The sequence below is a fragment of the Chenopodium album genome, chromosome 9 (assembly GCF_948465745.1).
Source record: "Chenopodium album chromosome 9, dcCheAlbu1.1, whole genome shotgun sequence".
Classification (NCBI taxonomy): domain Eukaryota; kingdom Viridiplantae; phylum Streptophyta; class Magnoliopsida; order Caryophyllales; family Amaranthaceae; genus Chenopodium; species Chenopodium album.
In genome coordinates this window covers 1,771,307-1,843,395 of record NC_137842.1, presented here as the reverse complement: position 1 = coordinate 1,843,395, position 72,089 = coordinate 1,771,307, and the positions used below count along the sequence as shown (strand labels likewise).

Genomic DNA, 72,089 nt, shown 5'->3' with positions numbered 1-72,089 from the left:
CTGAGCTCAAGCTTGGCTGCTTTGGGTAACTCAGCTCTGCTTGGCATTACTGTTTCTTTTCTCTCTCTTTTTTTTATCCCCTTTTTTTCTAATGAAATCCTTTTTTTTTTAACAGAAAGATAAGCCCTTGGGCCAATATACAGTGGGGGAAAAAAAAAAAAAGCTTTTGGATTTTACATTGGGTTATAGATATCCAATTATAAATTACTTCATAGAAATTTAGAATGGATCAAATAAGATGTACTACGTATAATTAATAAATTTGGATTGGACTTGAACCAAATCCAAACTTAAAATTGAACTTCCACTCCTAAATCCTAATAGTCCTAACTATTTGTAGGGTACCCAAATACTAAGGTTTTAATTTAAGTGTCCGGGTTGGGTTTAGTAAAGTCGAGTCGAGTTTATTTTAAATTTGTGACATGTTAAATTTTTGTATCTATACAAATCGAATATGCATTTGGTTAATTTTGGATAGGTTTCGGATTGGGTCGGTAAGACCATTTCTTGACACCTCATAGTACGTTATGATCACAAATTTTTACCGCTGTAACTCTAACAAAGTAACCTCTGAACACTAACTCATATAACACTCACAAAGCAACCCCGTTATGGCCGGCCACGTATAAGTATAACAAATAGTGCACAAGTGCAAAACTACTGATTAGTGGTCACCCGGTCACCCCATTTACTTGACACAATCACACTTGTTAATGCAAGCCACCATTTCTCAACAAACTCCATGAAAACAGAGGCTTAAAGCTCGAGGATTTGGGTCTTCCATTATGGTACGAGGTTCATTCACTTGATGAGTTAAAACTTAAAGTTCCCTAATTTCAAATTTCGTAAATTTCCAATTTCCATTCATATTGTAATTTAATTCAGTCATTCTATAATTGGCTTGATTGTGCTATTAGATGCAATGTCAAGGATCTAAACTTGGAAATAGCTAAGTCAGGAGGTTTTGGATATAGGTTGCCCGGGTATAGCTAACCAAGAATTCCTGTTGATTAATTCTCTAATAATCCTTTACCAAGGACATAAGTCTTCTTATTTAGCTGATCTGTTTCATACTACATGATACTTATACGTGTTCATGTTTTTTTCATGGGGGTGCTTTTATTTGTGCCAATTAAGGATGCTATAATTCCAGAAAATGTGAGGCTGAAGTCCTGCTCTCCACTGTATGGTGTCAAGCATTTGATGGTTGAGATTCGTGTGTCAGCAATTCATGGTATTTTGTACCAGATAGTATAAAATCTATGAAGTGTTGGCTTACTGTAATAATACATGGTTTTGAGAGAAAATTAATTGCAGAGATAGTAAAGGATAAAAGAAAGGCTTATGGATGGTGGAAAAAACTGATTTACAGCAAAAACCAAGGAATAATTTCAAGTGAACTGACACTTCACTAGTTCAATTGCATCTGCAGAAAACTATCTATATGTGTTCACATGCCATTTTAATCTTCCAATACCCATTTTTCACGTGTCCATGCATGAGGCTGAGTTTTGAACTGAACAATATAGAGCTTATGTCTTGTATAATTGTGAGGTAATTGTAGCTAAGCGTAGCTATCTACTAAAAGTATAGGCTAACATTACATATGAGCAGGCAGTGATGTGGGATAGTATCTTTGCTAAGTCAAACTATTCAATTAATAGCCAATACATCTTCTAATAAAATTCTATTGTATGTTGAAAATCATTTATCTGTACCGTGCAGATTTTACTTTCACTAGATTGAAAAATACTCCTATTGATTTAGTCAAGGGTCTCCTGTGGCTTGCTCCCTGCTCAGAGTCTCTGCGTGTAGGCAATTTCGAAGATGGAATTCAAAAGTTATTTAAGGTATTTATTTTCGTATACAATACTAAACATACATCATCATTGCTAGTAGGTGTTTTTTGACCTGTAATCTTTTATTCTCTTTTCTTTGTTCCTTTTAGGCTACTTGTTTCTATGTCTACTGGTAGTTCTCCCTATATATCTTATCTACCACATTTTAGTATCAACTTATTAAGTTATGTAGCTTTCTTATGGCTGACCCATTCTCTGGAATTTTCGTTGTTGTTATGTAGCTTTCATATGCCTGACCCATTCTCTGACATTTTTGTTGCTGTATGCAAACAAAATCTGGGGTTAGGGTAACACTTGAAGAATAATTTGTCAAATTGACTAAAAATGAACAGTGCAGCGGGATTATCCAGGATAAGTAATACTACGAAATTCCAATCATTAACCATTATTCTAATCTCCTCCATAAACTAGAATTACCAGAAGATCTAAGTTGCATATTGCTCAGTTAATTCGTATTGTTAAGCACACCAGCAGATTACCCTGGTCTTAAAGTCTGCATTAATTTTACTGGTATAATTGAGCATTCTTCAAGTGTGGTGTGGGTTGAACTCTGTTCTGGTCATGGAGCCTTCGGATTCAGTTCTCTTTCCAAAAGTTTCAATTGTATAATCGTATTATTGATGATATACATCTGCAGATTGTTAGATTGCTTATGACATCATGCATGGGCTTAACATGTGTATGTTAGATCTTGTGTCGCATCTAGATTGGCTCATTGAAGCTCGGCTTGTGCTCAGTTTGATTTGAGCTGTTCCTGTACTGAGCCTCAGGTTGTATAAGGCCAAATCCATGTCCAGATATGCATGAAAATTTCTTCTGCACTGCTGCAATAAGTACGCACAGGCATTGTATATTAGTAGTTGCTTATATGCACATATATGTAGTTCATTCTTAGTATTTCTTTCAGGAACACATTCTATTTGAGAATTATAATCATTGCTGAACCGAATTAAAGAAACCTCTCCCTCTCAGAACATAAATGTTTGTTAGAGGCTATTGTTGGCAGTTATTAATTAACTTTTTCTTTTTCTGTTCAGTTTACATATGAGAAGCCATTAGAAGGCAAGAAAAAATGTGGTTGTTGGAAGTCTCTGGATATCAATTGTTGGCGGCATTCGCTTACCAATGTATCGCTTGAGTATGAAGAAGGAGATGAAGATGATACACAATTAGCAGAATTCTTTCGTAATGCCAGGATTGATGGAAAGATGGTGAATTTTGTCAAGACTACTGGGACTGAAATGAAATACAGACGAAGATGGTAAACCTTGTCAAGAATTCTAGGATTGATACTTGAAGCATGTTTCTTCAAAGGTTTAGTAACGACATGCATATATTGAGTTCTTTGTTGGTGTTTTTTTTAGGAGAGAATATGTTTTTGAGCCAGTATTAATACCAAAGCTCGAAAACTGTTCACCTACCTTACCTTAGCTAAATCAAAAAATTGCATCCGTTTTTGAGTACTGAAGGTTAAGGAGCTTCTACTTTTTGTATGTGATGGAAGTATCTTTCTTTTGATCTGAGATCTGATGTTAATAACAGATTTAGATGTAATTTATCTGGTTACTACAGTATATTTTTCTAAACTTATTCTGCAAGTTTATAACCCGAAGCCAAGCAAAGAAACTATCCCTTCTGGAATATCGTGATTAACCCGAAAATGCTTGACAATTCTATGGCTAATTGCAACCCAGATAAGTTTTTTTCCACCATTTTTGAATTTGTTGTATATGATGTGATAGTATCTGGTCTTGTTTAATGGGTTTGTGAAGGATTAATATTAATGGATAATGGTACAAACTGTGTTTTGTGAGGAAATTTCTCAAAATTGTGGGTAAAAAAATCTCCCTGAATATTCTTTAGTTTTCCAAAGATTTCATTTGTTTTGCTTTTCCATTTTCTCATTAAATGAACTTTGATTCTGAATGGAAAACTTCATAATATAATACAAGTATACAGATGCAAGTCATGTAATTTAACTATACTTCTCCAAAGATTTCATTTGTTTTGCTTTTCTGTTTTCTCATTGAATGAACAAATTTGGCTAAATTGAGGACTCTGTATATATATATCTACCAATTTCATGTTGATACACTCATTAACTTAAAGTTCGGCCTATAAACTAAATCCGCTAATATAAATATTTTTCTCTCTGTTGAAGCCGGGTTGAGAATTGAAGTTACATACGAAGTATTTACACTGGCAATGTCCAATACTCCGTATAATGTAAAAACCCCCCACATGACTTGAATACTACCTAATACGAAGTATTATACAGTATATTTATATGTACTGTTATTGTACCAGAACGATTTCCATAAAAATTGTTGAATTGTAAATTAATTCCCTATTTGCGTTGGTTTAAAAACTTATTCCCATAATATTGTCCACGTAGGATTGGAAAAAGGTTTGGCCTTTTTTTTTAAAAAAAAAAATTTTTTTTTACAAAGAACCGCTAACGGTGATAGCGGTTCTATACTTGTTATTAAACCGCTAACGTCGCTAGCCGTTCTTATATTAAGTTTTAAATTGTGAAGTTTTCTTATACAAGAATCACTAACGACATTAGCGGTTTTATAAGTATAGAACCGCTATCACCGTTAGCGGTTCTTTGCAAAAAAAAAAAAAAAAAAAAAATAAAAAACTACCAAGCCTACGTGGACAATATTGTGGGAATAAGTTTTTAAACCAACGCAAATAGGGAATTAATTTACAATTCAACAATTTTTAGGGAAATTTTCCTATTGTACCATAGTAATTTATTTTATAATTCGTTAATTCGGGATTCATGCTTGAGGGAAAGGTTCAAATCTTACACAAGGATTAAATATGATAGAGAGATAAACACATACTACCTCCGTTTCATATTTTTACAACGATGTGATATAAAGTAGAGAAGAAAAATGTCTAATCGTTGCAAATAATATAAAACGGAGGTAATATTATAAAAGGATAAAGTCTTACCCAATAATTAGACATATGAAATTTTAAACATATTAAAATTTAGACATATGATTTAAGATTTTAAACATGTGAATAAAAATTTAAAACAAACTGAAATAGAATATAGAAAGTGCGAGTAAAGAATTTAGAACATACGAGTAAAAAAATAGAACATACAATTTAAAATATGGAACATATAATTAAAAATCTTAAAACACACGTTTTAAAATTTAGAACATACAAATTAAAATTTTGGAACAAGTTATTTAAAATTTAGGAAAAATTGCTCCCATTAATCTGAACTTTGCCTCGTCCGCTCAAATTAATCTCAACTTTCGTTTATTATCTATCACTCCCAACTTTAGGGGGTATTAATTTTTATTGCACCCAAATAACTTGCAACCAGTAAATCAGGTAAACATTTGTGAATTTTTTTTTTTGCACATGTGTCAACATGTAATTGGTTGAGAAAAATAGAGAAAATGTTAAAAAAAAAAAAAAAAAAAACTTAAAATTAACCAGCAGCTGCCCCACCACACGAACACCACATCCACCACCACACGAACACCACCGACGCACCGATGGCCGGAAACGGCCGATGTTGGGGCTAAATACCCTAATCCGGCCGATTCCGGCCGTTTGTGGCCGATTTCATGGCTAAATGTCACCGATTTCGGCCGATTTCGTCGCTGGGCTGTTGGGGAGGGGTTTTCAAGGGTGGATGGGTTGCTGGGGAGGGGTTTTCGAGGGGGAGGAGGGGTTTTTGAGGGTGACTGGACTGCTGAGGAGGGGTTTTTGAGGGTGGTTGGCTGCTGGGTAGGGATTTTCGGGGGTGGGGGAAGGGAAAGGGTGGCTGGGCGGCGGTTTCCGGCAGCGGGGAAGGGGTTTTCGGGGGGTGGGCGCGAATTTCCGGCGGGGGAGGGGGTGGTGATGGAGTGTTTTCCGGGAATGGGGGGGTGGTGGCTGGGTTTGGTAGTTTTTTTTTTATTTTTGTTTTTATTTTTTTGAATTTTTTTTTTTTGGAGCTATCACGTGTAGTAACCTACTACATCAGGTTGGATGACCTATTGGGTGCAATAGAAATTAATACCCCCTAAAGTTGGGAGTGATAGATAATAAACAAAAGTTGAGATTAATTTGGGCGGACGAGGCAAAGTTCAGATTAATGAGAGCAATTTTTCCTAAAATTTATGACATCGAACTTAATTAATTTATGGTTTAGAATATGTGAGTACTAAATTAAAATGTGAGTAATAATTAATTTTGTGTTGGGTCTAAAGACATATATATATATATATATATATATATATATATATATATATATATATATATATATATATATATATATATATATATATATATATATATATATATATATATATATATATATATATATATATATATATATATATATATATATATATATATATATATATATATATATATATATATATATGAAAAAATAAAAATTATAAAAATAAAAAGAAGTGAAGATCGAACGCTCACTTTTCTCTTGGGATTTCAAACTTGCAGGTTGTTGCTTGGATCGGGTTTGTGTTGGGTTGTCATAGGTTTTAGCTAGTATATTCCAAAGTTCGTGAGAAGTTTTTGTTTGACAAACAAGAGGAAAGTGATTAGAGGATATAATGTCGATGATGGCACCAAAACTTAGCTTATTTTGGCGAAACCAAGTTTGATAAGCAGGGTTTGGAAAGATGGTGTCTTTGGCTATGGTTATGGTGTTGGAATGGTTCCGTCAATATGTTTGTCTCATAAGTCGTAGCTAATGAGCACGACTCCATCTTGATTTTTCCATGAAAATAGTTGTTGGAAGTTAGCGCGATCGAGTTAGGGATAATAACCTTGATCAAAGGTTTTGAGGGCTCATTCACGTTTGGGAACAAAATTAGATTATTCTTGTTGTCGTCGTTGAAAATGTTTTGAAATTTCAACTCAAACAACAAAATTTACAAAATTACAAATCCATTCTTCAACTGACTCATAATTTTCATTTAATTTTCATTTTTTTTTCTTTTAACCTCCATAACATTTACTTTATTATTAATTTCAATTCTAACCCCTATTTATAATCTATTGAACATATTAATCTACAGACCCTCTTTGAAATTCTAATTAGAATGGGATTGCTATCTCAAAATCTTATCTAATTAGAATTGAAAATTTTGGCGTCTTAACTTGTGAATTGTGATCCAAGTTTCTTGTGGCTCAAACTTGATTCGTGTTCGGCAACAAAACTTTGAACACATCGAAAACTTTACGTGCAATTCATTATAACAGTTTAATACCGTTTTATCTGATCTTCGAATGAACTACAATTAGGACGGCATTTGCATTTTGGACATGAAATATCAAAATTTCTTATTTATAATTATTTCTTTTGTGTTAAACCGATAATTCTTTTGTGTTAACATGATTATTGTTACATTACTCTTCTGTTTGATTATTTGCATGATCATACAGTGAATTTGGCTATACTCTAATTGAATTAATGTGGATAATGATTAGTTAGTTTGTTAAACACTATCTAATATGTCGATTTGTATGTGCATTTGTTGTTTTGATCCTATTCAGGAAAAAAAAATTAATATAATGCTTCTTTAGATTATAAATTGACTAGGCTGACACTGTTCCGTATTATTTGAATGACATTTTAATCCAATATTTTGATTCACACGAGTTGCCCAAGTAGCAAACTCCAGCCTAGACTTCCAACGCCAGCTACAAGCCTACAAGAACTTGTAAGTTGTAACAGATAAATAACCACCTTTACCACCTCATTTTAATGTATATATAAATAGTATTGGTCGGCTGACTATTTTTTTTTAAAATTGATACATAAGTGTATAATCTTTATGAGTATTAACCAATTATGAGTATTTATAGGTGATGTATGGAGATGGAAGAAGTATGTAGAAAATTCTACATGCTCTTTAAATTGCCACATAAATCCAAAATCTTCCTAAGCACTAACCAATTCTAGATTATTCCATAATTTTCCATCAAAATCTCAATATACGAGAATTTTCTAAAAAAAATTGCACACCTTGAGACATTATTAATTGGACTTATTAAATTTGGGCCACACTAACCCAACAATAAATAACCACAACTACCAACTCTTTAGGAATGCACCTTGCTTTAATGTTGGAAACAAACCTTTTTTTTTTTTTTTTTTTTTAAGGAAGTAATAAGATTGAGAGTTGTAGTTGTATTCAGTAATTTCTTTGTAGCCGTTATCATGTCCTTGGGATAGCTGAAGAATTACGGTGTTATCTTATGATTATATTTTACAAAAGAAGTCATAGGAAAACAAATCCGAATGGAAGGATTTATCATATACAAATATTTAATAACATCCGGTTTACACTAAATTAGTGTAAATCGGGCTGGGCATGTAACTTCATCAACTCTAAGCAATGGAGTCACCACCGAAGTCAGCCGAACCACCGCCAAGAAAAACACCCACCATCAAATCACCAACCCTTTCGCCACTCCCAACTGCTGGAAGGTTTTAATATGTGATAGTGCTGGAGATTTGAGTGGTTTTGAGGAGAGAGAAAACAGGGTATTGTAGAAGATGAAGAAAGGGGTGAATTTGAAGGAGGGAGTAATGAAGGAATGGATAACATGGTTGGCGTTAATCTTGCCGGGAGTTTTTTTGCCCCCACTTAAGCTTGAGAGGACTATTCAAGTCTTTACGCACACTTCACTATGATACATATTCAAGTCTTTATTGATTTTGATACTCTATTTTGGGGAAAAAAGTCACTTTTGTGAAAAAAAAGTCACTTTTATGAAAATAAAAAAGGAAAAATTGAAAAGAATAATCCCACCTTTGGCACATCTTCTCAAAATAATCCCACATTTGCGTATTCTGAAAATAATCCCACCTTTATACCCCATATTCTCAAAATGAGCCTTTCACCTGTTAGTAAAATTGGTAACCGGTTTTGAAGGTATTTTGCCACGTGTTGTCTTCTAATTGGTTGTTTGTATTTATTTATTTTTTAAAAAATTAAGGGAATAAAGAAAAAAAAAACTTTTTCTTCCTTGCTTTGCAGCCCTGCCAGAGCCACCCCTCCCTCATAAGATCGGATGCCCGCCGGAACAGCCAGAAGCCGACCAACCAGACCTAACCGCAGGATTCCCTCCCACCTAATTCATCACCACCACCACATCCCGCTTCAACCCCTAATCCCTTTCCCGCAAAGTACCGGTGGAGGTCGGTTTTAAGGCAGGTCTAGTGCGGTTGTGTTTCGATCTAGTTGGGTGGGTTTTGGTCTAGTGGGACAGGTTTCGGTCCGATGTGACGGGTTTCCGAGTGGGCTAAGGTTCCAGCTAATTGGGTGGGTTTCGGTCTAGTGGGGTGGGTTTCGATCTAGTTGGGTGAGTTTCGATCTAATGGGTGGCGCCTTGCTGGGGGTGTCGGGTGTAGGGGCTTTCGGTGTGGGTGAGCAGTTGGACTAAGGGGATTTTGTCGTGGTCAGATCAGAGGGGTTAGGTTTGAGAGCTCGGGGTTTCAGGTGGGGTGGTAGTGGTGGTTATGGATTGATGGCGGTGGTGGTGGTGGTCATGGTGGGGAAACCATTAAAGGGGATGAGGAGGAGATGGGAAGGTAGGAGGAGAAAGATAAAGAAATTAAAATAAAATTAAAACTTAAAAAAATTTGACCTGTTAAACAGGTTGTAAGTAAAAAGGATCATTTTAAGCAGATGCAAGATAAAGGTGGGATTATTTCCAGAATTCGCAAAGGTGAGATTATTTTGAGAAGATGTGCTAAAAGTGGGATTATTCTTTTCAATTTTTCCAATAAAAAAAGAACACTTTTGCGGAAAAAAAGGGTCACTTTTGTGAAAAGAAAATGTCACTTTTATAAGAAAAAAGGGTCACTTTTATAAGAAAAAAGGGTCACTTTTGTAAAAAAAAAATTGTCACTTTTGTAAGTAAAAAGGGTCACTTTTCGAAAAATGTTAGATGTACAATAAAATTATTGTAAACCGGGGGCATGCAAAAGTTTTGTTTGTCATATCTATAGTTAGTTAGTAGTTAAACAGAATTTTTATTTAGGCTTTCAAATGGGCTTTCATGAGATAATACACTTTGTTAGCCAATTATTTGATCAGATTCTATAAGAGGCACTTGCTAATTGATACTTGTGCAGATAAAACTACAAGTGCAAGTAGCAAATGATGATTAATTGTAATCCTCTTTGGTAGCTATGTCAGCTATGCATCATGATTCATCACCTCAACTTAGCATTGTAGGGTCTAAAATGGAGGAAATTTTAGATGTATTGTTTTTTCATGGAAGCATATATAGAGCTTTGTGTTTGTAATACTTTTAGTTTGAATTGTTACAAAGAAATGAATGTAATTCTCACGAGAGTTTTCTCCTATATATATATAGGGGAAGACTCTCGTGAGAATTTTTCTTATATGAGAATTTTTCTTATGTGAGAACACTCTTTATGTTCTAAATTTTTACTCGTATGTTCTAAATTTTAAATCTGATGTTCTTAACTTTTTTTTAGGTGTTCTAAATTAAATCAGATGTTTAATTTAGTATTCACATGTTCTAAACCATAAATTAGTTAAGCTTGATGTCATGAATTTTAATTATCTTGTTCCAAAATTTTAACTTTTATGCTCTAAATTTTAAAACAGATTTTTAATTATATGTTCCAGATTTTAAAACGTATGTTCTATGTTTTTACTCGTATGTTCTAAATTCTTTACTCACACTTTCTATATTCTATATCAGTTTGTTTTAAATTTTTATTCACATGTTCATAATCTTAAATCAAATGTTTTAAATTTTACTCATATGTTTAAAATTTCATAAAGCAAATTTTATAAATTTTTAATCACTTGCTCTAATTCTTAAATTAGATGTTCTAAACATATTACTCACACAAATGTTCTAAATTATTACTCATATGTTCAAAATTTTAATTTGAGTCACATGTTCTAAATTTTAACTCGTATGTTCTAAATTTTTACTCACATGTTCTAAATTTTAATCAGTTCTCATATAAGTATGAATTCTCACATATGGACCTATTCTCACCAGATCCCTCCTATATATATATATATATATATATATATATATATATATATATATATATATATATATATATATATATATATATATATATATATATATTATATTTTGTTTATTATTATGTACAATGAATTTGAATCTATAAGAAAATCTTGCTCACTTTTAATATACTAAATGTATGTTCATAATTTATTTTAAACGTGTACGTAGCCTATTTTTTTCTCTCTAAATGTTCATTTAATATAATGTATTCATATATTTTTATGGAATGTTCATTTTAATAGGTATGGTCAAGCTATTCTATGATTGTATGATGAATGTTCATTTCTAACATACTAACACATTCATATTTTTTATTACTAAATATTTATTTTTTTTACGTGTTCGTTTTTTTGTTAATAAATGATCATTTTATTTTTACGTGTTTATTTTTTTTATTTTTTTTTTTTTACTAAATGTTCATTTTTAAGGTCGTTGTAACACCCCAATAATTCTCTCTTTAAACCTGTGAGGACCCTGAACAATATTCAAGAGAATTATTGGCGTGCTACCACCACGTGTTCAAACGTTAAGTCTTTATCAGAAAATAGCAGCGGAAAACTAAAATAAATATATATAAGTTTCAAAACCAATAACCAAAACCAAATTAAATCTTACAACTTGGAACCCTTAATGCCCTTATTCAAAGCTGAGACCAATAGAAATAGTATGAAAGCAAAATTGAGTTTAAATAACTTTAATTGTAAATACTAAATAAAATAAGAAAAGCAACCAACTCTTCACTCAAGATCCCACCATCTAGAAATAGATGTTGTATGTGTAAGAACCTGTGGTTAATCTGCTCCCCAATATTACAAGTGTAAAAATTGGATCGTCACAGGGTCATTGAAAGGCGAAGGCCATAACCAAAGAAAGACACACACAAAAGCACGCAATCAGCAAAGCGAAGCTGAGTACATACAAGCTGCGAAATAAATTAAGAAAATACCTAACATGCTACTAATAATCAAGCATAAGCCTCATTAATTAAATACAGACTCAACACATGACTCAATTATCAAATTTATTAAGACCTCACTAGTTGATATTAACTAACTCATTTATTTATTTCATTGGATTTAGCAATAGACAAGGTTGTCCAACCAATGTCCCATTTGGAACATCAATAAAAGAAAAACTCCATGCCTCCTTTCGGAAACATCAATAAACATCCAACGACCACGGACGCGACTCCGTGACCGTATTTAATATGAGATCTCACCTAACTCCTAGTTTTTTAAAAAAATAATTGAAATAGGAGACTCGTAGATCAGACGGCCTCGATAAAAGTACACGGCTAATACCCCATGTACCCCAACCCTTGATTGTCATTACTCCAGATGAGCACCAATCTAGAGTTTTATTGCTCATCCATCTTGCACTTTACGTGATTTACATGTTTAGACTTAGTGATGACTCATATACATAACAATACAAACATTCCAAACACAATTCAATCAAACAAGGCAAGTTTCCAATTTCAATTCTTGATTTATTAGTGACAAACAACATTTATTATTTATTCCTTTATATTACTACCTCGGTGTATAAACACCTTGAGTGCATAAGGCACCCCAAAACCTCAACCTCGTCTTATAAGACTTGAATTCTTCCTTTACTCATCCTGTTTGCATAATCATGAATGAGTAATAAATTAATCTTTACACCAATCACATACCTTTGCCTCTAAGCGCACCTTGCATAATTAGAGCACGAATAATACTTGCAATATAAAATAGTGCACATCATATGAAATTCACAATGTATAACCAAACAATCTAACTCAGTCATTCCTATACATGATACTAAGTTCTCGATCCGTCCTTAAACATGCACCTAAAAGCAAGGTTTCGTTACTTGTACGTACCTTGAATAAACGAATTGGTATGCCACATTACTATCTAGAAATCACCTTCAATAAATTCCTCTCCTAAACCAAACAATAACATCTCAATCAATACCCAATCAATCAAATTTACAGCAATACTAACTTACTTTAAAACCTTCAAAATCCAAATCAAACAACACTTTAAAACATTCCCTTTAGTTAAAATTAAAGGCTTATATATAGTTATTTAAATTTTCTTCATAAAAACCTTAAAATACACTCTTATACATGAAATTACAGCAAATTCAAAGTCTAATAAAAATCTGAAAATTATTTAAAAACCCCTTATAATCTTCCTTTTTAATGGGTGATTAAACCCTCTTTATAAAACATCAAAAGTAGTACTTAGAAACTATTTCCAGCACTTAAAACTTCAATAAAAACATATATTTATGCTTAATTAACATTAAACATAATTAATTTTATTAATTAAACTCAAGGATAATATTTTAAGTATAAAAAAAACTTCGTAAAAATGAAAAACTGCTAGAAAATCATATTAAGAGGCTGAATTTGGCCACGAGAGGGTGGTGCATACTACTAAAGGTAGTGATTCTTTATTTCCACATGAAAAACACTACTTTTTCATCAAAATCGGATGAGTTCAGAACCTAATCGGAATTTAAACGGGATTAATATTAATGAACGAAAATCTTAAAATTAAAACACGAATTTAAGTGTTCAAAATAATCTGGAATTAAGTTAAACTAATTAGTAGTTATAATCACCAAAATTTCAAAACATCATTACTATAAAAGCCCTAAATCAATTGTTCATAAAAACCTTAAAATCATGATTTTCAATAATTAAAAACCCTAGGTTATAAAATTTACAAAATCTGAAAATTATGACCATTTATAAAATCTGAAATTATAAAGTTTAATCATTAAAATACAATTTGGCACTAATTAAATTAATTTCAAACAATAAAATCAAAACCCATAAATCAATAATTATAATTACACAAATTAATAAAAACAAAGGAGAAAATAAGACTAGCCTTTTTGTGTGGAAAAATTTTAGGGATTAATGGAATATTTATAGGGAAGAATGTTGTAGGGTAAAGAGAAAGATTGGGCCTCATAAAATTAATGGGCCAAATGAATGAAATGGACTAAACTTTAGTTGTATTGAAGTAAATTATAAAATGAAGGTTCATAAAATAATTTGTACCAAAATAATTTTTGACCCAAATTAATAATTTGAATATTTTGAAATTAAATTACGGAAAAATACAAAACAATATTATAAATAAAATTAAATTTCATTTATAACATATTTAAAAATACGGGGGATTACAGTCGCAGTCCATCAAGTTTATAACATATGATGATCATGTTCACTTTTAATGTACTAAATTCATTTTTTAATACAACATGTTCATTTTTTTTATCACTGAATGTTCAATTTTTATACGTGTTTATATTTTTTTAACTAAATGTTCATGTTATAGGGTGTGGGGCAGAGTACAACTAATACTTATTGCAAAAAAGATGTATACGCAGCTTAAAATTGAACTTTTACTCCTAAGAGTCGTAACTATTTGTTGGATAACCAAGTAATGACGTTTTAATTTGAGTGTTTAGGTTGGATTCGATAAGGTCGAGTCTATTTTGAATTCAAGACATGGTAAATTATTTTGTCGGTGGTGAAGGCTATTAGGCAAGGTCATGAAGGTGCTGCTCCTATCTACTTATTTTACGAGGATATCTCTAGTATGTGTGTTGATTTTGTGTCTTTTATTTGTGTTCATGTAAGACGGACAGGGAATACCGTTGCTCATTTAACTGCTAGATGGGAGACGGATGATACTTTGGAATATTTATGTACGAACTCTATACCCCAAAGCTTACTTACTTTGGCGGAAATTGATTTAATAAACTAAACTATTTTGTCGATACAAATTGAATTTGCATTTACGAGTAGTTTTTTGGGTAGGTTTTGGATCGGATTGGTCGGGTCCGTTCTTGACGCCTCGTAATACAGTATGGTTAACCATAACCACTGGTCAGTGGTCACTCCATTTACTTCACATAATCACACCTGTTAAAGCAAACCACCATTTCTCAAAAAACTCCATGAAAATAGAGGCTTAAAGCTCGAGGATTTGGGTCTTCCATGGCGGTACGAGGTACATTCACTTGATTACTCTACAAGAGTAAAAACCCCAAAGTTATATAATTTCAAATTTTGTAAAAATTTCCCGCCGAAGCAAATATATTGGAAAATTAACTTATTAGGGTTTTGCATTCATCTTCCCTAATTCCTCAGGTAATTCCCTAAAATCAAGTTAATTTTTTTTTTCTTTTCAAATTTCCATTCATATTGTTAATTAAATTCAGTTACTCTACAATTGTTTGTCATTCTTGCACAATTATTTATATATGACATGTATTAGTATGATAGTTAAGGCAAAAATTATAATTTATTGATTATACTTGAAATTATCAATTGGAAAATTCTTAATTTGTACGAGTATGTTATTAGGTTAAAATGGAGAAGAAGATTGATTTAGGAATGAGTTATGATCGAATCACCGATTTACCAGAACCCCTTAAACACCATATACTCTCATTTTTGCCAACTAAGTATGCTGTTCAAACAAGCATTTTGTCCAGCAGTTGGCGGATGGTTTGGGCTGGACTACGTAAATTGGATTTCAGTGATACGTATCCTAATAAGTCGCTGATCGTGGAAGAATCGTCCTGTTATCATAGGGATATCGCCTTAAAGACCAATGGGGAGACTATTGTTAGGATGAGGGAGGACTTTTACAACTTTCTTGATCGAGCTTTTGGGTTGGTTATGGAGTTGGAGGAGCTTAAGCTTTATGTGCCCAATTTTGGGCCGGAGTTGAGGTATCGTGTGGATCATTGGCTTGCTTGTGCTGTTGGATGCAGTGTCAAATATCTGAAATTTGAAATAGCCAAGTGGGAAGGTTTTAGATATATTTTGCCTGGGTGTGTACTTGGTGTGAATTCAATTGTAAAATTGGAATTGAATAATTGTGAGCTGAATTTATCCTCTTTTATGTGTACACAGTTGCCTTCTTTACGAGAGTTATGGTTTGATGATGTTTTTTTGGATGAGGTGGTTATGAAGATTATTTTTGGAATTTGCATTAATCTAGAAAGTTTCTACTTAAGAAATTGCCGTGGGTTGACAAGACTTGAAATCTCTAGTCTTACTCCCAAACTACAGATGGTAGATGTTGTACTACAAGAAGTTGATTTGGAAGTGATTAAGATAAGTTTACCAAGCCTTTTGGATTTCAGTTATTGGTATGATGGTTGTCTCAGTCAGCAATTTTGTGAAATAGACGTATCAGGCTGTAAAAATCTGGAGAGTTTGTACCTGAATTGTGTTCAATTGGATGATCATGACTTGAGTTTCTATTTAGAAAATCTTCCTGTCCTTAAACAATTGTGTTTAACCAACTGTCCTTATTTGGAATATGTTGAGATTTCAAGTGAACGCCTTGCACACCTGGCTATTGACAGCTGTAGGGGCTTGGTAAAAGTTAAAATTCATACTCCTAATCTAAAATCGTTCACTTACTGGGGAGAAAATGTCATATCTTTGGTGTCTAAGGGTCCAGCTCTAAAGCTGGAATATGCTATCGTTGGCGTAACTGGTGGTTTCCAGACTGAAAAGTGGTATCTTGGACTCGTTAAGTTAATTGCAAAGTTTAGTCACACTGAAGATTTCTCACTCCGTCTTGCAACTATCCAGGTAACCAAGGATTCCTGTTAATCAATTCTCTCGTAATCCTTTACTGAGGACATAAATCATCTGCTTTAGCTTATTTGTTTCCTACTACATTGTACTTCTACATATTCATGTTCCTTATATTTTTTGTTTCTCATGGGGGTGTGCTTTTGTTTGTGCTGATGAAGGATGCTGTAATCCCAGAAAATGTGAGACTGAAATCCCTCCCTCCACTATATGGTGTCAAGGAAATGATGGTTGAGATTCGTGTGTCAGCTATTCATGGTATTTTATAACCTTGTACTAGATATTATGTATTGTTGGCTTAGTGTAATAATACATGGTTTGGAGAGAAAAGTAATTGCAGAGATGACAAAAGGTTGAAGGAAGGCTAAAGGATTATGGGATAAACTGATTTATAGCAAAAACTAGGGAATAATTTTGGGTGAACTGTCACTCGTTCAATTGCATCTGAAGATAACTATTTATATGTGATCACATGCCATTTTAATCTTCCAATAGCCATTCTTCACGTGTCCATGCATGAGACTGAGTTTTAAGCTCAACAATATAGAATTATGTCTTGCGAGGTAATTGTAGATTTGTAGCTAAGCCTGGCTATCTACTAAAACTATAGGGCAACATTAAATAAGAGCCTGTAATGATGTGGGATAATATCTTTGATAAGTCCAGCTTTTTTTTTTTTTTTTTTTTTTTTTTTTTTTTTTTTTTCTTTTGTGGGTTAACATTTTGTAACATTCTTTTCAATTAATTGTCAATAAGTATCTTCTAGTGTAGTTGTATTGTATGTTTGACAATTGTTAATCTTCTCTGTGCAGATTATAATTTCACTAGATTGAAACATACTCCTGTTGATTTAGTCAAGTGTCTCATGTGGCTTGCTCCCTGCTCAGAGACTCTGCGTATATGTAATTTCGATGACGGGATTGAAAAGTTATTTAAGGTATATTTATTTGGATACTAAACTCAACGTACATCAACAATGAAAATCTGTGGATTTTTTTGGTCCTGTAATCTGTAATTATCTCTTTTCTTTGTTTCTTTTTGTTCACTTGTTACTCTGTCTACAAGTAGTTCGGCTTTCTATCTTACATTACATATTTGCACCAACATATCAATTTACATTACACTAGACAGTCCTCTGTTCTTATATTAGTGGCTTAAGTTTTGTCCTTGTATACAACTGTTTATAATTTGTCAGTGCTGTCGTTTTAAGTATCTAGCTTGCGAATTGCACCCTCTTTGAATGTGCATTGTGGATTTAGGGAAGGGAATGCTTGCAGAATCGGAGAAATCTAGGAGCTGCAAGAAGGTTTTTGCAAGCAATGATTCCTGGACTTGCATGTGCAAGTGCAAAGCAACTATATGCATCTTGTTATACTTATACATGCAATTGAATTAACTTATAATCTAGTCAAATAGGCAAGTACTCGGGTAATCAAGTTTAATTTGTACATATCATTGTCACTAATTTATAATTTTACAGAGAATAGGAAGTTGTATATTATACAAATATTTAGATAATTAAACTCTCATGCCACTTCAGAATTTGTTCACAAAAAGTTTAATGTATCATCAATATTTAGGCATCCTATGAATTGTCCTTAAAATTGGAGGCTACATTGTGACTTGCGAGAGATATCGATGAATGTATTATCATGAGTGTGGAATAATATTGGCCATTTGTTATAGTAGTTACTCTGATGTGCCTCAAGTAATCTAGTCTAAATTGATTCTTATTGGTGTAGGGTAACTTCACTTTTGGAATATTTTCCAATTTTATATCCTTGGAGGATAGGAAATACTTTTGTTTATTCTATCTTAGCATTTACTTTTATTATTTACTCAATTTGTCTTTTATAAACTTTATTGATTTCCTTTGCTTAATTATTCTTAAACCATAATGTTTTCTATCCACACATTTGTACCACTCCTTTAAAACTCTATTTTAAGGTACTCTTCTAAAACTCTCTTAAATTTTAGTTGGATGCTCTTTCTTTTCCTCACTTTACACACCTTTTTTCTAGCCTTACCAATTAGTTATCTTGTTATGTCCTTTTTTCTTTGTCGGATGGTTCTTTATGACAATTCATGTTAGCCAACCCCAAATCATTTTGGGACTAAGGGCCTGTTCTCATTGACTGAACTGAACTAAATATTTTAAAAGAGAAGGAAATTAGGAGCTGAACTGAACTAAACTGAATTTCAACGTATGAGAACAGGCCCTTAGGCTTTGTTGTTGATGGAAGAAGGTAGGAAATACTATCATAAATTTCTTTGTTTTCATTATGCAGAAGGGGTGTGGATTTGGGGCATGCTTAAGTATTTAGTTAGGTGCTACACCTGTTATGGTCTAAAATAATTGGTTTCTATCTTGTTTTCTATTGGCTGTGCTTTTTGAACGAAATGGATTTGGAAGAACTGGGCTACTACAATCAAGATAGAATAAAAAAAGTGTATTAAATTGTCACATAATGGTAGTTCAATATATTGATATTTGAGAATATCTCAAGGTTATAGAGTGAATATATGATTGCGGGTGCACTTGATTTTTTTGAAGTGATTGTTGAGTTACTGTTTGCAAGTGAGGAGTTAAGTATCTTATGTGAACTTTCTATGCTATATTGTTATTTGTACTGTTTTATGATGGTATATATCTGCAGATTGTTAGATTGCTTATGACATCGTGTGTGGACTTAACATGTGTATGTTAGATCTCGTGTCGCATCTAGATTGGCTCATTGAAGCTCAGCTTGTGCTCAGTTTGATTTGAGCTGTAGCTGTACTGAACCTCAGGTTGTGCTAGGCCAAACCCATGTTGAGATGGGCATGAAAATTACTTCTGCCCTGCTGGAATAAGTAAGCACAGGCACTGTGTATTACTAGTTGCTTATGTGCAACATATATGTTGTTCATTCTTAGTATCTCTTTCGGGAACACATTCTATTAAGAAACCTCTCCCTCACAGAACAGAAATGATTGTTAGAGGCTATTGTTGGCATTTATTAACTTTTTCTTTTGCCTTTTCAGTTTACATATGAGAAGCCATTAAAAGGCAAGAAAAAATGTGGTTGCTGGAAGTCTCTGGCTATTAACTGTTGGCGGCATTCGCTAACCAATGTATCGCTTGAGTATGAAAAAGGAGATGAAGATGATACACAATTAGCAGAATTCTTTCGCAATGCCAGGATTGATGGGAAGATGGTGGATTTTGTCAAGACTACCGGGCCTGAAATGAAATACAGATGGTAAACCTTGTCAAGAATTCTAGGACTGAAGCATGTTTCTCCAAAGGTCTTGAGTCGACATGACATATATTGACTTCTGTGTTGGTGTTATTTTGAGGAGCATGGTTTTGAGCCAGTACTAATACTAAAGCTCGAAAATTATTAGCCTACCTTACCTTAATTAAATCCAAAAATTGCATCCGTTTTTGAGTACTGAAGGTCAAGGAGCTTCTACTTTTTGTATGTGGTGGGAAGTATCTTTCTTTTGATCTGAAATCTGATGTTAGTAACAGCTTTAGATGTACTTTATCTGGTTACTACAGTATATATTTCTAAACTTACCCTGCAAGTTTATAAACCCTTTGCCGAGCAAATGACTCATCCCTTCTGCAATATCGTGATTAACCAGAAATTGCTGGACAATTTTATGGCTAATTGCACTCTTATACAGAAAGTTTGGCCTTCCCTTTGTGTGCACTGTTCAGGATTCAATCTCTTAAGCTTTTAGGGCTTGTTGAACCTAAACCAGCCCCGAGTTGCGAAGTGTTGAGGCTGGTGCACACTGTGCAGTTCTAATTGATTTTGCATGCGGTTGGGAGGAGTATGTGTAGACTTTTCTTGTATAGCAAAGTTCTCTTAGTCAAAAAACGTGAGTTGAAAACGTGAGTTCAAGGATTCCTACTTTTCTATGTCTCAATTTTGTCCACTTTTCTGAGTCTTAACTCTTAAGCTTTTTATGTCATCAATTTTGCCTAGGAGTCCATGACAAGATCTTTGTTGCACATAATATGAATGGGGTAGTTTATACCGAGTAATATAATGTAAAAACACAACATGACTCGGGTACTACCTAGCACGAAGTATTGTACAGTATTTTTACATGTACTGTTATTGTACCACAGTAATTTTATAATTTGGGATTCATTCTTGAGGTTAAGGTTCAAATCTTGCACGAAGAGAGAAAAAGGTAGTCTTCACATAGATTAAAGGTTAAAAACTTACCCAATAGTTGGCCAATCAACATGACAAATTCACAAATATTGAAGTGTCTCATTGATAATGATATCCCTTATTTGAGTATTTCTCTGTACACGGTTGCCATTTTGGACTTTTGGTAAGAAGTATGCCTTTTTATTCTTAGCTTTGTCCCATTTAATCCCAAAAAGAAAATAAATAAAAAAAAAATAAAAGAAAGAGGAAATTAGCTTTTTTTATAATCCATTATTTCGGGAATATCCTCGAGGGAAAGGTTCAAATCTTACACGAGGATTAAATTAAATTATGATAGAATAATTAGTCAGTCCACATCACAATTATTTTAGTCTCATTGATATCTCTTGGTATCTCCGTACTAAGGTTATGGTTTGCATTTTGTGAACAACTCTACAATTTTTTTTTTTTTTTTTTTTTTGGTTTGTAAATCCAACAACTCACCTCTTTAATCCAAAAAAAAGGGGGAAAAAAAAAGAAAAAAAAGAGAAGGGTTGATGGCAGTGGAAGAGATAGATATAGTGATTGTTGGTGGTGGAATTGGTGGTTTAGCTACTGCTCTTGCTCTCCACAGGTTCCTTTTACTTCTGTTTTCTTTTTGTGAATAATAATGAATTTGTGTAATAGATAGTAAATTTTCTTTTTTCTTTTTATTTTTTCTGATAAGTTGGTGTATAGTCTTAATTTTTCTGATAATTTGTGTAATAGATAGTACTAGCATATCTTAACTTCTTGTTTACCTTTTCATTTTTAAAAAGAAAGTAATGAATCTGTGTGTTAATCAATTTGGGTCATTGGATCGGGTTTGGGTCTTTGATTCAAGTGGTTTGGATCATTTGGGTCATTACATTGATAAATGAGTTTAATCAGGTCGTTTTCAAGTAGTTTTGTTTGGGTTGGGTTGGGCTGGGCTGGGCTGGATAGGATTTTTCTCTCTTAGTAAATCGTATTTGGAATTGGGTCGGGCCAGGAATTGACATGTCTAGGTAATAGAACTCTATCCCCATATATGTGAACTTCATGAATTTTTATTACCACTCAATACCATCTTGCAAATGATAATGGATGGTAATGAAGAATTATGAAGAAAAATGAGTGTATTGAGATGACCTCATATTACCATTGGTATTGACATACAATTTTTTTCATTAATTTTCGCATAATTTCATTACCAGTTCCATGATTGCATGCTGTTGGGGATGTTACCAAGTTGATCTAATTTGGTTTGTATCTAAGGATGACATCTTTTATATTTGTAGTACACTGGTGATAAAAACTTACCTTAAAGAAGTAAGAAATATGATGTTTTTCAGAAGTGAGTTAAGGATGGTTGAAAGATTAAATGGTATTAAGAAGCAAAGTTGCTGCTGAAACATGTCTGCTGTTTATGCAGGAAAGGTATTAAGAGTGTGGTGTTAGAGAGGTCAGATACACTGCGAGCGACAGGAGCTGCTATTGGTGTTTTGCCTAATGGCTGGCGTGCCCTCCACCAGCTTGGTGTTGACTCCAGTCTTCGATCAACTGCTATTGCACTTCATAAGTACAACCCGAAATTCAAATTAGCTGCATGACATCTGAATTACTCGAATTTCTTTACTTTCAGTGTTTTTGTTTCTGTCTAGCTAACATCCTTCAGTATCCTACAGTGCAGTTGATCTTCAGGCTGAGACTGGTGTGGAACGAAGGTTTCTTTTGTGGTAATCATTACAGTTATTTTGATTTTGTCTAAATGGCAACAGCACTTCAAGAATCTCTTTTTCATAACTACACTAGACCTGGTAAATGGGTCATTCAGGTCGGGTCACTTTTGGGTCGGGTCATTTTGGGTCAGCTAACATTCGGGTCGGGTCATTTCGGGTTTCAGGTCAACAACTTCGGGTCTGGTATCGGGTCGAGTTCGGGTTGAGCCAATTTCGGGTCGTGTCAAGTATGTTCGGGTCATATTCGAGTCAAGTTAAATATGGTCAAGTCATGATCGGGTAGTTTCATTTGTGAATCAAGCTCAAATCAATTTATACGGAGTATATAATATATATTTTGTTAGTGTTATAATAAAAACCTATCAATTCAGTTTATAAGCTTAGCTACGGTAAAAGATGAACAATTTGAGTTATTTTTAGTACAAGACATTTCGGGTACCGGGACTATTCGAGTTAATTTCGGGTATCGGGTCTGTTCGGATCAAACACTTTGGGTCGGGTCAGGATCGGGTCAACTCCATTTTCGGGTCGAGTATGGGTCGGGTCGGGTCATTTTCGGGCCAATGTTTTTGGGTCAATTTCGAGTCATGGGTCGGGTCATCGGGTTTGGGTCAGGATTGCCAAACTACACTAAGAGAAATGTTTCGAAGATGCATATGTGCTTTACTCATGTTATCTTAGTGTGACACATGATGGGGACTTAATAATTTTAGTTATGGAGCTTTAAGGAATATAGAGGTTCTAGTTAAAAAAGCTGGGTTGAATTGTTACAAAATGGAAAGTTTATAATTCTTAGAGTACCTTGGAAAACAATGACAGTCTAAATTTGGGCATTTTAATTACAGTGAAGGGGAGGCTCGTTGTATAAGAAGAAGTGATCTCATTGAAGCCTTAGCAAATGCGCTACCACAAGAGACTATACGTTTTGGCTGCCAAGTAGTATCTATAAATGTTGAAAGATCATGTTCGGATGCAGTTCTTCAACTCCTTGACGGGAGCTTAATCAGGGCTAAGGTATTACAGCTGCTGTTATATACTTCACTTTAAAATCTTCTGGATTAATCAAATTGATTAAATTAGCCTGACTTATATGGGTTTCATCAATTTGTAGAACTATCTACTATACACACTAGCATTGGTATTGTGGAATGAACATTAATTATATTTCTAAAATTGATTTACACTTGAATAATCATACACCTACAAATTCAACTTGCAGGTGTTAATTGGCTGTGATGGAGCAAACTCAGTCATTGCTAATTACATTGGCTTAAAGCCTTCTCGTCGTTACTCCACATGTTCAGTCAGAGGCCTGGCTCGATATCCAAATGGTCATGGATATGCTCCTGAGTTCTTGAGGGTAAGAACAAAAAAGCATTTAGTTGGAAGAGTTCCAATTGATGATAAGACAGTATACTGGTATGTTTCGCTGCGCTGGGTACAAGAAGGTATAATTTCACCTATTTCATCAGTAAATCTATTCCTTCCACAGTTTGAATGTATAATATATTTGATGTAGGACCTTCATGATATAATGTCATAGTTCTAAACCTATCATACAAGAGATGTCAATATGTCAATGATTGGGTTATCATGAAGTTTTGTTTACCTGACCTAACATGCTGTAATTCACCATGGTCCCTGTTTGGAATTTTTCGGTTCACAAAGAGGAACGTAATATTTGTTTAAGGAAACTTTTTAGTTACAAGTACCTACTGGATATGGAACAATTCTAAGTGAAGTGTAACACACTAACACCTGGTAGTTTTGTTGGTAAAGTTATGGTCGGGTGTTACTTAAATCATGGATCAGATCAGTCTACATCATTGTCCTTCGTTCACATTAATGTAGTCTACACCCTCATCTCACTCATTTTAATTAATGTTTCTTACCCCTATAACCAAATCTTTCTCAGGAATAATACATTATGTTCTTATTAATCAGATTGGGATTAAACAACTAATCTGTTTTTGAGCAGATGCTGATATGCCAAAGGATCCTGCTTCCATCAAACAATTGACATTGAGCATGACAGCGGGTTTACCTAAGGATATCGTGGAGATGATAGAGAACACTGACTTAAGCACTTTTTCAGCCACACGACTGAGATATCGAGCCCCATGGGATTTACTTTCAGGAAACTTTCGCAAAGAAACTGTAACAGTAGCTGGAGATGCTTGGCATGTTATGGGTCCTTTCCTTGGGCAGGGTGGGTCTGCAGCTTTGGAAGATGCAGTTGTTCTTGCTAGATGTTTATCAAAGAAGATACGCATTGCTGATGTGAACGAGAGCATTATGCATTTGTCAGCACAGAAGGCTATGGAAGCTCTGGATGACTATTTGAAGGAGAGGAGGCAGCGAGTAGTACTCTTATCCATCCAAACTTACCTCACAGGTTTATTGGCAGTCGAGAAACCCTATTTTCTGTTGAAATTCCTGTGCATCATACTCCTGTTTGTTTTTTTCCGAGATCTGCAAAAACCCCAAAAATATGACTGCGGTGAACTCTAAGACCTTTCTGATGCTGCCACTGAAGTAGTTTCTATATATCTGGGTTGGATATTTCACTTTTACTCATCCTCAAACAAGTAACAGTTAATAATATAAGATGATGAGCATTAGCACCAACTTTTTTGGTGCAATGTGAAATCCTCTTATGATTGTATTCTGAAAGAGTTTTATGTACTGTATCATGTCATCGAACTTAGTCTAATCTGATGATCTGATCGATGTACTACAGTCAAAGGTAAGGCATGTATATGCAACTCTTCTAAATTATCTTCTTGCTTCCAGTCTTCTAGAAAGGTTTTTGTTACAGTGTGGTGTGATTTTTATTTAATTCTTCTTTTGGTTTAGGCATGAAAATGTGACAGGATTAACTTCTTGTCACCTACCTAATGCAACCGCCTTTCTAGTAGTATGTAGTAGACTTGGGACCAACAATATATGTTATGTTGGATGCTGTAATAAGTAATGGCTGCGAGGAAACACGCACACAATGCTGAAACAGGGGAAACAAGGTATCTGTATGAGGCCAATGTCTAAGGTCCTCATGAAGAGACGGCTGTATGAATGACCTGCATAAGCTGAGTGAACAACTAACACCAAAAGTTCTTTCAGGCGTTTATTAGACTGTATAGGCTGATGACCGGAGCTTGATCGAGTCTTCAGATTCTTATTGTTGGTTACTTGACAGAAATTATGGCCACTAGTATGGGCAAGGTTAGTAAAACAAGAAGCTTTACTGTCTTTTGTGCAATTGAAACTATCTGCACCGTATAATATGGGCAGAGAAGCCGCATCAGCAGCTGAGGATGTCGCGCACCCTATGTATGATGTCTTGTCCTTGAGCGAGGCAGGGTGACTGCTCTGCTTTAGAAAACATCGTTGCATAATGAGCTTGAATTGTAGCATAACAACTTGACATCTAGAGAATAAACCAAAGCCGACCCAAAATCATACTATTGAACAAATGTTTTTAGTAATATGACTATTATCACTCTCCATTGGCTTGCCATTGTCATTATTCGCGACAAACATAATGTGGGAGACGACACAAACATACAAGAACAATTTATGAAGCAAACGAAATTAAAAGGGATTAAAAGAAGAAAAATGAAAGGAAAGAGCAGGCAGTTAAGTGAATAAATATTAATGAGTAAATATAAAACAAATCACAATTTGAATTCAATCTTATACACACATTATCCTAATCAATAATGATGCAACATGAACCAATTCAATTGTGTACATGCAACAAACAATTATAGTATACTTGTAATAGTATGAAGTATTATATGCAAACAAATTAAATTAAACTTAATTTGTGCATGCATTCATGCATGGAAATTAAATTTTTATACATTACATGTCAATCTAATTGAATAAAATCCCAAAAAGGAAAAAAAAAAAATGCAAAAATCACTTGGTATATCCCCAGAAATCCATTTCTCCACGTAAAGAAAGTTGTTGTTGTTGCTGATGTTGTTGATTCATTTCAAGCACAGTAGAAGTCAAGTCATTAGCACTAGCATTAGCCTGCTGCTCACCATGGTGTTCATCTTGTTGGTGGCCAACCACGCGGTCAAGCATAGCCCACTCGTTGATCCCTGGATGATGAGGGTCTGAAGGCTCACATGGTCCTACCTCGAGGGAGGTAGGACCACCACCCTCGCTTGCTTGGTAGAGATGGTGAGGATGAGTCGCGTAGTCAGGAGGAGGTAGGGGTGCAATTTGGTGTGGGTGGGAGTAGCTATGAAGCCCTAAGTCGGGTTTATTCATGTATAAGTCAAAGGTTGAGGTTGCTTGAGGATCATTGCGTAGGAGGAGGTGGTGAGGGTATTGAGGATTATTGTTGGTGTGATCCCTAGGGATGAAGTGGCGTGATTGGTTCACGCTACTTGATCCCGTGGGGTTGCATAGTAGCTGATCGGAGGTAGCGCTTGTTGTAGTTCCTCCTCCTTGTTCACCTCCAATCTTGAACAAGTTTTTCTTCTTGAATACTCTACATATAACCCATCCATCTTCCTGAACATGTATTAAAAAAAAAAAAAATTAATTAAGTAATATATACTTCCTCCGTTCTTTTTTTACTGCTAGAATCATCTCAATAATAAATACTATCATAATATCGATGTCATCAGCATAATATATAATTTTTACGTATGAAATTTAAAGGTGTTGATGGTTAAAGTTTAATCAAACAGGTCAATTAAAAAAATTACATTTTTTTAGGTATTATTTGTTGTATCACAAATACTTTTATTTTTCTCTTCATAAAACGGAGAATTGAGTTTTATGATAATTTCAAAATGTAACACAATAACTCACAACTGAAACTTAGCTTGAGAATGCACAAATAATGCATATATGATCAAGCTACGTACAAAACTACAAATATACTAAAACAAAATTATTTTAGCGATCATAGAGTTGAAGTAACTTTATTTATTTTGGAAATAACAATACTAATATACTAAAACTAATTAAACTACTTTTATCGAACATGCTCTTAATTAACACCTTAGAGTATCTATTATTAGCATGCATGCACATCATAGATTATTTTGTCATAAACCAACTTTATTAATCTAAATTATAAGCACATAAATGTTAAAAAAAAAGGGTATAATTAGGAAAAAATATATATAAAAAAGTGGGAGTAATACTTACACCATTAGCTTGAGGATCATCAGTATCTTCTAAGCGATACTCATGCATAATCCAATCAGTTTTTTGACCATGAGGAGCTCTTCCTCGATAGAAAACCAGAGTTTTGCGCATACCAATCTTCTTGAAGCTGTTTCTGATGCATTTGTCTCTCCCTGTGGCCTTCCAAAACCCGGCATTCGTTGCTCGGTTAGTCCTTGATCCTGTTGGGTATTTCCTATCCTTGTGGCTGAAGAAGTACCATTCATTTTGCGGAGTTGATCCTATCCTACACCTCTCTGTCAATAGTAATCAACATATTTGAATATACACGTTAGTTTACTATACGATACATAGATCTGATCTGATCGTGAGAGAAGACTGTTCTAACTTCTTGTGTATTTTTTAATTTTTTTTTTTAAAAAAATATGCTAGGTGTATGAAAACCTTTTGATGAATGCGTATTAATACAACAAATTATATTTGTTTGTTAGAAATCAGCATAAAATTAATCTTTCACTTGGACCTTCAATCATACATATATAGATTAGGTCAAGAATATGAGTGATTTGTGCCCTAAAATGGGGGTGAACCAAAGAAATTTCAGATAGAGGTGCACTTTCATAAATAATAAGATTCAGTTTGCGAAATTTAAAATCTTATCATACTCGATGATGAGTCATTTGGTTTGGTTTCAAATCATAAAATTTTACTATAAGGTCGAGTTAGTCTAGTCAAAATTGAATCACCTAGTTTTTTGTACAATTATTTGAGTCGAGGTCAAACTGTTTCCGGTTGGAATAATGCTCATGTTAGCTAGCTAGGGTCGAAATTTACATATTATTCCAAAGCAAATTAAGTAGCATACTCATACAATTTAATTCTAACTACTCATACAATATAATTCTAACTAACTAACTAACTATATATATAGTGATAAAATGAGATAAAACTGACCTTTATGCATAAGTAAATTTCACCACCTACAAGTATATGTAGAAACGTAGACGTGTTATAGTTGTAGGCGGTGAAATATACGTAGGTGTGTTATTTACTAAAAAAAGGGCACTAATTTATTATTTCTAAACACCGCAAAAAAATAAACCCTAATAATGGCTTAGGAGAATAAATCTGTGACAATATAGCAACCTTTTTACTTGTGAATTAAGGCTGCTAATCTGATATTTTGTCACAAATGTTGCCTCACATATCATTCATTCTATTTCATACATCAATCATACATTCATACACGATATACATGTACATAATTATGACTTTGATCTATCAAGCAATCGTATATCAATGAGACTATTAAACAATCCAATAATAATAAAATCGCAAAATTAATCAGTTAGATAATATGATAGGACAAGAAATCAAAATTGAATATATTTAGTTAAGATCTATAAATGCTTCAAATGGTTTTTAAAATTTTAAGATTTTATCTGGTACATACTTGCAATTATATATTAAGCATCTTTTTTTAAAAAAAATAGCATATAAGATCCCGTTCACTTCAACTTTTTTTTTTTTTGCTAAATTGAACTTGTTTTTATTGAACTGAAATTATTTTTGCTGAACTTATATTATTTTTACTAAACTAAACTGAACTGAAATATTTTATTTTTATTTGATATCTTTGTCAATTTTGTTTCTAATAAAATTTCTTGAACACCATCATCATGAGAAATTATATATACTTTTTTTGGATTTGTAAATTTGCTTCTAATATTTTTGCCTTTTATTTAATTTACTTATTATTTATGTTAGTATTAATACGAGTTATACTTTTTTTTGCAAGAATTTAACCTAAAATTGTATGATGGTAAAAATGACATCTATAACCAACGAAGGTAAAATTGAATATGCATGTGTTTTTAACCTTGTTGATGAACTGAACAAAAAATAGTACGGAGTACTAGTATTTGTAAATTAAAGAGAATAGATATTTGTAATATGAACATACTCCCTTAGATTTAGAAAGAGTAAATTAAATTGAGTGTTATTTAAGGATCATGCACAAAGATTAAGAAAGGAATTTAATGTTTAGTTAATTAACCAAAATACCAGGCCATCCCATACATGTTGGACTAAATACATTTATCACATGGGTTAAAGTGTGAAAGTAAATCATAGTATTATGCTTGCATACAAAATCTATTTTTAAAAATTATTATATACTAAAAAGAGTTTCAAAAATGAAATACTTTGTTTTTTACTAAAAAAGAAAATTGAATGAAATAATTTTTGAATTGGTCCAATTCAATTCAATTCAATATTTAGTCTTCAAATATCCAACAACCTAATACAAATGATATATACCTCAAAACTACTATCGGAAATATTATAATATACATGTATACAATTCTTATGATTGCATGCATATAAAAAGCTAAAAATAAGAATGTTAATCTACATTATCATTAAAAATAAGAATGAGTACTAATTAATTCCAACTTTAAAAATGTACTAAAAGAGCTTGTATGCACACAATATTTCATCGCCCAATACAATTTATGTTTGATCAAATAAGTATTACCCTATGTGTTTCAAATATATATATATGTTCATATCTTAACTTTGATAAAAATTAAAATTTATAAAAACATAGTACAAGCTAATTAAGAGTAAGTTCATTATAGATATCTTAGGTGGACACCAAACTTAAAGAACCCATATGTTCTAAGATTGAACTTTACATTGATTGTAATTAACATCTATCAAGTGTAAATTTTATATTGTTCTTGCTATAAATTTTGTTATTTTTCTTATTTCTTTGAGAATAATTTTTGAGAGAATTTTGATCAAAATTTGACCTTCAAATATAGGTATTTTATTTATTAATATAAATGAGAGGGAATAATTTTATAAAGGATTATACTCACTATGGTAAATTAAAAGGGTATTATACTTGTACTCTCCTCTTGATCTAAATTCTATTTTAGCAATCAAAAACTTTTAAATAATAGGGTGTACAATTGTACATCCCCTAAATAAATTAAAACTTACTTCAATATAAAATAAAGGTTACCTATATTATTGCTAATAAATTTACTCTTTTTTCATCAAATTGAGCTCATAAATTCAATCATAAACATAATATCGTAATACCTTTCTTAAAATTTATTTCTAAAAAAAAAACTCTGTAAATTATAATAAAAATTAAATCAAAAGTTCTTTTTCCACAAAAAATAAAAATAAACAAAGGTTAAAAATTCTTTAAAAAAAAATTAAATAAATAAATAAATAAAAAAGTTACCCAGAATTGGTTAAAACAATTTACAATTTGCCAAATGTACAAATCGAAATACTATTGTACATTAGTCCATTTATATAAAGTGCCCCTTTAAAAAAAAAAAAAAAAAAAAAAAAAAAAAAAAAAAAAAAAAAAAAAAAAAACCCAAGAATTTCTTTTAATTCATTAAATTCCCTGCTTTACGCTTATTATCATAATTATATTTATAAACATTAAGTGATCTGACTTCCTGAATCTAGGTGCATGACTATAATGAAGGAATTATGAATTCACTCCACATATTTTATCTTTCATTCTGAAAATTAACATTTAAGTTGGTTAGTAATGGTATGACAAAAGATTTATGCAATAGTTGTACAACTAATTATACAAATCCCTACAACTCTCTTACAACCCTAGAAAAAGAGAGATTTACGATATTTGTAAAAAAATATACATAAAATTTAGGTAAAATTAGGTACGTAATAATTCATTTAAGAGAAGAAAATAATTTTTTTGTTTCTAAAACTTCTTCTTTTATATTTGGACAGTAATGATTATATCACGAAAAAAGTTAGTCAAAATAGAAAAAGAACTTGTAGAGATGGAGGAGCGATTATATTTAATAAATTTACCTTGAAGTTCCCAAGGCTCCATCTTGTTCAAATCAACTTCACGAATAACCTCCATATCAAACTTTTGAAAGCTGATTTTCTTCTTAAGGTAATAGTGTAGCAACTCTTCATCCGTAGGGTGAAACCGAAACCCCGGCGGAACACCGCCATTGCTCGAAGATCCCATATTAATCTTAGCCTCTTATTCTCACCTGAAGCAATACTATAACAATCAACCAACCAACTCAAAAACCGTTCTCCTACGCATAAACATGCATAATATTATTGCAACAAACCTTTTTTTTTTTTTTTTTCTTTTTTTTTGGGGAGTGCTATCCAATGATTTTTTGGTGCTTTAAAATGCAGTTACATAAGGTTTTATATAAGTGGACTTACATACATATGTTAAGTTAGTAATATAAGCTAGAAAAAAAAAAAAAAAAAAAAAAAATTTAGGAAATGAAAGAAGATGAGTTTATTAAAGACAGATAAGAGAAGCGAGGAATAAAGAGTAAGATGTCAACGGGATAGCGTGAAGGAGAGAAAGTTTACGGGGCGGTCTCGACGGCGTCGGCTAGGGGAAGCTGATGAGCTATTACACACACACACACAAAGAGAGAAAGTCTAGATCATCTAATTTCATTTTTATTTGTTAAATTGTACGTAGGAATTTAATTAATTAATGAAATACTAATTAATTAAATTCCTTTTTATTTACATTTGTTTTTTTAAATTATTTGTGTTCAAAAGCTTACGTAAATACTACTCTAAAAATTTTGCAACGATTACGAGACAACTCGATCGCCATGGATTAATTAACACCATTGTTTCCAATTGTTTTTGGGTATTTTCATATATTTTACTATTAATTTTCCCTCCCTTTCGCCTACTAATCTTCTTCATGTGCCCTTAGGGCGCGTCGTCGGTTTTGCTTTGACTTTTTATGCTTCTCCAATTAGCGTAATAATAATTTCTATCTTACATTCGGGTGTAAATATTTATATATTTTTCTCCTTGTGTTTTAGCAAGTCTTAAGGACAACGTAATTAAAGAAAAAAATGTTTGATAATTTTACACTCCGGTGTAAGATATATATCTTGACTAAAGTCAAGATGTCAATCGACTAAAGTTGGGTTATTGGGCCGGTCTAAAGTGACTATATTATAATTATTGTGTCAATCATATTTTAGGGATTTGGTTATTTATTTGGTGATTAATAAAGCGAAGTGCAATAGTATTTTTTTCCATGATTAACAAACTTAAAACATAAACTTAATACATGCAAGATTAATAGGTAACCCCTTGCTATAATTAACCTTATATATTTTAGAATGAGTAGTACGTAACTATCTTATGTTTTAATGTATTGGCTAACCGCTAACTGTTTTCACTCACTTTCCCATGCAACTTAATTGTGCTTGCGTGATTCCAATCTCTAGGATATGTTATGAATGAAGGAGACAATCAAAATTATCCTTTATCACACTTTTACTCTAAGATGCACACTCTATGTTTTTCTTTTTATAACTTCGATCGACGTTAATTATATCATGCATTTAAGATTTTTTAAATCCAAATTAAAATAGGTGATCAACTATACATATGTAACTAATACTCCCTACTTAGCTTCCTTGGTTTCTTATTACTTACAAGGTTGCAACACAAACTTAAAATGCATGCCGTACAATGAGTTTATCGGATTTAATTTCATTTTCAAAATTAAACTCTAGTATCGGTAATATAATAACAAGCTTTGTACCAATTAAACAATCAATTTAACTTTGTATTAGAGCCAGCGTAACAAGAAGATCACATGTTCAAATTTCAAATCACTCTTTTAAAATTGAAATAAATAGTGCTGGGTATGAGGAAGTCCTGAACGAAATATTTAGCGTTAGGTATGATGCATCTACACTTCAAATTGGCTTCTTATGTTGGGGGGGGGGGGGGGGGGGGGGGCGGGCATGATAGATATTGTATTAAATAGTAACATATTACGAAGCTTTAACTATTAGTTTAAGATTTTAGTTGAGTTGATCCTTCCGAAGTCTTGTTATCTCACATCCTCTTTTATAGATGGATGACAAGAAATAAATTGCAAAGTCGCATAAGACTAATTAAAGCAATAAACGATCCCGAGAGCATAAAAAAGGGTAAAATGATTATGGGACATTTGTTTCCTCCCAAAGCAATGCTCTGAAAGATAAGTAAACCCATAAACACCCACCTAAAAACGAAACTTCTTGGGATTCTCCATCTCTTGCTTAATTCTGGGATTTCTCCCCCATTATTTTATGTATAATTATATGGAATTTCATAAATATTAAATTTAATTTAGATTAAAGTTAAAATAAATAATGATGGAATTTGAGCTGTTTTTTCTTTCATTTAAAAAGTTATCAAGATTATACATAAATTTGAATTGAAAATACATCATTGAATTGTATTTTGATCACTAACTTTAGTTAGAAAATATTTTAAAGCTAATATTAAATTGGTATGAAAAAACTATTACATACTTCAATTCCCAGTTTCTAGCTGGTTTATTTTAGTTGATACTTGAACTTTTTTTTTTTTATGACATTTGTGAAAGCATAAATTTTTCAATTAAACTCACTAATTATCAATAAGGAAAAAATCATAAAAATTGATATTATGAAAACATACATTGGAAGTATTCAAACAAGATCTAGCATGACTTTGTTTTACCATAACTGTAATTTAGTAAATCACAAATACTAGTTAGAATAAAAAAAAATATTTGCACTAACTTCAATACCATTGTTAATAATAATTAGTATCTCTAATTTAATATAACAAAAAGTTTATATTCTCTCTTAATTACACAAGTTTGATTTTGATACTATTCACATGCATCATTTTGAGTAATAAAGTTTGTGCTTTATACAAGTACATAAGATTAACTCTAGTCATGTGAACCATTTAGCCAGTAAACTGTCGATTTCCTTTCATTAGCTCGATCTAAAAACCAAGCTAAGAGCACTCACATCAGTGAGCATTTTTTTGCTCATGAGCGAAAATAGTGAGCAAATTTGTTAAAAATGGTTCCCCATCAATGAGCATATTGAAAAATGCTCATGAGCATTTTTAATTTTGCTCATCCTATGAGCAAATTTGAGGATGAACAGTAACTACGTGGGACCCATCAACTCTCCAATGTCCTTGTCAGCTTCTTCTTCCAATCAGCAAATATTACCGTTTTTAAACGGTAATTAACGGTTATTTTGGAAGATTTATAATTTAAATAAATAAATAAATTCATCAACGGTTATATTTTTTTTTTCTCTACAAATAGAGATCCATTTTGATATATTTTGGTATAATTTCAAAAATCACAAAAACACTATATTATTCTTACTCCCATTTCTAGTGAGATTTATAATTTATAATTGTTTAGCGATTAAAATTTCAATATTATTAATTAATATTTAATAATTGTATTAAGTTAAATAATAGTATAATTGTAATTAGTAGCACTAAAACTTCATTTAACCAAAACATAATTAATAATAATATGGTGATGTGTAAGAGAGAGAAATGTTGGTGGGGTATGTGAAAAAGTAGAAGAGAGATTGATGAGCATTTTTTTTTTTGCTCACAAAAAATGCTCATGGTTGACAAGAGAGAGAAAGTGACTAGAGAGAGAATGAACAAATTTTTTTTTGCTCACTAGTGTGAGTGCTCTAAGGGCCATTATGTGACCAACGAATGGTCATATATAGTTCCAAGTACTATAGAACTCTGACGATGCATCATCTACAATTTTGATAATTTTCGACACGTAACCTTCGCAATTGGTCTAAAAGCATGAATTACAATCTTCAATTTTAGACTTTATTTTTTTTTTTAATTCTCCGGTCACAGAAAAGATAAAGCTCATGGTGCTTCCCACAGACCTCACGACAACTTGGGAGGTCATTTTAGCGATTGGAGTCATCCGCTTTATCTTTCAATTATCAATAAGTTTGTTTATGTATCCGTCTCCTTTTGTTAGCCCAAGGCCACCTTGGAGCTTTATGTGACTAACTAATGGTCGTATGTATTTAGTTCTAAACAACATTACATAACCCCGGGATGCAACCCGTACAATGACAATAGTTTTTGACATCAGGTTCTGAAAACCTCCAAAATTGGTCCGAAAGCTTGTATAACCCTCAATTTTTTTTATTTTTTTTTATTTTTTTTTTATACAATTTTACTTTTCTAGACCCGAAAAGAAAGTGTGCGGGATATCTCTATAAATCCCACAACACTTTGGGAGGCCATTTAAGTGTTTAGAATTCTCTACTTTGCTTTTAACTTATCAATATGGTTGTTTGCGTATATATCTCCTTTTATAATCCAAGGCCACAACATGTAACTAACTAATAGCCATGTAGAGTTCCTAACAACATTACATGACCTCAAGATGTGTTCCCTGTAATTTTCTACGTTTCATACATTGAGTCTCAAAAGCTTTAAAATTACCTTGAAATCTTGGATTCCTTCAAATTTGGAAGTTGGATAACTTTGTATACTTGAAAATTTTATGCATTGAGATAATTCTCAAGCTTCCCAAGGGTTCTCCAGACGCATAATTGGTGCTCAAAACCATCTCATTCATGCCTTGTCCCACCTACCTTTATCATGTCCTAAGAGGCTAAGATGCATTGGCTTGGCTTTAAGGTGCCTTGGCTTGGCCTTGTGTTGCTTTGCCTTCCTAAGCCTGCATTGTCTTGATTTGGCCTCTAAGACAAGCTAAAAACACCACCCTCAATATTCAAAAATAGGTGTTTTTTCTAAGAATGAGGTGTTTTATGCCTTGTACATGTGCACACGCCCTATGCCCTACCCCATGGCTACAATAGGTCGTACCTTGGCTGGGAAGCAGCTCTAACATCCTGAGAATTGTGGGTAATGACGTCACCATCCAAGTATATCCAATACTCCACATTTAGTCCTTGTGCCTTGGCAGTTAAAAGCATATGATTCTCAAAAAAAAAAAAAAAAAACCAGACAAAAATGTTATTAGAAGCATATAATTTTCGTTGTGACAACTTTCTTACTCCAAATTTTCATTAATATGCGCTCACTTGTGCTTAATTTAGTTGATTGTGAAATTCAATTGCAATAGAAATCTTTGCTACAACCAATATTTTATAAATATGAAGCAGAATAACTTGACAATTAACACATTCAAACAGAAAGAAGACCTTCAAGGCTTTTAATTAGTCAGTCATCAAAATAAGAGGCTGCCTTTTTTTTGTTCGACGCATACAAATAATATAATTTGGTCCTTGGCTACCTAAAAGCCGAAGCACCCTAAAGTGTAGTGTAGACAAGCTCTCATAACAGGACCAAAAAAATAAAAGGAAATTATATCAATTAGCAAAAAGTTGATTTGGACAATGTTCTGAAGACATTCCACTCCACGAACCCTTCTTTGCCACAACAAATACATGATATTCAATTACAGAATCAGAGAGTCCATACACACAGAAGAATAATTACAGAGAAAACCTAAAATTGAATAAACATATTTCTAAATGATGAATTTACAAAACTGTATTTATATGAAGAGCCTTAAGTAACGAAGTTGCCATCTGTTTTACCAAGACTTGGCCACTCCCACCAGATCTCTGCCCATCTCTTCGCTCCTCAATTAAATTCTGGAGCTTCTGTGGAAGATCATTCTCCACGATCAGTTGTTTTGGCCGAGGATGGTGCTCATAAACAGCCTGTAAAAAGTTTGCAAGACATGCAAAAGTCAGGAAAACAAAATAATCAATAGAACCCATCCTTTCTGTGGGTAATCCATAAAAAACTACTGGATACTACAAGCAACATTCCCCTAAAAATTGTAGGCAGTCATCTTGTGACAATATGCCCAGAAATGGCACCAAAGAAACACAAATGATACAAGGATCTTTGACATCACTTCGACACATTTATGAACAATAAGACATCAGCAGTAAATCGAAAATATATGTTCATTTGTACTATTGCATCATCAACGTAAAACGTTAAAGAGAATCCAGCCCTAGGCAAAGAAAGGGTTAAGATGATCCTGAGATGACAAAGAAGTATCCTATATTGAACCATGATCTACAATGAAAGTTCACTAATATCACAACATTTTAAAAATGCAGAAAATCTGATGAGCCATTTTACTGTTTTAGATTAGTCCACATTATATAATAATACAGAAGTCAGAAGAATGCATATGGAGAGTATGTTACTCAAAATTCCTCCTGAATAAAGATGGAAGAAAAGAGACAGTTGAAAGAATAAAGATGTAAATAACTAAATATGCAGGTCTTTGTAAATACCAGATTTTGAGACAATAAGGACTAACAGAAATCTATTGAAACTTCAAACGATTCCTTTTATATGAAACATCCACACTTAAATTTCAAGCATCAACATTTTAAATTTATATGTCTATAAAGCAGAGCTGAAAGTACCAACCTTAATTAACTTAAGCAAATTCAGCCGAGCTATAGCATCCTGGTGATCAAGCTTTCCAATAAGCAACGGTGTCAAGCCATTGACAGCTAATGTCGTGTTTATCCGGGGTGATTTCCTGCATTAGGTATGAAACAAATGGTAGTAAAAATATAAACACAATTACAAGAAAATACAGAACTCCAATTTCACATGCCTGCACATATAAATAATCAAAAATAATTCCCCAACTATAATATATAGCAAGACACAGCAATTGAGTCTCACATGAAGGGCTGATGTTTTAGCTTAGATAGGGTTCCCTACCTTAAGTTGGATAATGGACTCTTCATAGTCCTCAGAAGTAACCACTCACAGTAAAATCGATAATTGCAGTGTGATATCTTACCCTTTTAAAATGACCACTTAAACACATAAAAGGGTTACTCTGCATGTTCACTTAAAAGTGGTCACTTATAAACTCGTAGAGTAACTTATGTATGGGTGAAAGATAAACTTATTGTGCACCTGTTACATGCAAGACCAATGCTCACTCATAAAGCTACATTTTAAGGCTATACTCACTTTCTTGCACCACCACTTCCATTAAGAACTTAATTAAGTTTGAGTCCTTTAAAAGTGAACAAATATAAGACAAGCAGTTAAATAACTCGACTATGTAAAAAGCAATTTTTGAATCTGGCAGCTGCTAGCTTAAGATAGAAGCTATGAAAAACACTAATAAGAAGTTGTAGGTTAAAAAAGCATGATATAAGGATGAAGGTAGAATAGCATACGTAATTATTTTCAAGAAAGGCTCCAATATGTGCACAAAATGTTGTTCCGGGCACTTCTCAAAAAACTTGACCAACTTCTGAACTGCATCCTTCTTTAATAAAGCTTGTTCAACTTTCCTGTTGTCATTGTCATGTGTCAAACAAACAGCGATAGAATCTAAAGCTGTCACGGACCAAAGGTCATCATCAAGAAGACTTAAATATACATCCAATCCACCATGGGCTCTTAACTGTTCCCTCGAGTTACGTGATGCATGTGCCATATCACACAACAAAGGCAATGCACACTGTTTTAAGGGAGAATCTGACATGATGAAATTCATCAAGTGTGGGATTATTCCATTTTCAGCTGCTTGCTCCTGCCTTCTCTTATTTATCTTGCAGAGATTAAATAGAGCATTGAGGACCTACAGAGAAATGAACCAAGTCAGCAATCAAAAATATAGTCTGAAGCACTATGAAGATTGTCGAGGTAGCAGCAGAGGGGAGGAAATCCCAATATCAACAAGCCCAATACACCCCCTCTCTGTCAGTTTCTTGAAAAGCTATACTGATTTAGTTTGGAACTCACATCTTAACCTCATGAAAGAATACAACATGAATGAAGCTTTGTTATTACTAAAATAGAAGTTAACAAGCACTACTTGCTACTTTGCTAGTACTAGTACACAAACAAACCATATGACATTTGCTTGCTAGTACTAGTAAAATCAACCAGAAAAAGGCAGCCTAGGTGTAGCAAAGAAAAAACTAGATGCAAACTAGCTTATCACGTAACGATAAATACAACAACAAAGACACAGCCTTATTTCCAAAGATATGGGTCTGCTGCAGGAGCTGATAGTCTATCACATATTCACATATGGTCATCCACAATCTAATGCTAAATCACCTTGTAAGCCCACTTTCTATTTGTCCTTTTATATTCTCTCCATTCAATTAATATTTCATTTTCCTCGACTACGATTGATATTTCAGTTACCCCTATGTATCACATGCTCAAATCATCGTAACCTCCTGTATCTGGTTCTCAATATCTACAACTCCAACTTTCCACTGCTATAAACCTAATTCTATTCCTCAACGTGTTCCTCAACATCCATCTCAACATACTTTAAATTAGTTGGTGCAACTGGGTGCACAATGCTCATGGTGCACCCAGTCAAAATAACATCTGCTCTTTGGTATCAAACTATACGTTCTTTGATTTTTAACTATATGTTTTATAATTTAAATTATTGTCAATACAACCCATGTTCTATTAATTTTTAGATAAATAAAACATGGACATGTGTTTTGGTTTGAACTACATGTTCTTTGGGCGTAAACTTGGGAGTATAGACACGTTCTTTGCATTTAAACATGTTCTTTGTTGCTTTTGGGGTTCATGTTCATTTATTGTAGTCTCTTTGTTCCATGAATTTAACCTTTATGTTAATTGGGTGCACAATACCTAAGTACACAAACCAATAATTGCTCAACATATGCATCTTTGCTACACTAATCTTATAAACGCAAACATTGTGACCCATACAATAATGCCGCTCTAATTGTCGTCCAGTATAATTTCTCTTTTAACCTTGAATATACACTACAACCATACGGTAACCCATTTCTCTGCTCTCACTTTGAGCAACCCAATCAATGTCTCCATTTGTTAGTAGAATCGATCCAAGCTACTTAACAAATTAACTACTAGGCAACTCTAACCAAGTTACCTTCTACTATCGCAACATCTTCCCTTGGCCTCCTTATACACTCCCTGTACTTTATTTTACTCTTACTAAGCTTGAAACCTATAGATTCTAGATTCATCAACATGTCTATAATTTGGCATTAACTCTGCCTCCACCTTTGTGAGATTCTAGATTCATCACTATGTCTATAACTTGAATTTAACTCTGCCTCCACCTTTGTGAGTTTACTACTTTACTAACTGCCGATGCCAAGGAGGGTTGCAGTACATTCGCGACAACCAATGTAAATCTATGTCACTTCCATGAGCATGAACTGAGAATCTAATAAGATCCCAAATGACTACATCACTATATATTCCCTTAACTATTAATAATCAAAGCTAGTTAAAGTGTAGAATAAAGTCAAAGTGCTGCAAGTAAAAAAAAAAAAAAAAGAGGAAGTATGTTTTATCTACGAAGGAATAGAAGGTATAGAAATGTTCTCAAAGCTCAATGCGACATGGTAACTCATTGCACGAAGGAACCACATGACCAACAATAAACATGACAGTGCTACCACTAAAAAATATAATAGAGAAGGAGAGAGAGAGTTATTCCCAACCTCATGATGAATTTGGGAAATAAGGGGCCCTTCCTTCAGCTCCAAGTTAGGTATAAGATGTTTAATTGCTTCAGCCCTTTGAAGATTCTCCAGACAGTTAGGATCAGTCGATAGATGGTTAATACACTTAAGCAGCTGCAACAGAAAATATCAGCTTAATGTTAAAATTATTTTTCATCAACATTCAAATTGTGAAGTTAGATAATAGGTCAAATGAGCATGAGTAAAGATAAGAATCATTTCATTGTCAATTGGAATTTTATACTTAATTTGTTATATATAACAGATCAATAACAATCACAGGTAATATAAAAATACTAACAATCATAGGGTATACCTTCAAAAGAATATGGGGCTCAACCCTGTTGAACATATGAAATAGTCGGGTAAGCAAACTTTGACTACACATGTACGACTTCACTGTGGTATCTGCTTGAGCAAACTCAAGAAGGAGTTCTGCTACCTTCTCAAGATACTCCCTAGAAACATCAGCATTCATTGCAGAGACCATATGAGAAAGAAGCCCAGAAGATGTTGCACTCCCTGGTCTGGCATTTAAAACACCTGAACCTGAGAGTACACCTGATGCAGTCTGTGAAGCAAGCCCAGATGTAGAAGCAGCTCCATCATTAGAAGCTACTGACATGAGCTTCTTAACTGCTGCTTTATTTGACATTCTTGGTGTTTCAGAATTTCCATTTTCCCTACCACGTCCTGAGACCTCTGCACAGAAATAAATACAAAAAAATTCAAGCAGAAAGTGCATGAGTAATAAAGCTGGGTGTTCAAAGAAATAGTTACTGTAGACAGACACCATACTGTCTTGAGCATCTAAAATGCATGTCATGAAGTAATATGACTAATACTTTAGTTTCGTGGAGCAACATAATATGTATTGAGCAAGGGAAGTTAACTCAAACAAGACATCGCAGAACTATACTGCATCCTCACTTCTCAGCATTTGATTTTTAACCTCTTCAAATTCACGAAGAGAGAATTGATCAGGGTGTACTGCAAAGGCTGGGTTTCATACAGGTTTTATTCTTTAACCGAGCAAATTTAGGATGCGAGTTTTGAAGTTAAAAAATATTAAAGGGCAACAAGAAGGTAAATACCCTAGCAAAACACATAATTGTGAAATAATGGAGCAATATGGGGATCAATAGAGCAGCCAGTACGAGTTGCTAAACAATAGTTTAACTCTGCATGCAAGTCACAACCAACCTCAGTAAGTGGCGTGTGACAAAATAACAGTCTTTTTAAAGACATAACATTGGTTTGTCTCCAAATGTTTGATGCTAAGGCAAGAGAAGTTTTTAAACTAATATTACACACCTAATTACTCAAAACTTAGTGAAACTCAGCCAAGCAACTCAATACCAGATTATCCTGACCAAATACAATCTGAATTGCCAATTTGCCACCTCATATAAAGCCCTACCTAATTCTCCCACCTTCATTCAAGATACAATAATTAATTCACTACAGATTGCTATAAAAATAGGAAAGCCTTCAATCAGTCTTTGAGATCCTCATCACATGTTGTCACACAGGAGTTTTAATTCATGACCTAAAAGTAAAGAAAAGAATTTTTGCTGAAACATACTACACCACCCACCCACCAACATACACAAGAAGGAAAGGGAGGGAGAAAAACAGATAGAGATGATACCTGCAAATTCTGCCATCAGGAAATCGAGTTCACCATTTGCCTTCTTATCATTAGATGCGTGCAACAAAGGAAGTATGCTTTCATGTCTCTCCATGCCTGCAAACTGGCGCACATCTAACTGACCGGAGAAATGCCGAGAAGGAGGTTCCTTTTCAAGCAAGCTAAGGAGAGGACGAACTTGGTCTTGTTGAGAAGAAACTGCATAGGGAAGCCCATTGGAACCACCTTCTACTTTTGGGGGCCTGTCTGTTGACGTTCTATTGGAAGAATTAGCAGCTCGCTGCTGTCTAAGATCAATTTCAGCTCGAGTAGCCTCTTTAACTACATTAACAAATTTGTCCGCAGCATCAGCTGACCTGGAAGAGGCTGAGGATTCAACAATTGCATGACTTGATTGAGGTTTATCTGCATCAACTGAGAAATACTAGAATTCAGGTTGATGTACAACTCGCTTTTAAAAATGTGGAGCAAATGCATGTCACATACCAGTTGATGATGAGTGTTCAGCTGCACTGTGTCTGGCCCTGAGATCAACTGGATCTGATCCAGAATGAGTTGCTTCAGTTAAACTAAAAACAGGGTGGCTAGGATCTAGCTGTCCAGAACGCGGCCTTTGAACTGAACCATCTGATGTTATTCCACTAACACCAGATATGGAAGCAAGTCGAGTCGCCTCATTCAAGCTATGGAGAGTATTGATAAGCCTCAGTAATATCCCATTTTTGGCAGCAATCCGGCAAAAATCATTTCTTGGTGTTGATCTCTGAAGTTTGAAAACCTGCCACATACCATCGATAGCCAGATGAACCATTTCCCTGAACAAAAGTAAATTTTTTAGATAAATATAAGCTTTATTAAAATAACAAGCAATAGCAACACATAGCAGGGAACATGCTACCCTGCAAGCAAAAACTTAATTCAATACAGCAAATCTTTCACCCCCTGCACAAAACAAAGTACGAAAAGAGGACAAGGTGTCCTCATAAAGTGACCAATAAATCAAACTACACATTAGCCCATTTCATTAATTTTCCCTGTAGAATAATTTGGAATTCCCTGCCACTTAAGGCCAAATAGAAGCTAACATAGTGACATTATCCCACAGCATAACACACGTGAGTGACGTGCACCTAGTAATGAAACATACGTCGATTTTGATCCAGCCACAACCCACAGAATAGCCATCGTGGAAACTCTTCATTTCATTGCATCTCTTTCTATGATCACTTACTAAAATAGCCATCGTGGAAACTCTTCATTTCATTGCATCTCTTTCTATGATCACTTACTAAAATTTACACATGCCATTTGTCTCCCTATAGCCACCTTCATTTGGAAAAATAATGCCCCATACAAAGTAAAAGCCTTTGCATGGACATCTTGTTTGGGATGGCAAAATACTAATGAGAAACTGCAGATTTGGCAAATATGAATCATCCACTAATATGTGTCATGTGTCAAGTTATTAAACATGGTACCATCTCTGTTCGCACAACAGGGTGGCTACATTTCTTTCAGGTGGGTTTTCCCAACTTCTGCCTTTGCTCCAAAGCTAGCGTCTAACATAAGTCATGGAAAAATAATTCTTGGAGATCAGCATGTTCGATTGTTCTTTCAATCATGTGGTTATCAAGAAGTGACATTACTATCTTTCTTTCACTTGGCTCTTCTCTAAAAGGTACTTTTTAAGGGTTGAGTTTTTTCATATGAAGTATGGATGGCACACTTATTTTCAGATTTACTATGTCGAATTATTGAGGTTTAGTTTACTGCTACGATTGCAACTTTTAATAATTTAAAAATAAAACTATACTTTAAATTCCTCTTCCCATTACAATAATACTAATTTCAAAACAACTGAAATTCTTAATCTTTGTTTTGCAGCAAATGAACCACGTGATCCAATGGTCTAGATTTTTGTTACTTATCAATCTAATTTGAAGTTAGAGATCACAAAATTCACATCAAGAGCTGGATGATCAGGCTCCTGCTCCTAGGGTTAGGAATAAAGAGCCCAAGTGTGAAAGCTAACATCAAGCTTTCAATATAAACTAACCAAAAACAATATTGTGGAGATCTATAGGGAGATACTAGATCACTTCAAACAATAAAAGGTTGTAGGTCAGGCAATCATTCACCTGTATTTAGCATAATCAGCTTCCAGAAATCCCACCAAAACTGGTATTCCCCGGCAAGCAATAAACATTTGAAGGGTCAAAGAGCTGCAGAGAGAATATCAACAGGGTCAAATACGACAAAACAAATTCCAGGAATGAAGTATTGGAAGTGACAGTAGTCTTCCTTCTCATGATGCCTACTATATTGAAGGTTCCACAGATTAAAATGCAACTTTTCTCATCGGTTATGTTTATTGTTATAATATTGCCCACTTCTAATTTATTTGACAAATACAGTGTTAACCAAATAAATAACAAATTATATATTGTAAAAGATAGTTTCAGGGACTCTAATGTCCTCCAATCAAACCAACAAAATTAAAGAACAAAAATACAGGAAATAAAACCTGGACTGGCAGAGCTGCTGCAGGAAATATGCTGCTTCCATACGAACTTCCCGAGGACGATCAGGAACGGCAAAACCCATCACAATAGGAATCTGTGACATATAACATCAAAAAACATTACTGCACCACAACCACACATTATTTGCCAAAAAAGATACAATTTATACATCAAAGGGTTCCAAGATAAAGACCTTAATACAGAAACCAAAAATTTATAATTTCAAATACTTGACATGTTTTCAGTCTGAATTTCTATCAGTTCTTTAGTTTCCACATTATTTAATGGGCATAGTTTTGTGTATTTACAACAATTGGTTAAAATGTATTTTATATATATATATATATATATATATATATATATATATATATATATATATATATATATATATATATATATATATATATATAGGGGAAGGCTCTCGTGAGAATTTTTCTTATATGAGAATTTTTCTTATGTGAGAACACTCTTTATGTTCTAAATTTTTACTCGTATGTTCTAAATTTTAAATATGATGTTCTAAACTTTTCCTTAGGTGTTCTAAATTAAATCAAATGTTCTAATTTAGTATTCACATGTTCTAAACCATAAATTAGTTAAGTTTGATGTCATAAATTTTAAATAACTTGTTCCAAAATTTTAATTTATATGTTCTAAATTATAAAACGTGTGTTCTAAGATTTTTAATTATATGTTCCAGATTTTAAAGCGTATGTTCTATTTTTGTTACACATATGTTCTAAATTCTTTACTCACACTTTCTATATTCTATATCAGTTTGTTCTAAATTTTTATTCACATGTTCATAATCTTAAATCAGATGTTCTAAATTTACTCATATGTTTAAAATTTCATAAAGCAAATTTTATAAATTTTTAATCACTTGTTCTAATTCTTAAATCAGATGTTCTAAACATATTACTCACACAAATGTTCTAAATTATTACTCATATGTTCAGAATTTTAGTTTGAGTCACGTGTTCTAAATTTTAACTTGCATGTTCTAAATTTTTACTCACATGTTCTAAATTTTTACTCATATGTTCTAAATTTTAAATCAGTTCTCATATAAGTATGAATTCTCACATATGAACCTATTCTCACCGGATCCCTCCCCTATATATATATATATATATATATATATATATATATATATATATATATATATATATATATATATATATATATATATATATATAATGCTTTCTTAGGTTGCCAGGGTCCTTAACTTAAGAGAACTAATGTCCCCCTCAGAATGTCTATATCCAAATTCTATCATCATTCAATTTGCCATAAATCCAAAGCCCAACTTTTCTTCCCACCCACCTAACAAATGAAGAGGGCAAAAGGTTGCAAAGAAGACTTGTTCCACACACATGTCCCTCTAAAATTTTTCATTAGCATGCTTATGAACAAAGATACTAGAACAGTTCCCAATTCCCACCACCTATATCCATCACTTTCTCCATGGAGTGAAAATAAGTTCATTCCAAGCTGTCAAAAATAGAAGAGAGTAACAGGCTATCAGCACACTCATTTATTGGTATAAATTAACACAGGAAAATGAAAAATAAATCCAGATAAGTGCTTTTTCCATTGTCCTATGATCTAGTACATTCCATTAATGTTTTCATTTATGGGGCAGTAAGAATAACAATGATGCACAATAATATAAAAAAGCAGTTCAACAATGAATAAATAACCAATTATAAGATTGGTAATACTTCAATCAGGTTTAAACAACCGAAAATGACAGCCATAAAGTAATTAATTAGTATGAGTATATAAAATTCAGATAACCAGCACTCCAGCAGGGCCAAAATTTACACTTAAAATTATGTTCTCCAGTCACAAATTACAATCATTTGAGGAAAGAAGTATAGTACTTCACGAACAAAGAGAAACTCACCAAGCCAACATGACAAGCATTCTCCTGGAAATCAGTATTATCCTTGATTATTTGATTTATCACTTGTAGTACAGAGCAGATAACCTGCACTCATGTAAAGGATTTAAATTAAAAGTTATGCCTTGTTATATGTATATATATTGTTCAAAAGCTACCAAATGGAATATAGAGTTGTTACAATGTTACATACACGAGGTCGGGGAACTTCAAGCAATTCCATGAGAGGAAGCAACCCATGCTGCTTGACAAAAACAACCTTCTGCTCAGCACGCTGATTAAAGAATGTGATGAGCTTCTGACATGCATTCACGATCACATCCTCTGGTTCCTCAGGTCTTAGAGACGCAATTAATCTGCTGAACTCTACAGCCTGTCAAGAATAGATTATTGATAATTAGTTGATTTAGTTCAACCACTCAATAGACGAGGAACAATATTTTTGCGCATGTGAAAGAAAGCACTGGAGGTTTACAAGTAATAAGCAAAGACATGGAGGTTGCAGACAGCATAAGTGAAGATTTCATGTCATCAGAAAAAGCTTATTCATCCACAAAACATAATATACTTTTAATTCAACTTATACCAAAAGAAACCTCGGGAATAAAGAACCCACTGAAATTGCCATAATACTCGAACAAAAACATTCGCAGAAATTAAATTATTTACGGCAGCACCATAATTAGAGAAAGATGTATTCTCACAAGTAAAGCATAAACTCATTTGAAGTTGTAAAGTTGACTTGAGTTAAAATAGTCAACATAGAGAAAGCGGTCAGCAATAGATTCCTCATAAAAACATTGGATGATAAGTTCACATCACAACTCAGGGTTCATAAAATAGTACATACCTGAAGAGGAAAAAGGTTTTCTCCAGGCATTTTGTCATCAAAAACCTGAGGAGCAAGTTTTTACAAGCATCAGATGCAACCTAGAAAAAAATGCAGAGAAAAAAAACCATCACTGTTACAAACATACCAGACTGCTATCTATATCAATCACATCCTCCTTCAACGCACGTATCATAACACGGAGTAAGTTACCTCCATTTGTTTGCCCCATTTCATTCTCCATCTGTTTCTGTGCAATAGCAGCCCTTAACCTAGTTGCCAAGTCATTCTTTCCAGACTCGGGTGCTGCACTGCTTGAGTTGACATGTGAATTGGAAGTAGAAGCAGACGTCTCAGCTGACCGATCTTCTGTATTTTTGTCAAGTGGATGAAATAAATCCTCTAAAGATGCATCCCCAGGTGTGTCACTAAATTTACTGAGCTCATTCCCCGTAGATATGCCTTTTTTTGCAGCCTTCAAAACAAAATTAACTATTTGTAAAATTATTAACAAGTGTGAAAACTATTAATGCTTATCACTGAAATTCAATAAGAAAATTTCTGCTTTGGTGCCCTGAGGTATGGAAAAGTTCCACTTATAGACCTACGTTTTTCAAATTTCCACTTTGGTAACATTTTGTATACCACCAAGTATAAATTAAAAGACCACACACTAATGGCATTGAAATTTCCATTAAAAGAATATGGCTACACCAGATTCCCTTTGAAACATAATAATTAGCCTGAAAATTTTGCTAGTTTGGTGACCCAACGAAATCTTATACTAATTACAAGACTTTTATGGGTAATCCCACAAACTATTTATGCATTTTGGTGGATAAAAAAGATTTTATTTTGGCTTTATTAATTTTTTAAAATGATTGATCGTTAATTATAAAAAATAGAGCTTTTTGAAAATTAAAAAAAAAAAAAAAAAAAAAAAAATTATACCTATATACAGTTTTATGTTTAGTGTAGAAAAGGCAATACTTCAATAATCAATAAGTTGTTAAATTAAAAAAAATTAATAAAAACAATAAAATAAAATAAAAGGGGATTATTTCAAAAGGTCGATATAAAAACATAATTAACACAATTTTTTCCTCATTACTATTTCAGTATGTAAACTTTAAATATCAATTCTTTATAACTCCATAAACATAAATATATTATCAAAGAAAATAATTATTAAATATGTGCCATGGAGCCCACGAAAATCAAATTGCAAAAATTAATATGGGAAAAAGGCAGTACTCCCTCCATTTTGGACCATAAATGAGTTTTTTAATGTAGAGGAATTAGTAGATTCAGTTTATATTATTAAAGAATGGGGCATGTGAGACTGTGAGAGTAGTAAAAGTTAGTGGGTCACAATGAGTATAGTAAATATAATTCTATAATCATGGCCCCTTACAGTTTAAGGTCAATTATTTCAAAATGGCCAAAAGAGGGAAGTGTGTTAATTATTCTGAAACGGCCAAAAGAAGGGGAAGTGTGTCAATTATTCTATATCGGAAAGAATATAATTTTTTGGAAAGATAAATACTTTGGGCACGTAATAATTTCTGATACATACAATCTAAGACATCAAATCTTTACGATAATATTTTGATCAAACTAAAAAAAAAATACGAAGTATCTTTCATAGGAAAAATTTGGCAATTAGCAATCTCCTAGAAGACAGAAAACATGAAAAGCCCTAAAAAAAATATTTATAATTTTCAACCAAAAATTAAACTATACAACCATTAACAATGATCAAGAAGTGAAGTATCACATTAAACGATCAAAAAAAGTAAAAGAACCTCACCTTCTGAAGATTCTCATCTTGATTTCTTGTCCCAAAGCTGAATAAACTATTCATTTTATGTACAGTGCTTCCTTTCCCGTCAATTTTTCCAGATACACCATCCTTTCGCTTAGATTTGGGAGATCCCAGCTCACCATTGGTCAACACTTCATCAGGATCAACTGTATGCCTATCACTAAGCTTCTCTGACACGACACTTTCTACACTAAAAGTGGATTCAGCAATGGATTTATCATGAATAGCTAGTGTTGGAATCTGGTCTGCTGATAAATCTCCACAATATCCTATCCCGTCCTCAGACAGCCCTTGATCACCGTCAGCTTGACTTGCATCAGCATCATCATTCAGCAGGGCCTCCCTTCTGGCAACCTGCCATTTAAAATAACTATTTAAATAACAGAAAGAAAAATAGCAAAAAAGGGGAACCGGAGAAAAAGAGGATCTGCACTGCTCAAATGAAAATTGCAAAGAGCAGAATGGTAAAAGTCAACGAGCACCTATTTCAGGACAGGCCACCAGGAATTGGCCATTGATACTAAGTTCAGCCACTTATCCAAAAATTTTAAAACTACTGCCCAACAGAATAGATTTAACGCTGGGAGGCTACAGATTTTTTAAAAAACATTTGGCAGAAAAATATGTGGGAAAAAATCAAGGGAACCATAATGGTTAATTATATCAACACAAGTATAAATATCTGAAGCAACAAACAAAGTTGCATCAAAAATATAGGAACAAGCAACTTTAAGTTACAAATTTTATGTTTTTTTGCCTCAACCTAATTTTCACATAGCTTAGTCAGGAGCAGGAAAACTTACTTCTTTCACACATTGGCTTTCAGCTACACCATTTTCATCCCCATTAGACAATTCTGTTTCCATCAATGCATCTTCCTGTGTACTCCTGCAATAATGTAATAATAATTACTTTTATCCCTGGAAAACTACACTGAAAGTTCCAATCACAATGGAAGGGCCTGAGACCATGAGCAACTGGTCCTTTGAGACGTATGTTTCATCAAACTCGATTAGAGATAATAGTAACAACATGGAACACATAGAGGACATAATAAAGTGCACAGTTCATCAGAGGCTGAAGGAGTTGTAACTATGCAGGACTACCAAAACAATAATCAGAAGATGCATGGAATTATTAACCTATTCTCTGCAGCAAAGAATCATATAATAAAAGTGACACCTTGCTTCTCCGAGATAAGCAACAATTGAGCTAACAAATTGAAAAAATATACACAGATATTGTTCAGTGTTTTCAAATTTTAACCTAACCCATGTCTCCTTAAAAACCTCACAAGTCTCTTCGAAAATGTCTGCTGTCTTGTTAATGCTATGATAATATACAGTTTTGAACAAAAATAATCACTGTCCCTCACTTTTTCATAAAATATCATTGAGAAACAGTAATTGCCTGATATTCGAGCAGGGAGGAGCATCATGTGATCTATATGCAGTGTCAAATAGAAGAAAAAAATCCACAGTTTAAGCTTTTTTCTCCAGCCAATATGCAACATTATCCATCCAGTATTCCAGTATCTCAATGACGTAAAGAAAAGAGGAGACGGGAACAAGAATCACAAAGGTCTAGCGACACTCAATGGAATCTTTAAAGGTCATATGTCATATGTTGTGAGCCAAGTGTATGAGACTATAACCCAAAGGAAACTTCCAAAGCCTTGACCCCATAAAATTTTTTAGATGCCAAACTCGTGAAATCTAAATCTCAAGCCTCAGGTTTTCCAAACAAACTCAGACTCTAATTGGTCTTCACTCATCTACAACATAACCACAAGTTCACAACGGATTTAACAAGTAGACATCCACCAGTCCCTTGCGTCCAACTCTTTTTAAGATAAAAATAAAAATTTATACAATATAAAATTAATAGACCTCTTTACAGAGCAAAGAAAGCATACAATCATGCAGTTCATCAATTAGCAAATATGCAGGGGAAAGCATCAGATAGCACAAACAGAGGAACAATGATTCCATAACACTTCCACTCCACTTGTCTTATTACATAGGGTCTTAGCCTCCCTATCTTTTCTTGATCAACATATTCACTATTCAGTCAAGACCCTCCACATAATTGAGTACAAATTTAAAAGGGGCTGTATATTTCTAAATGTTGTGTTAAATATGGATCCCAATACATCAGCATATTTCTAAACTTACTTTCTTAAACCTTCTCTTGAGATCAAATAGATCCCATGCATATAAAGTTATCAACTATGTAAGCCTAGAAGAACCGGAAAATTGAAGAAAAGATTCCATGCATGTGAAACAAAGACTTCATAGCAATTAGAAGAATGTAATTTTTGATAGCATAACTGCAAAGAAATTAGCAAATAGGCAGCCGTACCTTATTGCATCACTTGCGGGAAGGGATGGCTGTAATGTACGCCTGTAGTTAAGTATCCAAGGGTGAGAAAGCAGCATTTTGGCATCAGGCCTTTGTCTGGCATCCTGAAATGAGCTAAAAATGTTCAGAGAGACTATTACACTAGATCCCCCACCCACCCATTGGAAATGCCTCATTTTCTTGTCAGTTTCAGTGGAATTGTACATACAAACTTCACTAGATGAGCATGTAATAGGTTCTTATTAAAGATGATGGTTGCACACCTAAAACAATCAAGAAGAATTTTCTTCTCAAAGACATGTACATATATAGTATTTGTCAAGACTCAAGATTAAAAAGAAATAGCAATCCTTTTCTGGATTAAAAAATCTAAGAGAATGCATAGCAGCATTTCACACACTACGTAAATATACGTAGGTTATGTGATCATATATTCAGAATAAATCATGAAGTTATGTGGATATTGAGGAACGACGGAGACCACAAAGTTGCCTAAAAAAGATTGGCAAGTCATTAAGCTCCTAAAAATAAGATAGATTATTCAGCAATTAGCATTCTCTTTGGTTCTATATTCCAAAAATGTTTCTCATGATGAGATTTAATAATATAGTGTAACTAACATGTAATTTTTCTTCAGCAAAAACCTCTATAAATGTAATCTACTTTCATTCTTATTTAATAAAAAGATCCTTTATCTTAAAAAGAACTATTCAGTACATTCACCAGAAAATATCTTGGATCTTTTCACTGCAATACATTTAGGGGCCGTTTGGTTGGGGGTATTCATCAAAGGGAAAGGAAATCAACCACCCTGATTCCCTTTGTTGCTGTTTGTTAGCCCTTTTTTTTCATTCCCTTTCCCCCATCCATTCCTCCAAATTCTTCTAAGCCCATTCCCCACCCCCCCTAGGTATTTCCATTCCCATTCCCTACCACCACCACACCACCACATCACCACTTTCATACCTACCCAACCACCGGAAAACCCAACCACCGTCCTACCTGACCCTCGCCGCCCCTCCCCCGACCCTCGCCGACCCTCACCGGCTCTCCCCTGCACCGGAATCGAATCGTTCGCTGCCCCTTTTCGCACCGGAATCGCACTTCGCTGCCCCTTTTCGCACCTCCCTCAACCCTTTTCGCACCTCCCCCAACCCTTTTCGCACCTTCTCCAACCCTCGTCGGAGGTTGTCGCACCTCAAACGGCGAGGGAGAATATTTTCTAGGGTTTATTCGAGGCTGATGGTGGTTTTTCGGGGTTGAGGGAGGGTTTGCGAGGGGCGGGGATGACCGGCGAAGGGAGGCGAAGGGGGAGGGAGGTGCGGCGAGTGGTTTGGTGGCTGGAAACGGTGGAGAATGAAGGTTTGAGGTGGATGTGTGGTGGTGGTGTGGTGGTGGGACTGGTGGCCCTCATTCCCTTTGTTTTTAAGACCAAACAACATAGAAAATTTTAGGTATTTTCATTCCATTCCCTGTCTTTCCCTTTGTTCATTCCATTCCGATTACCCCTCGCGAACCAAACGGCCCCTTAGAAGCCAAGAATTGAAAATCAAACTATTGGCCTCACTAATCCCACTATTACAGCCATTGTGCACGAGTTCAATCAAACTATATCTAGGAAAATTTATGCCATTTCTATGACTAAAATACAATGAAAACTTCACAATTTCTTACCTTCTGGAAGCACAGTCGCAAAAAATCAGCCATATCAGCAGAAAGACCATCTGGAATTGGAGGATTCTCATCCTGATAAAAAGATGAAGAAATTCAAATTTAAGATGACACATAACAGCATTAAGTAACAAAGACTCCTGACATTATGATCTACCAGCTTCAAATATGTGGATTTAACATCATATCATACAATAACTTGTAAAAAAGCAGAAATTGTCCGGATCTATGAAATGTGTACTCAAGACATATTTCCCTTAACCATTCTTTGTAAATGGTTGACACCCCCTCGGTATATAATTCTTTATTACATACTAAAAAACATGCTAATAAGACGAGCAGAAATTGAATTTTAACTTTTGTGAAACTATTCATTAGTATGTGATGCTTTCATGTCAGAACTACAAGATCCATATTAAAGATCATAGAGCTGTAATGGTACTGTAGTACACAAAATCCATAGTGGTGCCTGTAAAACTAACATTAGCTGTGGGAGAGAAAGCTTAAAGCCTCTTGGAAAAAAATAAATTTAAACAAGTTTTATCTCCTAGATGCTCCTTCACTCTCCTTTGTTTATTAGGGATGTCCTCTCGAAGTCAAAGAGAGAAAAAAATGGTACAAAAGGGCAACAGTGACCAGTCCAATCACTCAATTGTCACTACAGAAATTTAGTGACTAGCACTTCTCTTCACATGACAAAATTTTAATTTACCTTCTCTTCAGAATAAAACAGGAAAGAGTATAAATGAAGGTATCAAAAGTCAATCACTTAATTTTTACAAATTTGTCAAAAAATATGTTCGTAAGAAAGCATAGGTACCACATGGAAAGCCCCTAATTCACTAGACACAAACCATGTGATACATGAGAAAGCATAGGTACCACATGGAAACCCCCTTATATATGAAAAAATGCGAGTATTTATTATGCACTAATTTTTTTTCTATGTTACGTTACATTGTATTTGCTATGTTTAACTAGGTAATGATAGAAACTTTATGGTTTCAAACAATTAGTCAAAAATTTAAGTTTGGCTCAAATTATCATATTCAAACTTTAACAGTAAAAATCCTGGGGTAGTGCTGGGCCACACTTGCTAAAAAAAAAAGGAAATTTTGCTAATAACACCACTAAAAAGCTGAAAAACTGATTATAACACCACCCAAAAAAAACTTTAATTATAACACCACAAAAAAAACATCAAAATTTGCTTTCACCACCACTTAACGGATTCTTGGATGGAATCCGTTACTGGGACCCCTTAATAGACACGTGTCACATCTCAATTGGTTTTAAAAATAAAAAAAAATAAAAAAACCTCAAACCCAACCCAGCCACAACTCACCACCAGGCTTCCTACGCCGCACCACCACCGGCCAGCCTCACTGTCGTCAGCCCAACCACAGAAACATCACCACCATCGCCGCCCTCCTTTTCCCTACCCAGACCGTAGTCGAACTCCTCTCCCCCTACCAGCACCGTCGCCGAAACCCCATTCCCTCTCCCCGGAAACCACCCAACGTACAAACAATCACGAATTCCACCACTTTGGGGTTCGAAGGTCGATTTCGGCCTTACCCTCCGCCCTCAAAACGGCCGAAAAGGATGAAATCGACCTTCGAAGTCCCAGAAACTTCGATTTCTCGGTGAAGGTTGGGTTGTTTTCGGGGAGGGGGAGAATGGGTTGGGTGGTTTGAATGGGTAGGGATGGTTTTCGGGGAGGAGGGGGAAGGCCAGGGGAGTCGCCAGTTAAAGAGGTGGTGGTTGGGCTGAATTCGGCGGTCAAGGTGGGGGCAGGCGATGCCGGCGGCGGGGGTTACGGTGTCAGTGGTGGGGCTGGGCTGGGGTTAGCCGGTTAAGGTTTTTTAATTTTTTTTTATTTTTTTAATTAATTAATTTTTTTAACCAATAGCCTATTGACACGTGTGTGTTAGGGTCCCACTAACGGGGTCCATCCAAGAATCCGTTAAGTGGGTGGTGAAATCAAATTTCGGTGTTATTTTGTGGTGTTATAATTAAAGTTTTTTTTTTTTGGAGGTGTTATAATCAATTGATTTTTTGTGGTGTTATTTTGCAAAATTTCCAAAAAAAAATGGAAAAGCTGCCACACAACATGATCCCGCAAATAAAAATTATATGGAACTAACAAAACAGCTTCCCAGTCACAGCATGTATAACTTGACTACAACAGTAACAGTATAGTGCAGATTACCAAACCTGAACAATACGGAAGAGAGCAGGCATAGGTTGCAGGTCATAATAAGGTGGTACACATGTAAGAAGTTCGATCACAGTACATCCAACACTCCAGATGTCTGATGCAGCACAAACTCCTGACATTTCAATCACCTGAAAGGAGCTACAAATATCAGAAATATCACAAAAATATAATTTGAAAAGCAGGCAGAAAATTCATATAAGCAAATTGCTAACAATTTCACTACCAGCTGCGTCATAAGGAACAAGAAGGAATGCTAAAAATTACCTCAGGAGCCATCCAATAAGGCGTTCCAACAACAGAATGTGTATTGACATCTGCCTCTGTTAACTTCGTGGCCACCCCAAAATCAGCAAGTTTGACTAAACCCTGTAAGATTAACAGTCAAATTATAGAGCTGTTCTGATAGAACAACTGAAAGCATATAGCAAAGAACAAAGACAAAAAAAAAAAAAAAAAAAAAAACAAATAAATGAAACAAACTTGGGCTGACAGGTACCTAGTTCACTCAAACTACCAGGGCTTTTCACAACTAAGCGCAGACATTTGGTCTAATTTGGATATAGGCGAATAGCATTTACACCAGGTGCCAACCAAAGTCACCTAAATCGCGCAAGACCCTCTGGGATTTGACTTCCTGGTTGCCACCATGGGTCTCCAAGACAAAATTTGGTACTTAACACCTGGCAACCCAATCTTCTAAGGATGATAACAGCACAAACGGACTCTTAGATTATGGTAAACACTCTGTCACACTCCCTTTCTCTTGTTATCTAAATTCGTTTTATATCAAGGCTTTGCTGATGTCGGGGGCCCTTGTAGTATTGACTTAATACCATGGAGTTATACAAGCAAAACATATTGGCAAGCTCAAAACACAGAGTCCAAGAGTTACTACTTAGATACATTGACAAGCCCGGGAAACGCCATTAACAACAACAACATAAACTTTGCGTCAAAAAGAAGGGGGAAAAAACATAAACTCTCACTACACTTCTGGCACCATCTCACATACCCAGCTCACATGAAAGCAACTATTATTACCTAAGTAACACATAAGATAGCATCTGAATGAGACACTCAATAAATCCCAAGAAAGGCATGTCGTGAAAGCTCCTCCATACTAGATTTTATTTTTTATTTTACCTACACAAACCTGGTTGCCTAAAGCCAATAACAGAACTTTGACCTTGCAAATTTTCTTACAATAAACTCCGAACAAATACAAAATCAAATGCAAATGAGAAAACCTAGGAAACAACAAGAATATATGCAACTAACACTTCCATCTATTTGTAAGTAATGGCCCAACTGACCATGTAGTTAGTAGAATCATATTTCTTCTTTTCAGAGCATCCTTAGAAGAGAATTTTCCTTTTGAAGCTTCCATGCTAAGAAAACACTCCAGGAAAAGCCTTTGATTTCCGTATAGCCTTTCCTGGATCCAAAGCTTATCTGAGTTTCCAGCCTTGACTCCATTTCGATATAAAATATCATAATGAAGAACTGATGACTAAACAATCTAGTCTACAACAAGTCCTTTTCAAAAAAATTACTAAATTACTCCTGAATATCATATTCAGAATGTTTTCTTGCTAATCCTCCGTCACAAACAATACCAGCCAATTCAAGTACTCAACAATGTAGAAAAACCACATCAATCACCCAATTAACCATATAAATCCAAGCACTACCAGCCAGCTCAAGTACTCAACAATGAAAGTTATGAAACCGCCTCAATCACCCAATTAACCATATAGATCCAAGCACCTATACAAATTCTAAATCTAATAAATTAAGAATTGAAAAGGCCAGAATAAAATTTCACGGTCATGAGAACACATATAATATTAGAGACGATGGAATAAGCCCAGGTAGAGCCAGGAGGCTCTTCAATCATTCATTTTCAAAACTCAATCTTTATTTAGAAAAAAATTCCAAAACTCCATGCCTAGAAATCAAGGGCAACAGAAAGGTAGAATAGAGCCAAAAATAATAAGAGGCTAAACGATGTGGTATAAGGAGTAATAAAATATAAAAATTGATTTGCTCTTCTTTAACAACGGTAAAATAGGAACCAGTAGGAGGGGGTTTTAGGAAACAAACACATTCCTCACAGTCAATATGAATCAAGTCACGCATTCCAAAGATTTCAAGACAACTGTATCACAATTGCTACAAAATTAATGAAATACAAACTAGTCTACCTCTTTTGTAGTAAGTATATTGGCACCCTTGATGTCGCGATGTATAACTCCTTGTTCATGGAGGTAGACAAGGCCTTCTAAAACCTAACCAGAAGTATTGATAGATAAGCACAAGCAATTGAATAAACAATAAAATAGATGATGTGGTGAAAAGGAAGACCTGAGCAATGTAATGAGCAACTAGCTGTTCAGGAAACGGCCCAAACTTGTTTGGCTTAATAATATTTGCAAGTGATCCATTTTCAACATATCTGTAAAAATAGGATTTGGCAACTAAATATGAGTTATTTACTCAGATGCATACACTGTCCGCAATCTCTGCATCAAGTCAATCAAGCTTTAAAAAGAATCACTTACTCAAGTATAATGTGAAGGTGGCTTTTCGTCTTTAAGGATCCTAGATATTTTACAATATTTTTGTGGTTAAGGTTCTGCAAAACAAACAATATGCTCAGAAAGTGTACGCATAATGCAGAATACACAGTGGTTTGCACACAAGCATCAGTTTACATAAAAGCAGCAGCATTACACCAAAAGGCAGCAATCACTCTAAAGAAAGAAATTCCGTTAACAAGTTGCCAGCAAAGTGACACCGCACATGCAAGCAAGTCTGTATGAATGTGTGAACACACAAGCATGCATGAGTGTCATTTAAATCAACAAAATAAACTGATGAGCTGTTACACACACTCAGTGGATGCTGATGTACAGTTCTCAGCATCAGGATGCTGAAAACTGACTGTAAGTTTATGAAGCAACAACATTTCTCAAAAAATACTTTAAAATACTAGTTTAGCAGAAATGCATAGATATTGGTTTGCTTTAGGGTGCTTTCTATATCATACTATCCTCCACTTATCTTATAGTATATCAAGCAATCACTACCTAATTGAAACACATTTCCACATGCAGGCAGAAGAGTTCTCATTTCTCAATAGAGATGCAAAGCAAATTGTAATAAATTCATGTTCAATTAAAAAAACATTACAAGAATAATATTGTAACAGTTGTGCAGATAGCTTATAAGAATTCAAATTCTGCAAAGACGAAATTTACCTTGAGAAGGTCAATTTCTTGCTGTAAATATGCATTCCACGCGCCAAGCCAATTTGTATAATTGCAAAATAAGCCAAAGGTAAGTCTTATTTGAATAAGAGAAGGAACAAAGGCAATATGATATGATGGATCGAGGGTGAGGGAATGCAAGAAATAAGCTTAAACTTTCCAATATATGACCTTCCATACATAATAACTGAAACATTTCAAAATATACAAGTTAAACAATAAGAAGTAATAAATAAACATAATAATATAAAATAATACAAGGCTAACCATATATATCAAGAATAAATCGTAATAAATCATTTGTCAAGTTTCAGGCCTTTTAGGGGGGTAATCATCACTCAGCCACGTTAACCACCAATTATATAATACTTTCTCCATTTATAGTTGACACGTATTTTTTTTTTGGGAAAATTATTATCTGTTCACATTTGTATCTTGGGTACACTTTCTATTGTGAAATGTCATTAAACCTTCAATTTTCTTTTCTCTCCTCCCAATAGCACCTTTTCTCTCCTCTCTCCTCTCTCCTCCAAACTTCACTATACTGTCTATCCTCTCCCTCCATAACCAAAGCACCATCTCACTTTCTCTCTCCTCCCTCAAAACCACCAACATTATATTCTCAAACCACATGCATTCATCCACCATTGCCACCTAGCTCCTACATGGCCTCCACCACTTTGCATATGAGATCAAGAAAAAATAGAGCAAAGACCCGAAGAAAATAAAAGTCATCCTCAAGTGTTTGAGCGAAGCCCCAATCAATTGAATATTTTGCCAGAAAATTCTTCATTGAAGAGTGAGAAAATTAAGAATTTTATTTCTAAATTTGGTTTGGAGAATTGAGGGAGATGTTAGATCGAATACTTTGTGAGTTTCCTTTCGCCGAAGGTTGTAATTGGGTAAAGGGTTGAAGAAGACGGTTCTAATTGCAAAGGCCGTGGTGGTCGTTGAGTGGAGCAAAGGTATAGGTGTTGGTGGCTGGTTATATTTGTAGTTAGAAGGGTGATTGAAGGGGGTGTCAATAAAGAGGAGGGTGGGTAGCTTTTTTATATTAGAGGTAAAATTGTATTTTCTCCTTCTCTCAACCCTCTCCTTAATTTGTACCCAATTGTGTCAACTTAAAAAATAAATATATAAACACTAACATAATTCTTTGTAAAAAAAAAGCCACCATTATTAGTTCTTGAAAAAGCACACCATAGTACACCAAACTCTAGCCAAGAAACAACTTAGATTTACGTAATCTTTATTTAAAGTTATTCTTCAATTGTCAGTCCACTCAAACTTCTCATCCACACAACAAAATCATACTGCACCAGATAAGACTCTAACAGAATAGCACTACCAGAAGCACCAGATAATAAAATTAACCTCTTCCACTCTACTCAACTCTTAAGGTATTTTTTAAGCCCTTTAACAAGTGTTGATCATCAAACAAAGGCCTAATAAAGAAGCTTGCCAAGAATAGAAAACTCGGAATTCGTCCTTAGTGACATCAGCTTACTCAATTTAATTTCCCAAGACGAGGATTTAACAATCCCATGGAGGGGCAAAGGAGCATATGTACCAAAACAGTAACTTTACATTTTGACACGTGAAAATACCAAGTACTATTAACTGTCTGAAGGTATAAAACTAAGTCTACTGTTCCCTTTACATAATTAAGAGCATGAATTTGGTTTCATAGAAAAAAGATCAAGGTCACAAATTTTGACTAAGGCTACATCTAAGATACAAACAACAGCACTTGCATCCGTAAAAATTGGAGTATTAAAGTCTAAAGCAATGAGAGGGAAACACAAAGCAAAGAGATATGTCCTCACACATCGATTCCATCATATCATTAAAGTAAAAATTTAAGCGGTAAAGGGAGATAGCCAAGAAAAAAGAACAGACCATAATAATATTGAGATCCTCCTGAGCTATATTTTCCAAAGAAACCTGCTTAATAGCCACAAAATCTCCATTCTCCAAATCCAAACCCTTGTATACTCGACCATAGGCTCCTTTTCCAATTTCATCTCCAAGCATCTGCGTATCAAGCACAGTCACAGCGGATAATAATCAAACGTAGGCAGAGGCGCACAGCCCTCGTCTTTCATTAAAATTCACAATCCAAATCAAACCCAAGAAGATTCCATACCAATTAATTCAATCAAATTTAACTAATATTCAGCATATACCAAAAACCTAATCTTTGATAATCTTACTACATTTCTCAGTTCCTTCAAACAAAGCACAACAACTACAGCATACAAATAGCACCAAACTAATAAATAAACACCGAAAACCGGCAAAATCACAACCTCGTCTTACGTAATCAAGAAAAAAATTTACATTTTTACTACATTTCATATCCAAAGTTCAAACTAATTACTCAAACACAAAAATTAAACAATTTCGACAATTAAACACTAAAACACACAAATTTAGCTTCATATCAAATTCAATATCAAAATTCCAAGCAAAAAAAGCCAAAATTCACTTTTCACAAATTAAAAAGCATAGAAACCACAATTAATCAGCAAAAATCCCCAAAACAAAAAAAGCAATTAATTAATCAAAAAATAGAAGAAAAGCATGGACTTACATATTTATTATCAAGGGTTTTGGATTTATGAAAATGCGAAGAAGTCATTTGACGAGACATTGTCGAAAATTGCGAAGTCGAATTAGGGTTTATACTATGAATCCATATTCAGGCGAGTCGGAAAAAGCTGATCGCCGGAGAAAATGCGGGAGAAGAGGAGAGAGAAAAGTTAGGGGTGGAATTTTGCTGTAAAGTTATTATTATATAATTAAGGATTTAATTTAATTTAGCAAATCATATAATATAATTATGATTATATGAATAATATGGTTGTGATAATAATATAAGGTGGGGACAGTCCAATGTAATACAAATGGAAATGGGAAAATAAGTGATGTGATATTCTTCCCGGACGATGGATTACAGCCGGGCGACAACCTGTGATTGGAAAATGGAATATCTTCATTTTTTTAGGGTTGTATTTTGATCTTTATCTAGATGATTATGGCCCTGTTTGGTGGTAGCGTTTGAGGTAGCGGTTAGCGTTTTGACCAGTCAAAACACTACTAGAAAAAATTTGAGAGTGTTTGGCAAGGTAGCAATTTTAGTAGCGGTTAGCGATAGAGGTAACGTTTATGTAGCTTTTCTCAAACGTTAAAAATAGTAGCGTTTAGAAGTAGCGGGTAGCGTTTGACAAATTTTTATTAATTTTAAAACAATGTTTATATAAATTTTGATATATTTTGGTATTGCAACCGCTACTTTTGCCAAACACTCATACTATCAACCGTTACTTTGACAGCTAACCTCTACCCACTACTAATTGACCGCTACTCGCTACCTTAAAAACTATCCGCTACTCGACCGCTAAAAGCTACCCGCTACCGCTACTTTTACCAAACAGGACCTATGTTTAGGTAAAGTTTTAATCTCTTATTCACTTGGAGCTAAAAGTTTCGGATAAACCTGATTAATGGGCAGGTTGGGCTAAATTCATGTCGGACAAAGTCATAAAAATTTTGTCTGTGTCTTGGGTCGGGTCGGGTCAAACCTAGATTTGGGCCAAAAATCCATGCCCAAACCCGTCCAAAATGGCTGGGTCGTGCGGGCTTATTGACCGAGCCACAAGATGAACTAAAATAGCATAAAAACGTATTCCCAAGCCCGCCCAAAAAAATTAAAATTGAAAAAACTGCCCAAAGCCGGCCCAAATTTGGTCGGGTCGGTCATGATCAGCACTAGTTCCGGGTTGTGTTCATGTCTTGTCAAGTCATTTTATGCTAGCTTAATTTCAGTTCAGTTCAGTTCCTAATTTCCTTCTGTAAATAATTCATTTCAACTCAATTCAGTTCAGTTCAGCTCCAATTAGATCAGATCAACTCAATTCAGTAAATCAAAACAAGCCCTTAGTCATAACTTTAGTTATAACTCTAAAGTTACGTATTTCTCATACACGACTTAAGTTGCAAATCCTTTAAATTACAAATAATTTATTACACTACTGACATAACAATGATACAAATTAGTTGAAATATAATACAACCTTCTAATTCTTTTATCTATATTTTGTTTTTTGGGAACGGTTCTTTTATCCAGATTTTTGTAGTCTAAACTTTCTCTATTGCTTAAAGGAAAATTTGTTAATTACTACCTCATAAAGAGGGCCTTTGTGAATTACTACCCTAAAAAAAGTTGATAATTACTACCCTTAAAACTAATTTATTCTGGTAACTACTACTACCTTTTTTCCTAATCAACCTACTTAATTTCTTAATAACACCAATATTCATTTAAATTGTAATTAATAGCTTTTAAACTTTTAATTAATTTGTTAAACCCTCGCACCACCTACCCACCACCTTCGGCAGCCCCCTTTACCACCTCCGACAGCTCCCCCACCACAAAATCCGCAATTTCTGCAGGGAAGGGGAAGGAGAGGGGTGTTACAAAGGGTTTATCTCATTAATTAAGGTTTAAAAGCTACTAATTACTGTTTAGATGAATAATGATGTCCTTAACAGGTTAAGTAGGCTGATTAGGGAAGAAAGGTAGTAATTGCTAGAATTAATTAGTTTAGGGGTAGTAATTATCAACTTTTTTTTGGGTGGTTATCACAAAAACCCTCTCTTTGAAGTAGTAATTTACCAATTTTCCTTGTTTAAAATATTCAAAATGAGAGGTTCAATTATTATGAGTGTGAAGTGTGTGTTTCAAAATTTTGCATTGTTTCCTTTAATTTGAAGCAGCTTTAATAATATAACTTTCAAACCCAATTTACAGAGTTAACATCACAATTAGGCCCTCAATTCTTACATGTTTCACTCTTTGAGTACTTAATTTTTTATTTTTTTTTTCACTCTTTAAGTACTCTAACCCAAAATCCGCCCAACTAACTCACTGTTAACTCAGGTAATTAAATACTAATAAAATTTAATAAAAATAAGTATGGTAATAAATGCTACATGTAGTATTAATTATTTTAGTTGTATATTAAACTTAGATAAGCCAGATGAACCACCTATTGCTGGCATCGTTCGGGTGAACTCAGACGCTGCTATTTTTTTTATGGTAGTGGTGTGGTCGGGGCTGGGAACGGTGGCTAGGGACGACTGTGGGAGGGTCTTGGCTATTATGACTCGTTGGGTGGAGGGTGATTTTTCTGTTGTGTTGGCTTAAGCTATGGCTGCTAGGATGGGGATGGTGCTTGCGTCTAATTTTGGGTATCGCAGCGTGGAACTTGAGTGCGATTCGCTTTCGGTGGTGACTGTTGCCAACAAGAATCTGGGTGGCAAGGCTCCCATTGATATTGTGATTGATGATATTCGTGCTGTTGGCAAAGACCTTGTTTTCATGTTACACCTTGTTTCTAGAATTCTTCCTAGTAATGGTATTTAACAAGTGTTTGTTGATGATGTTCCGAAAGACATTACTACCTTGGCGGAACTCGATCTTGCTTAATTAATTCTAATCTTGCTCGCTGAGCCTTTCCTTTCAAACAAAAAAAAAAGAAAAAAAGAAAAAAAAAAGTAAAATTAGGTTTCATAAATATTTCAAATTATTTCCAACATTATTTGTAACTCTGTAATTAAAATGGATCATCAAATTCATACTCTTCTAAAAAAATTATTAAATGGTTATTTGATTAATGAAATATTTTAACCGGTATCATCAGGGTTATTATTTGTACTCCATAATATCGATCCAGTAGCAAATAGTTTTGGAGAGAGTGAGATAATGCAAAGAGATCTTCATTAACTTTAGTAAAATTAATCTACCAGCAAAATACTCTGTGCACATTCATGGCATCCATAAAACTTTCCTATATATTTTCCTAAGCCAGAAGCCGAAAAAAACTTTACATTATGTTCAAGGATGAAAACCAGATGAGAGATAGGGAAAGGGGTGGGGAAAAGAATCGAGAGAGGTATCATCGATCAAAAAAAGTGCTTTGGTGGGCGTTAATTTAACCCAAAGTACTCAATTATTAACCCAAGGTACTCAATTCTTTAAGGGTATTTAATTTTTTTGACCGAAAATTGGAGTTGTGTACCAAACGGTGAAAAAAAAAATGGAATACCCAAACGGTGAAAAATGTAACAATTAAGGGCCCATTTATATAGTTAACTCCATTATACATTCAACAAATAAAAAATACTTCTATAGTTGAATTAATTAAACTCCTCTCTCTTCTCCCTACTAAACTCTAGCCTCTATTGTCAATTTGAAGAGGCTTCCATCAGATTTCACCGGTGGAAAGCCCCAATTGTTACTTTCTTTTAAGCTTTTTGTTTCCTAGGTTACAATAATGTCTCCCTCGAAAGAAAGGATTTATCTCCTTCGAAAGACAAGATTTTTTTTACTCTTTCGAAAGACAATGTTTTAATTGCGTTTAATCTGGTCTTCGGTTATGCTGGGCTACGATTGATTATGACTTAGATTCGGGTTACGGAATCAGCACAAGAATTTACTTTCTCACAAAATTGCGAAGCGATGATTGAAAAGTTGTATGAGACAATGAATCGAGAATGTGCCGAATTGTTATATTTATGTATTTGGATTCTTAGCTCCTCCCCGATTAATTATTGTTTGATTTTGTTAAATTCGTTTTCATTATCGTTACTTGTCAATTGTAAATGTCGTACGACTTTAATTAATGAAATTTAGTGTCCGTTAGATTTTCTTTCAAAAAAAAAATATATGTAACTTCATAGTATTTGTACAAGCTAAGGATTTTTTGTCAAAAAGTATCTCGTAAAATATAGAATTTGTGAAAAACTACCTAATTAAAAATGTTGTAAAAAAACTACATAATAAAAGGTTAAATGTTGTAAAAGACTATCTTTGACCGTTGTTAATGTTAACGTAGTTTATGTATGTGCAATATACAAGCAAGTCATCCAATCTTCATTTGAAACTTCTAAGAGGTGAGAGCCTATTCTGAACACTCAGGGTTATTTGCTCATTAATTTTTGCTCGTTTAATGTAATACTTTATTAAAAGGTCTTACAAAAATTTCAAGGTAATACTAAATTGAAACCGATTTCTTAATTTCAACTTAATTGGTAGTTTGTTCTTAAATTTATTTGGTACTCAATAAAAATTTTCATTACTAAAACAATGGTTCTAACATGATTTATGTATTATCACCATAAAGCGTGATTTTGGCGTACTCTATAATATCTTGGCTCCAAATGGTGACAATTTTAAAAGCCAAAGTTAAATTTACTCTCGTCTTTTCATCATGTGTAATTATCAAGTTTGTTAATTGGATTTGCAATAAGTTATATGGACTAAAATCATTGATTGCAGCAAGTGGATCCAACAAAAGGAATTGAAAGAATTCTACGATGACATCCAAAGGAAAGAGATCTGTGAAAACCAACAATATGATGAGCCTTTTAAAACGCCTATTTTGGAGTCAAAAGGTTTTTTGACAGCGAGGAGCATATATCAAATTCACCACTTGAACCTATTTTGTGTGATTTACCCTCACAAAAGTTTCTACCACCACTTATTTTGTGTGTGTGATGAAACCTTATTATGTATTTTTTTTATTATTAAGCATAATTTTATCTATTTTGCAATTTTTATTTTATAATATCGACACAAAAAACATTACTAAAATTCTAATGTTAATAGAAAAAGAAATTGAATAAACGCAAATGCACAAGCATACTTCGTATTGTGATTAAGAATATTGATTGCAACTAGATATTTTTCAAATTAATTTGCCAAACTAATAATTTAAGTGGATTCAAAATAATAAATATGAAACAAAATACATTAATATTATTAATAAATTAACAAATTACGTGATATATATATATATATATATATATATATATATATATATATATATATATATATATATATATATATATATATATATATATATATATCGGCTATTTCACCAAATGTCACTGAGTAATTTAAAAATTCACCAAATGCCATCGGGTTTTTCGAAATTCACCAAATGCCACTGACAAACATTATATTGTCATGGCGTGCCATTAATGAGGTATGACCGTTAACTTTCCGTTACTACAATTCTTAATTCACCAAATGCCATTGACTACTTTTGAATTTTCATAAAATGCCATTATCTATATAAATTATCATACAATATACCTATGACCTAATGAGTTATAACGATTAGTTCATTTCACCTTTTTTGAATTTATTTGGGGTAAACTAGCCATTACACCCAAATTGTTGTATGAGAAGGTGTTGGGTGCGGCTTTCCGCACCGATACTTCGGCAACCGTCATTCCAACAACAAACTCAACTACCACAAGTTATGCATGATATAATTGTTCGGCATTCGGCAACAACCACTGCCATCGACACCATCACAACCACCGCTGCCTCTCTCTCTCTCTCAATCTCCTCGACCTCCACCTCCACCTCCAAAAACACCAAATCCTCGTTTTCGAGCACGTAACTTTGATGCAAGGGCCTTAAATTCTTGTTGTTCTTTAACACTAATCTCTTCCATGTCTTCGTATTCTGAGACCTCTTGACTAGCTAACTAAGGGAAGCAATTATCATATAACCAAGTTTAGCTCAACAAGGAATGATGAATCTTGCCTCTTTGAACACGATTTCTCATTGTCTTCTTCGTTCGGTTTGCTGATTTTACTCCTCTTGATTATAATATAATTTCTCAGTTTTTTCTTCCATTTTTTCCCCTATTTTTATCATGTTTCCTTAATATGTTTATTTTGCCATTTTCCATTAATCAATCATGCATATCACTTATACACTACTATATAATGGCTAATTTTTTTCATATATGTCAAATCTATGTTTGCAATTAGTCATGTAAGTTTATATTCTCATTTTCTCATTTCTCTTTAGTTGTTGATTATTTCTTGTATATTTAATTTTTGGTTTCTTCATGTATTTGGAGGATATAAATTATTTAATGGAGGATTTGTAATATGCTGGAGAAACCAGTACATGATTTAAACAGTAAGCAATTATGCTTAAATGAATGTTCAATTTCCCACTTTGTTCAATTTAATTGCAATTACAATAGTTCACTTCAACATTACGGTCACAACCATTACACACATCTGTACACCTAATTTAAAAACAGAACTGAGAATTTTTTTGTTGGTGCACTAGTAGAAAAAAGTTCATTTGTAACGGGCACATTTAAATTCGTTATAAAAGAGTTTTTGTAACAGGCAATACTCATGATTATGCAAATAGAGGACTACTTACTATGTGTGTTCTAAGTATCAATTTTATACAACAAATTGGGTGTAACAGCTAGTTTACCCCAAATAAATTCAAAAAAGGTGAAACTAACTGGTCGTTATAACTCATTAGGCCATACTTATATTGTGTAATAATTTATATAAATAATGGCATTTCATGAAAATTTAAAAGTAGTCAGTGGCAATTGGTGAATTAAGAATTGTAGTAACGGAAAGTTAACGACCATACCTCATTAATGGCACGCCATGACAATATAATGTTTGTCAGTGGCATTTGGTGAATTTTGAAAAACCCGATGGCATTTGGTGAATTTTTAAATTACTCAGTGGCATTTGGTGAAATAGCCGATATATATATATATATATATATATATATATATATATATATATATATATATATATATATATATATATATATATATATATATATATATATATATATATATATATATATATATATATATATATATATATATATATATATATATATATATATATATATATATATATATATATATATATTACAGTTTGTTAGTTTCTTAGGAGATGGTCAGAGTATAATACCCCTAAATTTTAGAGTATTAATTTTGGAGTATTTTTTTAGTCAACAATTTCTTTTCGAAAATAAACTTTTAAACTAATTATTATTATTTTCAAATTGTATGACTATTATTTTTATTTTCATTTTTGGATTTAAAAAAAAAAAAAAAAAAAAAAAAAAAAAAAAAAAAAAAAAAACAACTCCATCTTAAATTTAATCTTATCCTACGTAAGAGCCTTCTAGATACTTAATTAATCCCTAACCATACTTTATGTATAAATACACCACTCCATCCCAATTGCCGTGAGAAAACCATTGAACTCTCAAGAAGCCATTTTCCTACTCTATCTTGCGTTGTTCGCTAAAACCCATCACCATAGTATGATTCTAAAGGAAATCTTCTACAATATATATTACCTTCTTAATTCATTGTATACAAACTCAAAGAATTGCAATACGAGTTGGCAGAATTATGTTCACCAATATGAATTGCAATCGATCGTCAATTTCGTTGTATTCTCCATGCCCATGCCGCCTACCCTTCTTCTCTAATAATGTCATGGAGTTGCAGCTTTTAGTCAAATAAATTTGATAGAAAAAAAAAATAATTTTGTTTTAATTAGTTAAATAAATTCATGCTTACACCCATATTGTAGTGTATTGACAACGCTAGTGGATTCTAGCACTTGGTATTATAAACTACTAATTGACTAACTATTTCGATCAATAATATAGTAGGACTAACTTGGACCTGTTTATTGGTTTATTGGTAGACGGAGGCTTGTAGGTGAACGTTCGGAGGTTAATTACCTTGAGTTTTTACGCACGATCAAGGTAATTTTCAATGTCCATCATCTTTAGAATCCCGTTAGGAAATTGTTTTGAAATATTGTCTGCCAACTATGTGCTTATGTAATTATATGTGATGAGTGTGATATCGTATGATATTATGGAATCATATTATATATTAGTTTTCTATTTTGTGTACTAGTATATGTACTTTCGAAAAATTTTATTATTTGATATCGTATGAGTTTCTTTCAAAAATAAATAAGATCTTGGGTATGGATGATTGATTATACGTGATTGACGGTCTATATGGAGGACCATGGTCTAATAATACTAAAATTGAAGTATTGTTACTTGAAATTAAATTGATTTGTGCAATACTTGTGTACAGTGTAATTGGATGATATAATCTAATAAAATGTACAGTGAAATCTATACTTAGTATTTAAAAACACAAACCACAAATTTTTCATATGACACATGGCATTACAATTCACAAGTCACTCATCTATTTATGTTTAAGTCTTTATGCATTATACAACTTGCAAATTCAACTAAGAAAATGAAGTGTTTTATTTCCACCATAATAAAATAATGTTTTAATTAATACACATTACATAAACATATAAATTATAATAAAAATTGTCTTTTCATCTCTAAGACTTTAAATATAATTTAAAATAATATGTCATTTTATATCCCACAATCTTCACGTGTATATATCTAACTAAATTCATTCATCTTCTTTCACGGTTCTACCCTCTCTCACTTTTTTTTTTTAATTTATTTTAAGTTTAGAAATGAAACAATCTTCCGACATATGAAAATAATTAACCCAAGTAACGACCCGTGCATTGAACGGGCCAAAAAGCTAGTTTAATTTAAGAAGGGAAATGAAACCCGAAAGGGTGAAGAACAGGTTGCCCACTAGTAGTGATGGTTGCTACTAGTTGGTTAAAATTATTGTATATTGCTGTTAATCTTCCTCCTAATCACTGGGTATTAGTGAGGGGTGTGCACACTAGGGACATTCTGTCTTATTTTATGGCCAATTGGGGTTACGCGCGACCCTTTGTAAAGTAGGTGGTGATAGGGACTAGTCCCGGCTTACTGGTGTTCTCTTTCCCTTTCTTAAATAAATTAATAATATGTTATGTGACTATTTGAACTTGGTTGAGTATTAAAATATTTATGAGACTATATTATGTATAAAATGTTTTGAACCAAAATTATTTATTTTACGGGATGGAGTTGGAATTACTCAGTTTATCTGATTTTTGGGAGTCTTCTCTCTTTTCTTGTTTCCGATTTATTTTACAGGTTGGTAAAAAGGGTACTCGGTTACGTGTGAGGAGACGTTAGAATAATCACGTAGCTAAGACAATTTAGTTTATCCCCGAATTTAATTATTTCCTCTCAATTATTGGTTTCAAATAATTGCAGTTTTGATGTAATGACTATTTTATTTTGCCACAACTTAGACCACTTAGTTATTTTAAATATCATCTTATTTTTGCTTTGCATTTATTTTCTACGGAAAATAAGTGTAGCAGTAACACTTCCAGAGTTCGATGGTTGGGCTTTTGAAAGTTAAAGGTTACTCTTATTGTTTTTAAAGACTCGAATTTTGGGGGTGTTACACAGAGTTTGCCAATTTATGTGAAGTATATTACACTTGGTATCAGAGCAGTGTTCCTGGCTATTGGGTGCCGGAAATCACCACTACGAATTAAAAAAAAAAATAGTGTTTGTTATTGCTCGAAGAGAGACATCACAACTTATGCAAAATTGGATCCTGGTAGGCCAAGAAAGGTCGCTGGAAAAGCAAATGGTGAAGGTCGCAGATCCGGCGGAGACCCATGTAGGATTACCGGAGAAGAAGTTGGTGAAGCGAGTAAAGCCGGTGATGGCGGTAGCTACTCTGATGGGTGTTCAAGTTCTTTCGGTGGCAGTAGCATGGCCGGAAAAGGTGAGGATAGTAGTAAGACCACCACCAGCGGCGGTGTCCTGAACGGGGGCAAAGGTGGCATCGTGGAAAGAGGGTCAGGTGCGAGTGGGTCTGGTGGTGTTTGCGGTGGTTTCATTGAAAGTGGAGAGGGGTCAATTGAGGAGTACCCAGGAAGCTTCATGGAGAGTCCTACAAGTTGGAAGAATATTCTAGAGAATATTACTAAGGGTATTCTAGATAATAACTTAAAAGATGACGTCAGCATTAGCAGGTCAAGTGCTCTTTTTT

The 72,089-nt window shown here is 33.7% G+C and overlaps 4 protein-coding genes across 8 annotated transcripts; 2 read left to right on the top strand and 2 right to left on the bottom strand.

Annotated features, from left to right (window-relative positions):
• The first annotated feature begins 14,722 nt into the window (after positions 1-14,722).
• On the top strand, positions 14,723-20,009 carry LOC145559349 (FBD-associated F-box protein At4g10400-like). 2 transcript variants are annotated; one of them, XR_014092697.1, is made up of 6 exons: positions 14,723-15,081; positions 15,298-16,542; positions 16,707-16,803; positions 17,358-17,482; positions 19,254-19,398; positions 19,570-19,691. XR_014092697.1 is itself a non-coding variant. In XM_081620773.1 (5 exons), exons 2-5 carry the CDS (start codon positions 15,304-15,306, stop codon positions 19,789-19,791), a joined length of 1,683 nt encoding a protein of 560 aa, XP_081476899.1. In that variant the 5' UTR covers positions 14,729-15,081; positions 15,298-15,303; the 3' UTR covers positions 19,792-20,009. The 2 variants fall into 2 exon arrangements, 1 of the variants encoding a protein (XP_081476899.1); XM_081620773.1 differs by lacking the exon at positions 19,254-19,398 and having other exon boundaries at positions 14,729-15,081; positions 19,570-20,009.
• A 939-nt stretch (positions 20,010-20,948) lies between these two features.
• LOC145558213 (monooxygenase 1-like) lies at positions 20,949-25,928 on the top strand. 3 transcript variants are annotated; one of them, XR_014092398.1, is made up of 7 exons: positions 20,949-21,330; positions 22,150-22,296; positions 22,403-22,453; positions 23,302-23,470; positions 23,676-23,904; positions 24,435-25,202; positions 25,313-25,928. XR_014092398.1 is itself a non-coding variant. In XM_081619365.1 (6 exons), exons 1-6 carry the CDS (start codon positions 21,254-21,256, stop codon positions 24,965-24,967), a joined length of 1,206 nt encoding a protein of 401 aa, XP_081475491.1. In that variant the 5' UTR covers positions 20,949-21,253; the 3' UTR covers positions 24,968-25,260. The 3 variants fall into 3 exon arrangements, 2 of the variants coding, with proteins under 2 accessions (XP_081475491.1, XP_081475492.1); XM_081619365.1 differs by lacking the exon at positions 25,313-25,928 and having other exon boundaries at positions 24,435-25,260; XM_081619366.1 differs by lacking the exons at positions 20,949-21,330; positions 25,313-25,928 and adding an exon at positions 21,743-21,881 and having other exon boundaries at positions 24,435-25,260.
• A 155-nt stretch (positions 25,929-26,083) lies between these two features.
• On the bottom strand, positions 26,084-31,754 carry LOC145559348 (protein BEARSKIN2-like). Its single transcript, XM_081620772.1, has 3 exons — positions 31,475-31,754; positions 27,629-27,903; positions 26,084-26,983 (listed from the first exon to the last, which is right to left on the bottom strand). Exons 1-3 carry the CDS (start codon positions 31,638-31,640, stop codon positions 26,378-26,380), a joined length of 1,047 nt encoding a protein of 348 aa, XP_081476898.1. The 5' UTR covers positions 31,641-31,754; the 3' UTR covers positions 26,084-26,377.
• Positions 31,755-36,656: 4,902 nt separating this feature from the next.
• On the bottom strand, positions 36,657-62,171 carry LOC145558212 (MAP3K epsilon protein kinase 1-like). Of its 2 annotated transcripts, none has more exons than XM_081619364.1 (25): positions 61,862-62,171; positions 61,168-61,302; positions 59,260-59,280; positions 58,561-58,634; positions 58,364-58,454; positions 58,204-58,287; positions 56,264-56,365; positions 55,996-56,127; positions 53,782-53,853; positions 52,108-52,211; positions 50,550-50,634; positions 49,732-50,100; positions 48,070-48,396; positions 47,943-47,987; positions 47,286-47,465; positions 47,096-47,179; positions 45,189-45,280; positions 44,803-44,886; positions 43,151-43,479; positions 42,665-43,069; positions 41,330-41,715; positions 40,993-41,127; positions 38,695-39,101; positions 37,922-38,036; positions 36,657-37,191 (listed from the first exon to the last, which is right to left on the bottom strand). In XM_081619364.1, the coding sequence occupies exons 1-25, from the start codon at positions 61,919-61,921 to the stop codon at positions 37,009-37,011; spliced, it is 4,101 nt and encodes a 1,366-aa protein (XP_081475490.1). In that variant the 5' UTR covers positions 61,922-62,171; the 3' UTR covers positions 36,657-37,008. The 2 variants fall into 2 exon arrangements, with proteins under 2 accessions (XP_081475490.1, XP_081475489.1); XM_081619363.1 differs by having other exon boundaries at positions 42,665-43,078; positions 61,862-62,162.
• Between the last annotated feature and the right edge of the window lie 9,918 nt (positions 62,172-72,089).

What these genes read in the sequence shown, in the direction of transcription:
- LOC145559349 (XM_081620773.1), top strand. Translation starts at nt 15,304, where the DNA reads ATGGAGAAGAAGATTGATTTAGGAATGAGTTATGATCGAATCACCGAT. An exon ending in TCGTGTGTCAGCTATTCATG is followed by an intron (nt 16,804 to 17,357) that starts GTATTTTATAAC and finishes TTCTCTGTGCAG; the next exon opens with ATTATAATTTCACTAGATTG. An exon ending in GGATTGAAAAGTTATTTAAG is followed by an intron (nt 17,483 to 19,569) that starts GTATATTTATTT and finishes TTGCCTTTTCAG; the next exon opens with TTTACATATGAGAAGCCATT.
- LOC145558213 (XM_081619365.1), top strand. Translation starts at nt 21,254, where the DNA reads ATGGCAGTGGAAGAGATAGATATAGTGATTGTTGGTGGTGGAATTGGT. An exon ending in ACTGCTCTTGCTCTCCACAG is followed by an intron (nt 21,331 to 22,149) that starts GTTCCTTTTACT and finishes CTGTTTATGCAG; the next exon opens with GAAAGGTATTAAGAGTGTGG. An exon ending in GGAGCTTAATCAGGGCTAAG is followed by an intron (nt 23,471 to 23,675) that starts GTATTACAGCTG and finishes TTCAACTTGCAG; the next exon opens with GTGTTAATTGGCTGTGATGG.
- LOC145559348 (XM_081620772.1), bottom strand. Translation starts at nt 31,640, where the DNA reads ATGGGATCTTCGAGCAATGGCGGTGTTCCGCCGGGGTTTCGGTTTCAC. An exon ending in GGAGCCTTGGGAACTTCAAG is followed by an intron (nt 27,904 to 31,474) that starts GTAAATTTATTA and finishes TACTATTGACAG; the next exon opens with AGAGGTGTAGGATAGGATCA. An exon ending in ATGATCCTCAAGCTAATGGT is followed by an intron (nt 26,984 to 27,628) that starts GTAAGTATTACT and finishes ATACATGTTCAG; the next exon opens with GAAGATGGATGGGTTATATG.
- LOC145558212 (XM_081619363.1), bottom strand. Translation starts at nt 61,921, where the DNA reads ATGTCTCGTCAAATGACTTCTTCGCATTTTCATAAATCCAAAACCCTT. An exon ending in AAAACCTTTTTCCTCTTCAG is followed by an intron (nt 47,466 to 47,942) that starts GTATGTACTATT and finishes TATTCTTGACAG; the next exon opens with GCTGTAGAGTTCAGCAGATT. An exon ending in CCTTTCTTGAAAATAATTAC is followed by an intron (nt 38,037 to 38,694) that starts GTATGCTATTCT and finishes TACCTAATGCAG; the next exon opens with GAAATCACCCCGGATAAACA.